At 36.2% G+C, this 72,089-nt stretch overlaps 1 non-coding gene across 1 annotated transcript; it reads left to right on the forward strand.

Annotated features, from left to right (window-relative positions):
* The first annotated feature begins 39,630 nt into the window (after positions 1-39,630).
* On the forward strand, positions 39,631-39,733 carry LOC118757527 (U6 spliceosomal RNA). Its single transcript, XR_004995239.2, has one exon. It is a non-coding gene; the product is annotated as a U6 spliceosomal RNA (small nuclear RNA).
* The last annotated feature ends 32,356 nt before the right edge of the window (positions 39,734-72,089 follow it).

The raw sequence follows: 72,089 nt of genomic DNA on the forward strand, positions 1-72,089 counted from the left end.
GTTATTTAAATGTCTCACTATTTGCAAATTTCAGTGAAAAATAATGCCATTATTTTGTTTCTTCAAAATTGAATCATATATTGAGAAGCCTCTTAAAGTCAAACTACTATCAGTCATCATGAAGGAACAAAGATGTGTCCAAATTTTGAAAAAAACACGGGTGTCCCAAAGCTCAGATAATGAATTTTAGCTCTCTCTGGAGAAAAGCCTTTCCTGTATGTAACCTGGCAAAATTCCAAAATTTCTCTTCAAAAGTAACTCCATATGTGTACTGAAAATAAGCTATTGATGTTTTAAATCAACTGGAAAGAGAGACTGTTCTTTTCAATATTTTTTCCTGAGTGTAACTTTGAAGTGCAGCATTTGGGGATTATGAAGTTTTGGGTTACCTGCTGAATGAAGGCATGGAAAATTATTTGAAAGTATCCTTTAAAAAATGTTCTTTAAACTTATGAAATTTCACCTGTGTTTAAGAGGAGGTATGCAATTCAAAGCATTTTTCTAACCTAAAGAGAGTTAATTTTAAATTGAGATTGTATTTTCCAAGCTTAAAATGGTTACAAGATCATAATAAAATGTGTAGGTCACTTACTTTAAAAACAAGAGATGATGAGGATGAGTAAACCTTATTAAAGTGAAAAAAAAAAAAAACATGGGCACATTTATGAGTTGAATATTGTGAGCAAAAGTGAACCAAATACCATAGCTTACCATATTCTAGTGATTGTATCACAGCAGGCATTATAAGGGATTTCATTTTCAATAAATTCAATTTATACCTTTTTTGTAACCTGTTTTGAGTTACTTAATGTATTCAAAAGTTTGAAATTGTACATATGTGTATATTCACTGCCAATGTTATTCCTAGGGCAAGGTTGCAGGCATTTCTAAATTTGTATCATGTAAATATAAACTAAAATGCATTTGAATAAGCATTCTCTTTAAGAAAGCAATATACTGATAAATGTCATGTTTAAAAAACACTATTATACTTTTATCATGAGATATGTCTTTTGCTTAAGATATCACTTATATAACTACTAATATTGGATATCAACAAGCAGCATTTTTTTAAAACTTTCAGCATCTGTAACTTTAAATATTATCTAAAATAATTTATTACGGCCAAATGGTCATATTTGTATCAGTAATTTAAACATATCAAAGCTTTTGATATTTATCAAAATAAATGATAATTATACTACAGTCACACTTTGTTAGAAATACAATGAAATGTCATGAGAAGCACATTCATCAATTAAACCTTCATTAAACAGCAAACTCTTAAATATTAAGTGTAAATATGATATGGTTTAAAATTGTAGAAAAACGAGTACTGTTACTATACATAATCAATTAAATCAGAAAATATTTACCATATGTGCCTACTTTGTGGTAGACAGAGTCTAGAGGAGCCAAGAAAATGTATCATGTATTCATTTTGATAAGTGAGAAGGAAAAATATAATTCAGAAAAGAATAATATTTTGAGGATGTTCTAATTGCAGACTGGTGAAATTATGAATACGGAGACTGGAAATGATTTCTGAAATGTTTTGTTTTTATAAAGAAGTAATTTGTTTTGGAGTGCATGGTACAGATATCTGAAGGCAAAGTGTTCACGTGTAACATATAAACATCATTTCACCTGACCTTGCTATGCTTTGAAAATGATTTGTCTTCTGAACACAAGTGGGAGTTTCAACAGTCGTCTTACATTAGTGATATAACAAATCAATCAACTACCACAGGCAAGTGTTAGCAGTGAATGACTGGGCAAATGGAAACTAAGGTAGGCTGTTTCAACCAGTGGATTCTGGAGAGATTTCATCGTGGTTGGAGTGGCAAGATCGGTAGTAATTTGGAACTGCTGAACTATAGAAACCTCTTGAGCAGGACTCTCAGAGTATGCTCCCTACTGGGGACCCTGGGGTGGTGTCAGATGCATTTTGGAAGCTGAGTGTGGCTTCTCTCCTTGTTGCCCTCCTTCCGCCAGATAGAGGAAGGAAAAAAGAGAATGTGAAAATGGTGATCTCACCCACCTTCCTGTAGCCCTTGACTCTAATCACCCTAATCAACTATATAAAAATCATCAAAAATAAAAATAATTAATAATTTTAAAAAGAATGTGGAAACTTATTCAAAACCATGATAGGTTGAGTTAAGCAATTTGTAATGTAATTAGCTTCTCAGGTAGTTGTGTGTGTGCGACAAAGAGAAATACCGGGAGTAAGACACACATTTCCTGTTTCTTTTCATGTAATCATCTGTACTTCCAGGGGACTCAGCCAGGAAGAACTCCATCACTGGATAAGACCCCTAGATTTTGTCTTTCTGAACCACAGAGCAAAAATAAACTTTTCTACACGAAGTTAGCCTAACTCACAGGTCTGGTTGAGTAAAAAACTTCAGTGACCAACAAGAACAATATATGATCTGCTTCACTAAGTAGGAAGTTACCAGTCAGTATATAAGATAGATCAACCTTGACGCCATGCAATGATGTTGAAATACTCTTAGAGCCAGAAGATCTTGTGTGAAGTTCAAATTGTGAACTTGGTTTCAGGAGATGAACATTACTTTAGGAACAGACTTAAGTGGGCGAGAGCAACAAAACAATGCGGGAGTCATCCGAACATCAAGAGATGAACTGATGATTTCACAAGTGGTTGGTTGTCACAGTTGTGATGGTTAAGGTATGAAGAAGTGATTACGTGGCAGGTGTGTGGTCGCTCAGTTAAGACAAATGACTCGGTGCTTCCCTGCGCATTGGAATACGTGAGTTTGATTCTTGGCTGCAGTCTGTAACTTATACAGCCCCTGGGTGGAAGAGGAAGATGTTATGGCTCAAGTAATTGCATTCTTGCCACTGAGGTGGGAGACCTGGAACATCTGAGTCCCCGATTTGATTTGGCAAGCCTCAGCTATCGCAGGCATTTGAAGGAGTGAACCAATACATGGAATCCCTCTCTTCTTCTCAAGTAGGTGAAAAAAAAAAAGAGTAGTTAAAAATAGGGCACTTAGTCTCTGCAACATTCTCTAAGTACAAGGAACAGAGATAAATGATCAATCTTATGTGCAATGTATGAGAGAAAGAAAGATCAGGATGGCAGGAGAGGAGTCAGAGGACATGGCGATAGACTGTTGGAGTCAGATGTGCACGTACCAATCTGGAACTAGGATTCAGACGCACTAAAGTTAAGTATTACTATCAGGTATTCGTGTTCATATGTCTGGAAACCAAGTCTTTGCACATTTTCATGTGGAAATCTAGAGTTGATATATAAACTTGAGAATTATTAGAATATAGATTGTTTTTAAAACTGTCAGACTGGATGAGATCACCTCTTGAATGAATGTTCACAGAGACACGTAAATGCATGAGTATTTATAATAAAGTTAAACAGTCCTCCTTTTGTATTTTGCAGAGATATTTGTGTTTTAATAGAAAAAAACTGGATTACTCAGTGTCATGAAAAGAGGTGTAATATATTGACAAGTAAAGAAAAAAAACTGGTAGAATTTCCACAAATTCTCTTGAGAGCAGTTTATTATATTCTATAGTTGAAAATGCATACGCGCTGTGAAATAAAAATTTCTGCTTATAAGTTTATCATGAAGATTTAAGATGTTATAAATAACTTTTATTCTTATATCTTCCAAAAGAGTTATGGCAGAATTTAAAAAAAATTACAATTAGTGTCTAACAGAAGAAAATTTGAGGAATACATGTTCACATATTTAAATTATGTAATATCATGCAGTTGTCAATTATATAATAAAATCTGTATAAAAAAATTTCTTTCTCAGACAAAATAACAAGCCAACCAGAAAAGTTTGTAATATTTTCTGTAATTTTGAAATAATTATGTCAATTAAAGGAAAATACGTTTCTTGGGAAATACCTGTGCTGAAATATAAAAATAGGCCCAATACCACAATTAATTACAATTATTTTTACCTGAGAATATGATTGAGTAATGAAACATTTCCAAAAACATAATATGATCTGATGATTTTAAGATAAAATGTACTTATTTCTCGTGCATATATGATATCCTATGTTTTTGTGCATTTTATCTCATTAAGAGGATTATCTAATTATGTGTGTATGTGTCTGTGTGGGTGTTTATGTGAACACTGAGTTAGCAACTCCTCTAGATTTTGAGTCACTATGCTATTGAGTTGGAGTGCTACTGAAACATTTCAGTCAATTGTAAAACACTGGGGTTTTATTTTTCTAGGGTCCAGCGTGGTAGCCTAGCAGGTAAAGTCCTCACTTTGCACACACTGGTGTTCCCATATGTGCACCGGTTCTAATCCTGGCAGCCCTTCTTCCCATACAGCTTCCTGCTTGTGACCCGGGAAAGCAGTCAGGGACGGCCCAAAACCTTGGGATCCTGCATTTGCATGGGAGATCTTGAAGAGGATCTGGCTCCTGGCTTCAGGTCGGCGCAGCACTGGCAGTTGCAGTCATCTAGGGAATGAATCATTGGATGGAACATCTTCCTTTCTGTCTCTCCTCCCCTATATATATCTGACTTGGCAATAAAAATACATCTTAAAAAAAATTAATAGTGTGAATCCATTCTGTATTGCAAAGCTTGGTCTGAATAATATAAAGCAAATATTTGTAATAGACAGGGTAACAACACCAAAGATTGGCCAGAACGTGTTTGAAAATTATGTATTCTTTTTTTTTTTAAAAAAAAAGATTTTATTGTTATTGGAAAGCCTGATATACAGAGAGGAGGAGAGACAGAGAGGAAGATTTTCCATCCGATGTTTCACTCCCCAAGTGAGCGCAACGGGCCGGTGCGCGCCAATCCGAAGCTGGGACCAGGAACCTCTTCCGGGTCTCCCACGCGGGTGCAGGGTCCCAAAGCTTTGGGCCGTCCTCTCCTGCTTTCCCAGGCCACAAGCAGGGAGCTGGATGGGAAGTGGAGCTGCCAGGATTAGAACCGGCGCCCATATGGGATCCCGGGGCTTTCAAGGCGAGGACTTTAGCCGCTAGGCCATGCCGCTGGGACCGAAAATTATGTATTCTTAATATTTAAATGAAAGATTATTCTTCATATTAAAAAAATCTCCTATTTTTACATATTCAAAACCATCTTGCGAACACCTGTTGTTGATTCCAAAATTTTGAGAAATTCATATTTTGCTAAGTGACTTCTCTTGTACCTGAGATGAGCAAGATTCTTCTAGTTCACATGCTGACCATATTCTGGAATCATAACGCTTGGATTTGAAATCTTTGCTCTCTCACTTCCCTCACCTTTTAAAATGAGGCAGTTTGTTTCTTGAAAATTCAATGAGACAATACATAAAACTAGTTAATATTTGGCAACTGGCAAGCACACAGATCTCAAGTATTCCCATTTTGAAACTTCACTACTTCTGTTATAGAGACAAAAATTCATTTTTTTGAGTGGTCTGTGTTGAGAAGCATTCATCTTGAATAAAATTTGATTCATGTCTCTTAAATGCGCGATCATTGAAGGAAAAACTAATATCAGATTAGATCCCTTTTCATACTCCTAAGCCAATTAAAAAAAAAGATTTGTTTATGTTCATTGCAAAGTCAGCTATATAGACAGAGGAGGAGAAACAGAGAGAAATATCTTCCATCCAATGATTCACTTCCCAAGTGACTGCAACTGTCAGTGCTGCACAGATCTGAAGCCAGGAGACCAGTTGCTCTTCAGGGTCTCCCAAGCAGGTGCAGGGTCCCAAGGCTTTGGGCCGTCCCTGAGTGCTTTCCCAGGCCACAAGCAGGGAGCTGGATGGGAAGAAGGGCTGCTGGGATTAGAACCGGTGCCCATATGGGATCCTGGTGCGTTCAAGGCTAGGACTTTTAGCCACTAGGCCACGGCACTGGTCCCCTTAACCAATTTTTAATTAGTATTAGAGCAATGATCAAACTTGTTAACGTACGCTTTAAGGTCTACTTTTCTCGCTTTCATCCACCAACCACATTTTGCCCCCTTTTAGTTCCTTGAAACCATCCACTCTGTTGGCAGTGCAGGGTCCTCTTGTAAAAACATAGCACTTCTACCCAGTTAGCTTCTATTCACTCTTCTTCTGTCTTAACAAATGATTGGTTTATTTGAAAGTCAGAGTTACGCACACACAGAGTAGGAGAGAGGGGGAGAGTGAGAGAGTCAGGAGAGAAAGACGAAGAGGGAAAGTCAGAGAGGGAGAGAGAGAGAATCTTCCATATGCTGGCTATTTCCTTAAGTGGCCAGAATTGCTGGGGTTGAGTCAAACTGTGCCAGGATCCAGGGGCTTTATCTGAGTCTCCCACATGAGTGAGAGGGGCCCAAGAATTTGGCCATCTTCTGTTGTTTTACCCAGTTCATTAGCAGCAGGGAGCTGATTGGAAGTGGGCCCAAGCCAGAAAAGTAACCAGCATCAAAGGATGGCAGCTTTACTTGCTACAAATTAACACAAACCATATCCTCTTCATTCTTGAGATGCATGTTCTGAATTCAAGTTCTTGAATCTTCATGTACAAATGGAAGCATTTGTCAGATGGATTGCCACATAGAACCGATATAATCAACTGAAACCAACTTCTCAAAACCCTTTCCATTTGCTTAGTCTAGAGTTCTCATTAGAAGGAGGCTCAGAGGGAATGACAGAGCTTGTTATGCCAAAATGGGGGAAAAAGCGAAATCAGATCACAGAAAATCCATGTGCCTTTAGAAAAGTAAAGAGCTTATGAAATTTAGAGGTTCAACAAACTTACACTAGATAATTAGATGAAATCACTAATGTGGTCAAATCATAAGGTATGTCACCCAGAAGCTTGTTGTAGAAGCGAGAAACAGTGAGAGTCCCGATGTTTCTTAGCATTTGATCCTGAAGCAACTGTAGATCTCCCTGCAACCCTAGACGAAGCAGGGAGGTTACAAGCTCTTAAGAAATTTTCCACAAATGACTGGAATGAATACTCTCAGGAGAGCCTCGGTCATTATCACCACCACTTCAGCGGTGCTGATCACTGTATCTAGCCTAGATACAAAATGATCTTCAGGATCTGCTAAATCTTTAGAGAAAATGGTTTTGTTAAAAAAAAAAGATAATGTGTGTGGTTTGTTGCAATATGGGTGAATTGGATACATTCTGTTTACTCGCTAAAATTGTGCCAACTGCATATTATTTGACAATAGATACTGGACGTTACACCGTTGTCTATACCTACAATGTCATGATGGACTTAAATAGAATGATGAATTTGTCACTGATTGAAGGACTATAATATTGTAATGAAATGGGGAAAACATTGGGGGAGAGTAAATGGGCAGAGTGGATAGGGAAAACCCTGAGCCTACATAATTGTATCATAAACATAAAGGTAAAAGTAAAAGTGTGTCAACTCCAGCCTATATGCATAGAAACAGACACTCGGTGTATCTTTTCTCCTCTACAAATTCCAGTAGCGTGTCTGCCACAATTAAAAATTAGGAAGCTTTTTGTAAATAGCTGCATGAATAGACTTGGATGGCCCTTGTTCATCACTCCCGCCATGTCAACAGTGCTGACCATTGGTATCTCTGCTGGATGAATGGGTGATAACGAACAAATGAAAAGTCTGGCAATGAACAGAGGTATTACACTTTATGTAAATAAAAATTCAATTTAAAATGTGGATATTATAGAAGATTGCTAGATTTAATGGCAAATGTATTGCCATTGATATCAATTGGATTGATATTTCTCTCTGTTCTCTTATGTCTAAAATAGATAATGATATCCTTGAGAGTTGTGAGGATTCAGATAATATCAGAATTGTATACATATAAAACTTCAATTTTTCAGCCCTCTATTTTTTTCATTGAAATAATTTTTTCAAAGTGTAACATACGATAATGCATACACACACACATATATACACCTTTATGTGTATATATATATATATTTTCTCCACTTGATCTTAGCCAAAAGACCAATAAGTTATATTTTCTTTAAGAATATAAGGGGCATGATCGCTTAGTAAATATGCATTTCAATTAAGCTACTATTTGAAAATATTTCAGTAAATATCACATCTATCTCCTGAATTAATATTCACTCAACTATTATTTCAGGAGTTAAAGAATTTGGACTGAGAGGATAATAAAAAACACTATAATCAGAATCTGTTAGCCTACAGCTGTGACTAAGTGGTTTAGATGTGTTGACGCTTTAATCTTATGTGGTTCAGAATGTGACTTCATAGGCAACAGAGTTTCTAAAAATGTGATTCTCTTAAAATGAGACTGTTATAGCAAACCTTAGTTAATATGGCTGGTGTCCTTCCAGGAAGAGGAGACTTGATATGTGGAGATTCTTAGAGTGTGCAAGCACAGAGAAAAGCTCATGGGGGTACCAAGCAAGAATATGATGTCTAGAAGCAAACGGAGGCCTCAGAATAAATAAAACTTGCTAACAACTTGAACACGATTCTAGCTTCAAAAGTGAGTGAAAATAAATGCCTGCTGTTTAAAGAAATGTTTGAGTCTGCAATATTCTGTTACGGTAACCTTCACAAACAAACACAGTTACTGTCAGTATTATTTGTTTTTTCTCAATACTCTGTAATGTCAAACTATAAAAGGAAATTTAAACTTCAAAAATAATGATATCTAATATGTCTGTGAGCTAAACTTGACCCAACGTTTCATTCTTGAATATACACCCAAACAGACATATATTTTGACTTCCACTATAAGAATGCAGCAGCTTTATTCCAAATAACTCTAAATTGGAAATAAAAATGTATATAAACAAAAGTAGGATATACTGTAGTATATTTTCAGAACAAAGTACAACAAAAATGAATAGAAAACAAAAATCAATACATAAAACAAAAAGGTTGAATTACAAGATGATTTTATAATAGCCAAATATAATAATGTTCATTGAAGATGGAATGAGGACCACAATGCACAGCCAATTAATAAGCAAAGTGAAGGAATGTATATGGATGGGGTGTTTTACAAGTTTTATGATAATTCATGTCATGTACTTTCTTCTGTTTTTAAAAATGTAAAATTTTTGACAAATAGATCACTGAGTCTATTTCAAATCACTAGTGTAACTTCTTTAATGTAGGCTTTATTAAGTGAGCAGGAAACTGTAACACCAGAGGGTTTGCTTAAAGGGCATTTTCTCAAACCCTTGACATGTAATACTCTGTACATATTGCTACTGATCCGCATAGACGATCTCACTCAGGGTTGTCTCCCAGATTCATACCTCCAGCATGAAAAACAACTTGTCCTTTCAGACATCATTCAGATGTCGCCTCTGACAACTCTTTCTGCAATCCCAACAAGTTAATCATTTGATAATATCTTAAAACTTCCTGTAGTATATTTTAATTTGCTTGTACATGTATAACTCCCATACCCTAAAGCATTGTACATTTTTGCTCTGGAAGTGGACTTAATGCATTTTCAATAAACAAATTTAACCAAAGTTTAAAATATGACTGGTTCTTTGAATTATGTAAAGGGTTTTTGTTTCTTTCATAAGGAACAAGCTAGTTTCCTTTATAGAGCACATGGTAATTTGTGTGTTTCTTCTGATAACTTTTATATGTCAATCTCTCCTACCTGCTATAAAATGCCACAAGTGAAGCATTGTGCTTTACTTATTCTTACTTTGCAGATCTTGGATTTAGTTCCATTAGAGATAGTAGTGGCATTTCATGAATGTTTGTTACAGGATAATGAATCAAAGGATTTGAAAGCAACCATTAACCAATGACTGAAAGAAGCTATCATATTTATTCAATCATGATATTTCCTATGATACTTGTTAATATTTTTAAGTTGCATTTAAATTTTCTTAGATATTTGATTAACAGTGCACATTTAAGTTATAACTCATTCAATAATACAATGTACTTTGTAACAATACAATATTTAAATGGAAACATGTCTTGAGAATTAAAACTGAAATAATGTATATTTTGATGTTAAAACAGGATAAAGGCATTTATATAATAAAAAAATTGAGTTGACGATATCCACTTTCTTCACATAAAGCATGTAAAGTGTTATATGACATCTCTAAGTTCATCTTTGATTTGAGCATAAGTAAAAATCGGAGGTTTTGGATATCCTTTCATTGTTTTTCTATTCATTTCTCATTAGCTACTTCATTTGTAAAATAAGCTGTATTTTCAAATGAATTTATTTATCAAAAAATAATTCATATAAAACAGATAGATTTACCCTTAAAACAAATTTGAGTAAAAATTTTTACAGAAGCCCAAGAAAAGAATTAAGTGATATTAAATTAATTCATTCATCACATGTTTCCTTCCAAAACATGAAACCTATGAATCTTTTTCCTCCTAATCATGCAATATCTAAGAGCAGCAAGAACTTCTCTTCTTTCAATGTAATAAAAGTAAATTTAAGAGTGCCTACACAGAATGGTTGGACAACAACAACAACAAAAAATCATTGTGATATCAATGTCTTCACTTATGCAAGAATCTGTCTTTTATAGCCACTCTATGATCTCCAGTGCCAAATGTAACCTCTAGACACACTCTGAGATTTATGTCTCATACATTAAAACAAACCACATTTCACATTCTGATAGGAAAATACATCTCCTCATTCTCTTTTGTCATAAAATAGGTAAATGATCCTGAAATACTTGAATTTTTAAAATAATATTCTTGAAATTTATGATGTGACAGGTAAAAAAGATGAACTATTTCAATAAGCTTTGTACCTTCACAACTTCTGTCAACTTTGCTCCAACCTTACAGAAAGTGAAACAAGCTTACTATAAATCTAAATTTCAGAGATCAGATAAAATTGTTGGTAAACCAAAATGATACAATATATGTAAGAAAGCAAATTGGTAGCGTTTACTACTTTGTTGTTCTGCCACCTCTCTGTGAAACCAGGAAATACTTTGAAGTCCTACAAAAATGTAACAAAGCTGGTGAGACTAATAGCTTGTTGTGACTGGCAGTTCAATATAAGTGGGTTTGACAAATGTGGAGAAATTTAACATTGAGTCCTGGGGGTTTTGGGGCAGACTTTAAATGTGACTGGATGCATATATCAATTAAATATAGGCTTTTGTAAATCTTGAGGAGGTTTGGGGGACATTTTCAAAAATGTGAAATTTTATCATAAGTACTTTGGTATAATTAAAACTATTAAATCATTTCTAGGTATAAGTTAAATTAATGTAATATTCATTGTCTACAAAGTGTTTTCATATATTAATGTAATTCTTGTGTTTTGGACTAGTTATCAAATCTCACACTGCTTTTAATTGGTTAAGGTTTTGTATTTGTTTCAAAGGTATTTGGCTGATGATTTCACATCAATAACCAATTGCAATCTATAATGTGTTATGCTAACTAACTCCAAAAACAAATCTTGTTTCAGATATTTTTAGCTATCCTTAAAAAAGCATCCAAAAATTCAAAGGTTTTGAATCCTAGGGCTTCCCTCGGTATTCTTACAAGGCCTCAAGAATGCCAACGGATCTACCCCCCGTTGTGTGGAGACAGTTAACCAGACTATTGGATTATATTAAGATTATTGCCAAATGCCAAATGGAATAAAATTTTGTTATGTTAAAATGTTGTATACTTCCATGGAGTAGTGAAAGTTTAAATTTTAGCTTGCATGCTTTTAATGATTTCGCTCTCCAATAGTTATCTGGTTGTTCGCTACGTATTCTTTGGACAGTTATATTACTCGGAAGACTGAAATTTGCATTTTCAGTTTAATGGAGGTATTTCATAGTAGTGGTCAATTTTTTCTCTCTCAGGGTCTTGGTTCAAAACTATTGATTTAATGGCTTTTTACTTACTACTGGTTTCTGGTGAACATTACTACTACTAAGCTTGGGTAATAATAATTTTTAATTCCCCAAAAGTGTATGCACATGTGTGCCTTAACATTTGTCTTTTGTACAAGTTGTTTAATGTTGCTATCATGTGTTACTGTCTGTTTATTGGTCAGAAAATGTTCTAGCTTTTGTGAATTAAGTTTAAAGTGGGTAAATTTATTTATCTGTTTGTTTCATCAGTTATCTGGATCCTCAGCTGCAAATGCAGAGCTCATAATTTGCATATCACCAACAAAAGCAGATTGCTTTGGGACTGGGACAGTACCTGGATTCTGCATGCACTTTCAGAGCTTTCTGATAAGATTGTAAAAGTATCTAAATTATTTTAAACTGTTACTAAATCTGATTTATTTTGTCCAGCATAAGATTACTAGTTAACACAGTTTTCTTTGATTTAGTAATTTAAATTACTAATAGGCTGTTTTCAAAATATGTTACATCATTGATACATTTTTATTTGTTTATTGTTAACCTGTACTCCTACCTCATTTATAGCAGGTAAATGCTATAAAGCTAGTATTTAATAGTTTTCACTTTATACTGTTCCTAAGAGTAAACAACATGGTAGCTCAGATCTAAGGCCTCCCCCAATATCCTCAAGATTGGAACATAGTTAAAAGGAAACACCAAAATATTGAAGTTATGTTTTAAAAGCAGAGGGGGGAATATGATACACCTGTGAATGCATTAATTTGGCCTTATTTACCTTAAATTTTCTTCAGATTTTGCGTTATTAGAAGCTGCTTCCAGGCCCAACATAGATGCATTTGGTTCGATGGAGGGACCCAGCCACCCAAAAGTGGAGAGGTCCTGACCACTTGCCAATTGTGGGAAGAGGGTTTGCTTGTGCTTTCCCAGAAACTGAGCCACAGCCTGTGTGGGTGCCTGCTAGTAATGTAAAGCCCTGGACCTCATCCACTGGAGGATGCCCCTCCAGTTAGACAACTTTGCAACCTCATCCTGAAAGATCCATCACCATCAAGGAGACAATGGAGGAGGAGGAGGAGGCCAGACCCCTCCCAAAACTGGGTGACCTGGGGAGATTGGTGCATCAAGCACAACTGTCCCTGATTTTGTGATGTATTTGATAAAATAATCGAATGATTGATATCCTGGTACACTAATAACCCAGGGGAGAGGTTATGCTCTTGTCCATAGAATTTCCTGATGGATTCTCAAAACTATGGGTTCCCCCATGGCTCATCTGACCTCAGACGTGCAGCAACTGCCTTGAACTCAATGCTGCTCCTGGAAAAGATGGAATTCTCAGTGGAACTGCCTCTAAGAACTGAAAAACTAAATTTGTTTGATATTCCTCTTATTCCACTACAGGTCAGGAGTACAGAGAAATTCTCCTTCTTAGAATGTTTGAGGAAGACTTTAAGTGTAACTTATTTGTAGATAGCAGATTGTTAATGGCTTTAGACATTAGAAAATCTATAGAAATTTGTGGTGGGATCCAAGCACAATCCTGATACCCTCTTAAAAGGAGGTTGTGTGCACAAAGCAGGAGGGGATCTCAGAGTGGAACAGGTGCATAACAGGAGGTTTGTATCCTAACCACAGAGACCCCAGGAGGCCTCCCATGTGCTTTCGCCACAGAAGCAATGGATACTTCATTGAGGATTATCAGTATGGACACCAAGAACCGTATCCTGACTGCCAAGGAGATTACAGGGAAGGTGAGTGCCCTTGGAGGCCGAGAACTCTGAGGTCCGTCATTTCCTACTGGATTTCTCTCACGAGATTGAAGCAGCCCAGTGCCCTGCTCATGGGGAGGAGGGGAGTCTGGTGACACAGGAACTAGAGCTAGGAGCCCCTGGTGGCCCTCAGAGATTAATGGATTGTAAATTTCCTTCTGGACTCAGGAGAGGGGCTTTCTCTGGTCCTTACCTAGTTCCAGCATTGGCTCCCAGCCTTCTCTTACACTCACCATCAGGGTTGCTTGTAAGCCCCCAAATTAGTTCAGATAGACAGAGACTGATTAAGGTCAGCTAACGGATAATCATGCAGCTTGTACCTTACTGATCAGGCTTTCTATTTTGCTTTTCAGATAGACAGAGAGATACAGATATAAAGTTTGGAATAGCCAGAACAAAAGCCAACTAACCTATAATTGCTCAGCCTGTACTTACTGGTCAGTCTCTCTATTTGCTTTTCCTGGACTTTATTAGATAGGCTGTAGAGTTAAATTCTCCCTCATTCACTAGGTTGTTGGAGATTTCCCTGCTCACCTGCCTAAAACTTTTCAATTCTTCAATTGTTAAAACACAATGTTCTGTAAAGCCATGCTTAATCACTCTATACTGAAAAGTTTAAATTATGGGTTAAGATTTAATTTATAACTGTTAATGCTAAGCAAGATGTAACTGCATAGAAATTTTGATATTAAGTTTGTACTCAGCTGTTATATATGATGGATGTTAATGTTAATCCTTTCGCTGTTCCTGTGCCACTCTGATATAGGTTAAACTCAAAAACATGTTTTCTCAGGAGAAATTATAGCTGTTGTTTTTCTACCTTCTACCAAGGACCCCTAGATACATCCCCTGGAGAATGCTTCACTGCAATGACCCCTTCTCTCTGCCCCTTTCTCAGCTTAAAGTAGCCAGAGTGATCGCTATCTCTGACAGGCAGCCAGGATCCATTCTCTGGGGATAAAAGGATGTTGAGGAGCTATATGGGATAATAGGCAGTTAGGGTATGTGGTCCCCAGTGAAGTCATCTTTTTATAATCTATAATATTATTTCTCCCCATTTTTCTGTTCTTCCAAGAATATGTTCCCCCTAGCTACATCTTTCAGGCCTAATTTTACAAAACACAGAAGGGGGATTTGTAGAAGGACATTATGACCCTGGAAGGTCAGTGAGCACAGGATTACAATTAATTGGATAATATTTGCATGATAACAACTGAATGGATACCTTTTGTATAACTGATTGGATATCATTTATATGAGAACAATTGAGTGGACAGCATGTGAATGAGAACACTTGGTAGAATATATAAGACAAAAGGAGTTCCAAACAAAAGTATAGAAACAGTTGATGGGTTTTGTTGATAAACTCAATACTTCCTCCCTTATCCCATATGACCCTCAGTGTATAAAGTCTGATGCCACTAATAAACTTCAGCTAGTGACCATCAGTCTGTAGTCCACATGTGTTATTATCAGCTCCATGCACCAAGTCTATTGCTGCGGGACCCGAACAGTACAAGTGGATATTACCATGATATCATAACAGCAATATTATCAGCTAAAAAGTTGCAAAACACTTTCTTCTGGGTATTGGTTGTGTAATGTCTTCTTCGCTGCTAAAGTTGTTGCAACACCCATGTTTTACATAGTCATGGTGCACATTTTGCAATTTAGTATATTTCTTGTTAAGCTGCTTGGAACCTGTTTTTTTTTTTTTTAAATCAAATCAACATTTAGGGATATGACCTGGGGGCAACATTTTTCACTACTTGTTTAATTAAAATGCAATTTCTAATGCTTTCTAAATAGTCAGCTAAGTAAAAGGTGTTCTAGTTTTAGCTTCTCAAGGAATCTTCCAACCTTGTATATATGACAGATATCCTTTACTGTGGTTTACATGGCAAAAAAAAGCATCCTAGCAAAAGTAATGTTTTAGATGATGGTAAGCTTCTTTTCTGCTAGTCACCTTAACAACTGCTTAAAATGTTATCTCAGAAACTATCCAAGCAGGGTTGTGTATTTAGTGTAGTGGTTATAATCTTGCTTGAGAAAACTGTGTCCTGCATCTGATTATCTTCTCAAATTATCCAGTCCTTTTCAGTACACACCTAAGAAGCAAAGATGATGTGTTACTTACTTGAGTTGTCATCAACCCTGTGAGAGATGCAGCTTGAGTTGCTGGTTCCTGGTACTGATCTGGTCCATTCCTGGCTTTTGTAGGCACTTGGGGAGTGAATGAATAGATTAAAATATGCAAAATTACAAATATGAAAAGAAACTATACAAACACAAAATTTTGGTAAATCATTAAGACAAACAGCTTGCAAGTCAGATATATATGTATATATATATATATACACATACATATACATGTTTACATGTTTATATATATGTAAAGCACGCATGTATATAAAGCAATCATCTCGTATTACACCCAGTCTTCTAGCTCGTTATTTGGTAGTTCTCTACATTTTATGAAAATATGCATATCTGAACGATAGTGTTAAGTTTGCAATATGTTCCCCTATCTATTTCAAATCATATCTATTAAATATAAATTAATTTCATATATTATAGTGAAAATCATGAAAAGTAGATATTAGCAAGAATCAAATATATATTTAATGATGAGCTACAGATGATTTCCTTTAATGAAATGCATAAAGTTAAAATTTAAAAACATCAATCTAGTTTATACCCTTCATCACACAATACACAATTGGTATCAACTATAACATTTGATCTTTGCCAAAAGGCCAAGAAGCAATATCAACTACAATACATTTAGAGGTACAAAATAATTAAGATTAGGCTGTGCTATATTATTTACTACATCATTTTAGCTTATTTGCTATATTATCCTATATTATTTACTGCATTATTCTACATTATATTTAAAATGCATTTACTTATTTTCATTTAAAAGACACAGCTACAGAAAGAAAGGGAGAGATGGAGAGAGAAAATTTATCTTATAGATGATCTCAGTGACTATGCTTGGGCCAGGCAGAACCCAGCAACAGGTGTTTCATCCAGGTCTCCAGGATAGTGGGTTTCCAGACACTTAGGCCGTCTTGCACTGCTCTTCCCTAGCCATCAGCTGGGAGCTGATTTGGAAGTGGAGCAATTGCTCAGAAACTAGTGTCATATATGTGATGTCACTATTGTGGGTGATAGCTTTCTTTTCTTAGCCAAAATATTGCCCCTTAGATTATTGCTGGTTATTTTAGCCTGTTGGTAGTAACACATAATTTCCATTATTTTTTATCATTCTAATTTTTTAAGACTCAACCATTGAAAAATCTTTCAGGTTGGTTTTTATCTCTTTCCATATATATCCCATTACTAAATATCTTCTGTATAATCCCTGTTTAAGTGTTGGAACTAACAATTTTTTGTGGCGTTTGTGTTCCTCTTGCTGACAAAACAGTATTGGAAAATGTAGATCTGAGTTCCGCATTTTGTAGAAAGTGGCAACATACGTTTTATCCTGAAAATTATTCATTCAGTGGGGCTGGTGCAGTGGTTTAACAGACTAATTTTGTCCTCAGCGCAGGCATCCCATAAGGGTGCTTGCTCAAGTTCCAACTACTCCACTTCTGATTCATCTCTCTGCTTATTTCTTGGGAAAGCAGCTGTGAAATGTTCAAGTCCTTAGGTCTCTGCATTCATATGGGTGACCAGGAAGAATCACCTGGCTTCTGATTTCAGATCAGCTCAGCTCTGCTGGGTAGTATAAATATCTCTCTCTTCTCTTTCTCTCTCTCTCTCTCTCTCTCTCTCTCTCTCTCTCTCTCTCTCTCATTCAAATAAAAATAAAAAAACATTTAAAATGGTTTTTCATTCAATCCAAATATGTTTTTTTAACCCTAAAAATATTACAAGGGTACAATTTTATTAATTCTGAAATATATAAAGAATCCATCACAACCATTGCATGCACTGAAAGCTCACAAGAATAGTGTTGGTCTTTTCATTGCAAGTAAGTGGTGTTTGAACACTATGGAGAATGAACTGTGGTCTACAGCATCAGCATGCCCTAGTTCAATGAAACTATCATTTCTTCATTACATTATGATTTTTAAGGTAGACTTTCATTTGCCTATGGACAACTATCTCCCTCAACTATTGCCTCAACTCCAATGCTATTGTTCTAGGTTTTTAGTTGGCAAACAGTATGTCGGGATACATAAACCAATATAATACCTTTAAATTTGTTTCTGCTAATACATTCTAATTCCCATCTGATGAAAATTTCTGTGCCAGAGGGAAATGAGAAGATGGCTTTTAAGTCTGTCTGCTTGGCTAACATATTAACTCTTCGTATAGTGAATGAAGGAAAGGCTTTCCACCACAAGTCATGCTAGACTTTTCAATGAGTTACAATGGATATTTCTCATTCCTCATGACCATAGAAAATTAAAGTGAAGTCTGGTGCTTTTCTAGAGTTAAATGAACTCTAGAAAGATGGAGAAGGAAAGAAACTCTTCTGTATTTTCTAATGCTTGAGCAGAAATTTCTTCACAGTAATTGCTTTTTACAGTTTAAAGCAAAAAAAAAGGCATCAATTTTGTTAAGAAAAACAGAAAATGATAGAGAAAAGAAAACTAAAATATGATAAGGACGAATACAAACAAAATTTAAGTTTTTAGTGGAAGCAATGTCAGTTCTTATTTTCAGAGTGAGATTTGATTCAGAAGCAAAGGAACTCACAGCTAAAAGCAAAAAACCAAAAAAAAAAAAAATGGACATTTCTTTTTCAACTACCCTACTTTGAGACGGAATTACATATTAATGCAAATAAGACTATTGTTAATATGCAAAGCCCAAGATAAGAATATTATATATCTATAACTTATAATACCTGAAAATAAGAGGCATATGACATAATCTTGTTGAAATAAGCTTGTATATTAATACCATTTAGGATATGCTACTACTGTAAACTATAATATACATAATAGCATAATAAACTTTTCATTATTATTATTGCAATGAATGAAGTTTATAACAGCATGACTTGCAAGGAAGAACAAGACAGACTGCTTCTGGAATTTGGAGTTCACAGACTGCAGACTGTGGTCTGAAAACGGGCTGAAGTGTGAGGCCTAAGTTGAGGTCCTTCGTTTTATATACGCCTATTGCTATTATAGATAGCTAGATAGATAGACAGACAGACAGAAGCACCCTTTTAATCCATCTCTAAACCATCTTCTCTGTTCATCTCCACCATTGCATTTCAGCCTGTCTCCACTTTGTACAAACGTGGTATTTCATTCTTTGATGATCTTTTATCTAGTCACAGAACACAAAGTGAAATCATTTGAGTGGAGTGTGTTGACACAGTGTGTTCATCCACACTAGTAACTTTCTTCTGTTTTTCTTATTTCTACAAAAGAGCATCCATTTATTGATTTAGGTTTAATTCTTCTATTTTTTGCCTGAAAGTCCCCTATCCTAGTCTGTTTTTCCCCTTCTTTACTTATATCTTTAGCTTCATCCTTTTATTTCCTTTTATTTTCATTTTCTTATTGGCACTGAATGTGATAAATCCACAGAATTAAAAAAATAAATTCCCTAAATCTATATATATTCTCTCTATATATAATGTACATATATGCACATTATACTATATAATACACATATATTGTAACATATACTATATACATATGCAATACATAATATATACATATATTTTTTCTGTATATAGAATTGAGTCAAATATCAAATACTTACTAATTCTTGTTGTGGTTAAAAAGACCATATTTTATTGAGTTTACAAATCCATAGTTTTTAAAAGTTTGCATGCTTCATTTTTAGTCTGTCATTATTAATCATATTATTTAAAGCATCCACTTACACTGGTATTTCACATATATAGTTTTGTTAGGTACCATATATTTATTACGCATTCAATAAAATTAATAATATGAAATCTATTATTGCCTTCCAAATAAAAATATTAAACAAAGACACATGATGATTTTAGTTTTCAAAGAGATAATTCCTGCTGAAATATGAAGTATGGCAAGGCTGAATATCTGGGAAAGGCAAGGCCTGCTGGGTATGAAGTGGCAGAGTAGGCTCCCAAGCAGGAGAGAAAATTCCATCAAGGAAAATGCAAGATACAGAAGATTGCAATGAGGGCAACAGAGACAGCGCTCATTTTACCTCTTGCTTGCAGCTCTGATTACCTTGCAGCATAGATTACTTTGAAGCTAGTTTCAAACTTTCCTTTTATTTTACATGCTTTTTTCTCACCCTGTGAATGTAGAGAAATCGAAGCAATCCTAAAAGATGCTTGATACATATTAAAAAAAAATACTTTCACTTTAAAAAAAATGCTTTCACAAGAATACCATTTATTTATTTAAATATTGTACTCAATTACCCAACATCCTTTCCCAAAGTAAACACAGTCAGAGTGTGTTTTATTAAGTTTCTTTGAAGGATTTGGACAAGTTTCAAACATTCATTTTTATGAATTTAAAAACAAGAGATTTTTAAGGTTTTGTATAAATTCTTCAAAAAACAGATCACTTTTATTGATGAGCTTTTCTCTCCAACGTACACAAACTAAGGACAATGATCACTACTGGAAAAAACTAAACGATAGTTAGCATTACATGAAATAACATTAGAGAACACCCTTCCTCCCTTTGCCTCCTGCACACATTCTAATACCATGGAACTTGGCTTCCCACACATAAGTAACGCACCCTGGAGATTTCCCAGATACCCAAGAAATGGCAGCTGCAGAAAAATACAGCTTCCTCTAAATTTTGCCTGGAAAGAATAACCTGATTGCACATTTTAAGACTAAGTTCACAAGAAACCAAATACATAGTATGTTCACTACAGGAAGAGTTAGTTACAGTTGTCAAGAATCACTCTCATTTCCTTGGTAGAAATAACCATGACAGGAAAAACTCAGCAATTTCAGTAAATTGGAGGCATTTCAGAATACACGTATATAGATATGCATTTGAGACATGAAGTGTGGGCCTAACACGGTAGCCTAGTGACTAAAGGCCTTGCCTTGCACGGGCTGGGATCCCAGAAGAAACTCCTGGCACCTGGCTTCGGATTGGCTCAACTCCGGCTTTTGTGGCCAATTGGGGAGTGAACCAGCAGAGGGGAAATTTTTCTGTCTCTCTTCCTTTCTGCATATCTGACTTTCCAACAACAACAACAAAAACACCCTGAAGTGGCGGTTAGTGTTGTGATATAATATGTACAGCTACCACCTGCAATGCCAGCATCCCATAGGGATACTGATCTTAACTCTGACTGCTCTATTTCCAATCCAGCTGCCTATTAATATGCCTGGAAAAACAGCAAACGATTGCCCAGGTACTTAGACCCTTGCACCCACATGGGATACATGGATGGATATGTTGACCCCAAGGTGTGGCAGTCCTTTAGGGAGGAACCAGCAGAGGGAAGACATCTCGCTGTCTCTCCTCTCCTTTCCTCAGTATAACTGCCTTAGAGATAAGTGAATTATTCTTTCAAAAACTCAAAGTATTGCAATTTTTAGTGATTTCTTTGAAATAAAATCATAATAACATCCATATAAGATTGCTTAATTCCTTAACATTAATGATTGTTGCATTTTGTTGTATTTTTGTATCATTCCTTACTTTTTAGTTAGTATTGCACTTAAGAAATTTTCTATTTAAAAATGAGTTCTCTATGTGCAAAGGGGGCTTAAAAGATTAAGACAACGTGGGTCCAGCATGATGGCCTAGAGGCTAAAGTCCTTACCTTGAATGTGCTGGGATCCCACATGGGTGCTAGTATTAATCCTGGTGGCCCCTCTTCCCATCCAGCTCCCTGCTTGTGGCCAGGGAAAGCAGTCGAGGACAGCCCAAATAGTTGGGTTTCTGCACCCACATGGGAGACCCAGAAGAGGCTCCTGGCTCCTGGCTTTGGATTGGCTCAGCTCCAGCCATTGCAGTCAATTGGGGAGTGAATTATCAGATGGAAGATCCTCTCTGTCTCTCCTCTCTGTATATCTGACTTTCAATAAATAAATCCTTTAAAAAAAGGGCGAGACAATGTAAATAATAATTATGAGAAATTAAAAATTAATTGTAAAATCCTGCTTTGAGGGTCTTATCAGCTTAGAACCATGTTTGTAGTACTGTTTCCTGATTGCACTATTATTTTTACAAATAATTTTCTAACTATTCTGACTGTATTGGTCTTTGTTTCTTTATTCCTACACCCCAGGTTTTCTACCCAGGTGATTTGGGTAAGTTTTGTTTCTTCTGGTTCAGAAGTTCCAGTCTTGGTTAAGAAAGAATTCCTCCCTATAGTCTTTTTAAGATTACAACCAGTTAATGGTTGTAGACTTCTCATTCAGTGTCTTACAACACAAATAATTATACATTTTTACAATTTTTGACATAAATATTATTGGAAGAAATACCTATTCACATTGGTTAAAATGAAAACTTGTTCTGATTTAAACTGAGTAAAAACATAGAATTATAAAGCTCATTGGTTTCCACCTAAATTACTGTCATTTTATCCAATCGGGCTGTTTCTAATGACATTAGCTCTCAAAAGCAGAGAAGGGGAGTTGCCATTGTAGTGTATCAGGTTAATCTGCTATCTGTTACAGACACGCCAGACTGCTCCACTTTGGATCAAATTTAACTCCCTGCTATTGCTCCTGGTAAAACACAGAAGCTCTTCTCAGTGCTTGGATCATTTGGAGGGCCTGAGAAAGTTTATGAGCTCCTGCCTTCATCCTGGCCCAGCTTACAGATGTTGCAGCCATCTGGGGAGTGAATAGAATATTCTCTCTCTCTCTCTCTCTCATTCCCTCTGTCTTTTTTTCCCTCTCTTTCTCCCTATCTCTGTGTATCCCTGCCTTTCATATAAGTAAATAAAGTCATAAAGAAAAGAGATTTCTTTAGCTGGTAGCAATAGGCTATGGAAGGAAAATGAGAGATTCCAAATACTGGAGGGACTTCAATAGCCACGACTGCTGAATGCCCACGCAGAAAGTGTGGTGCTGAACACACAAAGCCTCTAAAACCAAAGGTCAGTCATCAGTTACTGTCCCCAGAAGGGACTCAGTCTGTAACTACAAGGAACTGGGCTCAGCCTATACTCTGACTATCCCTATACCTCCCCGCACATTCAGTAAGGAACACAGATCTGCAGACACCTTGACAGCAACAAGGACCGAGTGGCACCCACCACAAGTCTAGATCTGTTGAACTGTGAGGTACTAAATCTGAATTGTCTTAAGCAACCAAACTGGTAACAATTGATTGCAGTGGAGGAAAAAATATGCTAACACAGAGTCCTCTAAAATAAATAAAAAGGGAAAATAGTAGTGTTAGATATCTTACATTTAAAATGTTGCTAACCATTTACCCATGCTTATGAAACATAAAAACATCAGGCACAGAAGCATATTTTGGGTACCCTTTGTCATCTCAAAACAGGTGTGACTAGGATGTTGGCATAAATGAAATCTTAAAAGATCAAATTTAAAACATAAATTTTATAAGATGGAAATAAAATTTCAGAAAAAGCACTCTGAAATGTTTTGATTAGGACATTTGCCACTTTAGAAGTGTCAAATTAGAACAAATTCTGCAAAACATTATTTGATAGAATAATATCTATTCCATTTACTTGAAGAAAAATACACTTATCATCTATCTATCTATTATCTATCTATCTAGCTAGCTAGCTAGCTATTTGGAAAGGCAGATAGACAAAGAGAGAGAGAAAGAGATCATTGATCCATTAGTTCACTCCCCAAGTAGTTGCAACAGCCGGAGCCGATCCAAAGTCAGGAGCCAGGAGTTTCTTCTCGGTCTCGCACACAGGTGCGGCGTCCCAAGACTTTGGGTCATTCTCACTGCTTTCCCAGACCACAAGCAGGGAGCTGGATGAAAACTGGAAGAGTCATAACGTGAACCAGCTGCCATATGAGAGCCCAGCAGATAAAAGGCAAGGAGTTAGCCACTAGACTATTGCGCTGGGCCAAAAAATGATTTTTAACTCACTGGTCTTTTGTATCCTCCAGACGGTATAATTTTAGTTCATAAACTATTCTGGAACCAGTAGTTTTATCTTACAATTTTCAAAGCTTCTCCTCCTTTCTAAGTTATTTCATATTGTTTTATTATAAATTATCGAGATTAGAAACTTAAATGGACTTCATGTGCACATACTTCTATTAGAAAGAAATAAAATTCTTTTTAAAATATTTACTTTATTGTTGTTGAAATGTTAGATATACAAACAGGAGGAGAGACACAGAGGAAGATCTTCTGTCCAATGATTCACTCCCCAATTGATTGCAATGGTTGGAGCTGTGCCGATCTGAAGCCAGGATCCAGGAGACTCTTCCAAGTCTCCCAAGGGGGTTCAGGATCTTATGGCTTTTCGCCATCCTTGACTGCCTTGCCAGGCCACAGGCAGGGAGCTGAATGTGAAGCAGGGCCTTTGGTATTAGTTCCGGAGCCCATATGGGATCCTGGTGCATTCAAGGTGAGGACTTTAGCTGCTAGGCTAACGCCCTGGGCCTAAGAAATAAAATTCTTTTGTAGATACTTACATATTCATCTAATCATTCATTACCCTTTCCACTTAACCATCTATCCATTTATTCATTTGTATTTATATATAAAAGCATATGCATATGTGTGTTTATGTGTATGTACATAATTCTATGTACATAATTCTAGATATAGTATGGAAAGCAAAAAGTTAACTCTTTTTCTCAAAGACTTGGTGAGGTGGCAAAAGCCCAATTTAATAGTCAACATTTAATAGCAGGAATTGATGGTCTAGGCTAAGTATTAAGGTAAGACAATACAAAGTAGGATAAGTCACACAAATTCAATGCATTATCAGATGAAAAATGTAGTCTGACTTAATTTCTTAATTCACTCTTGGGGAACATTCAGGTAAATTTCTAATTCATAGATGTGTATACAGCTTTTTGACTGACATAATCAGATTCATTAGGGTAAGCAGATTTTTAAAATGTTACACACACACACACACACACCACCCCATCCCACCCCATGATAATCCATGAAATATGGTACCATAGATTTGACATAGGCATGGTGACCAATATCATTTGACTTAAGAAATTCCAGTTTTGTAATTTAAATCTTCTGTGAAAGCAAGGTTACTTTCTTGTGGCGAAAAGCAAAGCACAAAGATGTAATAATTTTTGTTGGCAAATGTTTCCAAATTAAGTTCCACAAAGGAATTCTGTGTACTTTTTTCCTGTGTACCTTTATACCTATAAGCTTGTAAGTGTATCTATCTTAATTTCATTAGGTTCAGTTTGAATGTTCACTTCTGGAGCATGTTTGATTTCATTAGTTGAGTCAATAAAGCATTATTTGCATGTCAGATGAGCTTGTATTCCAAGTATATCAGGCAGCGTACAAAAGGAGTTGTAGCCCCAATTAGTATGGTCTTTGTAGAGCTCCTAGAAATACTTTTATTTTTTTAATAGAGAAGCACTAGTTTCATCTTTCTGTACAATTTACCTTGATCAAGAATATGGTATCTAGTTTCAAGCAATAATTTTAAGTATTTTTAAAAATAGTATCACTAAATGGGAGCAACCTTATAATTCAAAATGTTCTTATACGAAAGAGCAAATACAACAATCAAATATTACATTTTTGCAATCTTTCTCTCTATGCTTGATTTTTTTTCATCAGGATACTTGTCACCTGACTGCTTCAATGGTCTTTAAATATTTTTTACTCTACCAATAAAAATAATAAGTTCAGTCTCATTTAGTAATGCAAGATATTGTTGCAAACACCCAACAAAATGTAAACTGTTCCTGCTCAATTTTATAACCTGTTGCTTAATTATATTTATTCATTTCAGAGAGTGCTGAATTATTGCTTCTGTATTGATAATCGGTTATCTCTTTCATCATGCATTATCTTCATTAGTACCACGAGACTTTCATTAGATTATCAGTGTTATTTTATTCTCAACTTAAAATGTTACTCGGGTCATGTATCAAACTGAATTGAAAAACTGAGTTTTCGTAGAGAAATTTTTACTCTGACAAAGTAGTTTTTCTGTATAAAAAGAGGCAGTGATTTATTTCTTTTTAAAGTCTAAACACTATTTGACAAATGCATTTATGTGTGTTGCTCTTCAGGCTCTATAAGTAGAAAGATAGTAAAGATTTATTAATGTTGTAGGAGTGGCCTCTAGCCAGCTTTGGTCCAGGTTCTTGTCACATGTAAGAGTGAATTCAAGGAAATGATGTGAACCAAGGTAAGCAAGAAAGCAATATTTGAGGCTAAAACACACATTCAGGACTGAGTGTGAGCACCCTCAGGAGACAGCTGCAGTTAGCAGGGTTTGGGGTGTGTTTTGTACTCTCTGGAGTTCTGTCTGAGGTGTGACTCCACTGACTTCCAAGGGGGAGGAACTTGAGTCAAAGCTTTACAAATAGTGGCATAATGAGCGTAATTCAGATTCCATGTATGTGGTTTATTTATTTATATAAAGTGAACAAATTTGATTTATTTCAAACAGGAACACAGTGATAATTCTCACTCTAAAATCCCTCCTGGAGATGTTCCCCACCCACTCCCCTCCTCCTTATTTGTCTTTTTTTTTAAGTGTACAATGGCGTACTCTAATTTCACTTCACAATCATAAGTTTCACATTTCATTGCATCAAGTTAAGCAGTTATAAATAAAACTGCGTTTTAATTTCAGATAAGTGGTACACACCAAATTAACACTATCTCAATGAAAAAGCATGTCATATAATATTTCTTTCCTACAGAATTTCTTTCCATGATAATCATAATTTTACAGAAAACATTTATCACAACAAATAGAGAACTTTCTTGTGTTTATTATCTTTGAGCTGGAAAAGCAAAATTTGAGTCAAGGTGAGTCAAATATTTCTTTTTTTATGTTGAAAGTCACTCCATTAATTCGTTTCAATTGTTTTAGTGTAAATCATTAGTTTTATAAATCACAGTAGTTCATAATACTTATTAAAATATCCAATGGAGCTGAGAGGGAGAAGCAAGGTGGTGAAGGGAGGAAAGAAGCTGAAGGCATTGGAAAAGAGACATCTAAGAGTTGCCAATTTGGGAGACGATGTTTCCCAGGGCATCCTTGACTTTTCAAATGATCAATTGTTCCAGATTGCCACCAAGTATGAAAATGTTAATGGCATAGTGGTACACAGTCAATGGACATTTTAGAAATGTAGTTTCATTTGACAGAAGCATTCCCTTGGGAGCAGAAGGAACAAGTAAAGATAATAAAGCTTCACATGCTGGCAAGAGGAACCAGTTCCAGCCAAGGCATCCTGTGATTAATTCCACTGAAAACAAGGAGCCAGGAAGAACTTTCAAAGCCAGGACATACAATTTCAGAAGGAGCTCAGTTTCTAATTCAGCTTCAGAGAGTGTTTTGAAACTTCGAAGAAAAAATATGCCCATGTCATGCTTCAGAGGACACTCACTGGGATAGTAGACTCAGGGGTTAGCCTGAAAAATGGATGCCTGAAAAAGCATCCATGGAATAGACAAGTTTTCCAGGTTTATAGGTGATATCTACAGTGAGTGTTCTGAGGGTACAATGATGAATGTAATGATCAGTGTGTCATGGCTACTGCAACTGTTAGGAAGAAAAAAACACCTGGACAATTGCTAAAGACGATAAGGAAGAGCTTATTCAAAAATGACTACTACTAAAAAAGTCTGGCAGTGGAGAAGGATCAGGCTCAAGTTCTGATACATCAAGGCAGAGCGGAGAGCTAAAGCTGAGGAGTATGATGGTGCTCAGTGAAGGGGAAATTACCTGGAGGAAAAATTAAAACTCAGTAAGAATTTCACTGATCAGGGGCTGTGATGCTGACATGAAAGGTGGGTGTTAAAGAATCTGACCAGCTGTGCAGAGTGATCAGACACCAAGAGTGCAAGACCTTCTGCCAAAATGACTCAATAACACTTTTTCTGAAATTTGATAAAATGGTCCCAGAACAGAGCTCAAAGCTGAGGTGTATTGAGAAAGAAACTTGGATAAGTGGAATATTTTATGACACCCAGGGCAGAAACTTCCCAACAACTGTTGGCATACAGAAAGTACAAAGGTCAATAGTCTGTCCACCTTGTGTGTATCAAACAGTTGCACAGGTAATTCGGAGGCAGCTTAGGAAAATAAAGTAGAAGCCCTGTAAGGGCTTGCAGTCTGTTTTGTATACCTTTCTGGTTTTTTACCCTCTCACTGCCAAATCACACAGGTTTTGTATACCTTGTGTAAAGAGGCTAGCTGCATTAGCAGTTAGAAGAGTTAGCCTGTAGCCTGGTGCACTCTGAAGATCACAAAGTGCAGCAATCTCCATGTGCCACAGGCTATAAACAAACACTGGAAACTATTGCCTAGGTGAATATTTGTTTTAGAATTTCATAAACGTATAAATACACAAATGGTAAATCAAAAATGGGGAAAAAAAGATTGTCCCATCTAAAGCAAAGCAAAGAGCCTTGATCTCCCAGAGTGTGTGAGAACCTGAAGACAATCAGCAGTCGAGACTGTGTACTTGGAAGCAGTGGCTCCAACCTTGTAAAAAGGATCTAATGGAATCAAGGTATTTTTACAAAATATCCATTACGAAAATATTTATATTTATTGAAGTGTATATTAAAATTATAAGCAATTCAACTGTATCAAAATTGAACAGGATAAGCTATGGCATACATATGCATAATTATAGAATGTAAGAAAATACACAGCACAAAAAGCTAAGCATAGCAAGTTGTTCTCATTCTTTTTTCATAAAAAAAAATAACAACCTGATTTGAATTAAAATAACCTCTGGAGGTAGACTAATGTATATTGTAAAAAAAAGAGTAAATGTAAGGCGTGGGAAAAGTTCAGACATTCCTTACACATATTGAATCAATTAATAACATGTACAAGGAAGCACTGATTATTTGAAAGAGTGGAGAAAAATGACTTTATTTTTTACAAGTAGTACAGACTATTATTAGTATTCCAGATAGACTCTGTTGTATAGAGTCCATCATATGCTTTGATCTGTCCGCGTCCACAGCTGGAAACTTTGTGCCAGGCCCTGGAAGCAGCACGAGCTGACAGTCACTCCATCAGGAAAGTGAGTTAGTGGTTGCAAATGTTAATCAGTGGATCAAAGCACAGGAGGGAACAAAACTGGGTCGTTTTAAAAATCTGATTTTATTCTCTATGGACCAAAACAATTAAAACATTCATAATGTATGCTCAGCTTACTATCTATAGTAATCCGTAACTTCCTGGTCTAGTCTTATTTTCTTCTCTCTCTCTCTCTCTTCCTTCCTTCTTCCCCTCCTTCCGTCCTTTCTTTCTGTCCCCCAGCACACACACTGCTGCCCCCATTCCTTCATTGTCTTTCCCTCTGCCTCTTCGTGACTCCCACTTTCTCTATTCCCTCACTTCATTCTTCAATTAAATCCTCTCACTCTCAATTCTCTTACTTGTTCTCTTACATTCCACTTCAAAAGTTGTATTTTTTAATCCATTTACTTTTTTTTTTTTTTTTAACTTGAAAGAACAAAAAAAGAAGGAGACACAGTAAGAAGGATCTTTCCTCTGCTGGTTCACTCCTTGAATGTCTGAACCCGCTGGAGTTTGGTCTGAAGGCAGGAAGCAGGAACTTTTTCCAGGTCTCCCAGACCCAAGGATGTAGGCTGTCTTCTGTTGTTTTTCCAGGCACATCATCAGCAAATTTAATCAGAAGTGGAACATTAGAGACTTGAACTGGTGCTTATGAGATGCCGCAGGCTGAGGCTTAGTCTAAAATGCTAAAACCTCAACTCCTCAAAATTTCTGCTTTTAGGCTTAAAGAATAGCCAGAATTTAAGGCATCAGAGAAACAAAAGGATTAGCTAATATATATATTTATATATATATATATACATGTATGTGTATGTATGTATACGTATATGTGCATAGATAGATATCACAATGGTTATATATACATATATATGTATATATAGATAGATATCACAGTGGTTATATATATACATATATGTATCACAGACATATAAGCATTCCACACATGCACACATTCACTCTCAGTATTGAAGCCATTTCAAATAATGCAAATATCACATACATAGCTCAATTCAAGACAAATTTGATTTATTCAGCATCTAATAATGGCTATGATCCAAAGGTCACAAGGCCAAAATAAAGAAACTTTTATGTTTGTCTTGTTACTTGCCTAGACATTCGAAAACTTTTAAAACTTCCCGATTTTCCTATTGTATTCCCCACCACACCATCACATATTATTCTCTATACAAAAAGCTATCATGAAATCTGAGAGTTTCTGATTTTAGAAGAGAGCTCCTCTTCCATAAAATATTTGTCTTATTGTTTAAACAAAGACCAGTGAACGACAAAAGTTGTTATACACGAGATGAAGGAAATTCGACGAATGCCAGAGAATCTGTATTCTGAGTGTTTGAATATAAAAAGAATAAAAACAACTTGTCTCTGAAATCCCTTGAAACAGAAGCGACTGCAATGCTAGCAGCATCTTACTGAGTAATCTGTGATGTTAAATTAACATGTTTGTATTTCTGACTGAACACAGTTAACATTAGACATTTGAATTCATTCTTAAAAATTTCAGGGAGCATTACTGAAATCAACTCAAATGATCAGAATTGTAGACAATACTTTAGAAACTTCTTATGATATACACTGCTACTACTAATATATTCCTTATCTGCTGCCCTCCATCTCTGTTGTAGTTACAGTTTTCACTTTGTATTTTGCAAGCTATTTTATTTAAATTACTTGCATTGTCTTAATACATGTTTTGCTTCTTGGAGCATCTGTCTTTCCCCTACAAGAAATCCTAGGGTTCTTGAACCTATAGAGTTTGAAATTTGTCATGCTTGCTTTTGAAATATAAGCAGAGGCTTAAGCCTCACAACACTTTGTGTAATGGAAACTACAGATAACTGTATAATTATATAACATCCTTAATTCTATGTTAGCTCCAATGTTAACATACATTTTTAAAAAGATTATTTATTTTTATTGGAAAGGCAGATATACAGAGAGGAGGACAAGGAAAATCTTCTGTCCAACGATTCACTCTCCAAGTGGCCACAATGGCTAGAGCTGAGTTGATCTGAAACTAGTAACTTGTTCCAGGTCTCCCAAGTAGATGCAGGGACCCAAGGCTTTGGGCCATCCTGGACTGCTTTCCCAGACCACAAGCAGGGTGCTGGGTGGGAAGTGGTATCACCGGGATTAGAACCGGCGCCCGAATGAGATCCCGGGGACGCATTTCAAGGCGAGGACTTTAGCCAATAGGCTATCAGGTTTGGCCCTGTTAACATATGTTTTGAGATTAAAATTTGGAATTTAAATATGCATTATTAAAAAAAGTGTTAATACAATCATTATTCTGAATCCCCATAGTTGAATGCAGAGCATGTAACTGCCTTCTCCCTGAATCTAAGCACTTGTATAGTAACGTTAGTTAGTTAAAGTTAACTATAGTAACTTTAGTTATTATTCATATATCCAAACTATCCTGGCATTTCACTGCAACTTCAATTGTTGGTCCCTCCATGTCTAAAACTTCAGCCAATTATTTTGTACTAAGTCATTATATGTACCTGAAATACTCAATGGTATACTTTTATATCTGTCTCATTGTGTGTTTTGTACCTGCTTTGTCACATTGATTTTATAGTTATAATAATGAAATTTGAAGGATTTGAGATATTTTCAATATTTGCCACATTAGCCCATTGTACTTTACAGTACTTTTTTGTATTATAACAATATTCATGATAGATGAAAAATGCTTTAATCTCATCTGCCTAAATCCTCTAAGGTATTTACTCCAAATTTTAACTATTATTTTTGGTGATGAGTATCACCTTGTTTTATGTCACCATTATTAGTTTGTTTTGTTTAGATTTGTTTACTTTTTTATTGGGAAATCAGGTTTACAGAGAGAAGGAGAGACAGAAAGATCCATTTGTTGGTTCACTGATCAAATGGTGTCAACAGAGTTGAGCTTACACAAAGGCCTTGGACCATCCTCCACTATTTTTCCAGGCTATACACAAGGAGCTGGATCAGAAGTGGAGCAAAAGGGCTCCCACATAGGATGCAAATACTGCAGGTAGAAGCTTAGGGGAACCATGCTATGACACACACACATCAGTCTCTAATTTTATAAATATTTCATTCATATAAATATTTGATTTAAAAAAGGCACTTTGTCAACTTAGAACTTTTGTCAATATTAATACATATTAATGACTTTTTAATAAAAAGTTTAGAGTGGCTCATACTCAGGGAATTTTGTAGATGACTTTTGAATATGGGGCCAGGTGCAGTGGCTTAGAGGCTAAAAAGCCTCGATTTGAATGCACCAGGATGCCATTTGGGTGCCGGTTCTAATCCCGGTGGCCCCACTTCCCACCCAGCTCCCTGCTTGTGGTCTGGGAAAGCAGTTCAGGATGGCCCAAAGCTTTGGGACCCTGCATCTACATGGAAGACCTGGAAGATGCTCCTGGCTTCGGGTCAGCTCAACTCTAGCCGTTGTGGCCACTTGGAGAGTGAATCATTGGACAGAAGATTTTCCTCTCTGTCCTCCTCTCTGTATATCTGCCTTTCCAATAAAAATAAATACTTCTTAAGAAAACAATATGCATTTTGTGGTTAAAATAACTGTATCGCAGTGGACAGTTTTGTAGGATAAAGGTAAAGTTGTTGCCTGCAATGACAGATTCCAATAAGGGCGGAGATTTGTGTCCGGGCTGCTGCCTTTCCAGTCCAGTTCCCTCCAATTGTTTTGGCAAAAACAATGAAAGTACTTCAGCCCCTGATTCCAATGTGAGAGATCTTCATCATGAGATCCTATACACTCATGGGAAAGGAGATCGTCTTTCTTACAAAGCATATTCATACGAAAAGCATGCAACCTCAGTAGCATATTAATTTCTGTACAACCTATCTATATTCATAATTAAAATATTTAATAGAAACATGTTAGTATAAAAGACTCTTTCATTTTTTTCAAGAACTTAGAAAAGTACTCAGCTTTGGGAAGTTTCAGTTTTTCAACTTTAGTTACAGAGAATTTGTGAGCTTATCTTGGAAAGGTATTTTTTGGTAACATGTTCAGAAAAACGAACTACATTTTATGGGTTTTGTAATTATTATAAAACACAGAATGAATAATTTTGCTTCTTCCAAGAAATGTTACATTACCTATGAGAGTATGGGAATTACAAATATCCATATTGGCAATTGAAATTGTTTTTAATATAAAAAACATGTGCAAATGTTAGTTACTCTCAAAACACTTGTGAAAAAATATGTAAATGTTAAGTCTCAAAATATTAAGGTTGTCCATTTTCCTTGTATTTCCCAAATGCCTATTTATTTTTTCATGTATGAATAATATACTATTAACTTCAATTTGTTACCAAATTGAATTAAGATCAAAGATAATTCCCCTTGTTTCATATTCGTATTCCAGTTATGGTATACTTGAATTTAAGATTTTCTTTTTCATGGGCAGAAGCTTATAAGATTCTCTTAATATTAATACATTAAGGAAAATATGTATTTAAAGTGTAGCCTTTGTATTATTCATATATCCATAATGAATCTTTATAAAATTAGCTTTGTTTATTCATACATTATTACAAATTAATCTTATTGATAAAACAACCATGCTTTCATTGATGATTATAACCTTTAATAAGAACAGAAAAAAGTAGCAAAATAAAGAAAAGCCAATCAAATTTTATTGTAGTTTCAACAATTGAAACAGGACTATAATTCTAACACAAATACTTTAAAGATTTTTTTATACAGAAATGATGAGATAGCCCTCTTTTAAGCACCTAACCATTAAGCAAAGCTTGATTAATGAATCTGACATTTTAATTAAGAAGGCAAAGATTAGTTTTTGTGAAAGAAACTAAATGAATTTCTTTTTATTTTATACTTAATTGTTCAGTATGTGTGAAATGCTCACTGAATTGCCTAAAGTGACCTATTGCAGAACATGGCTTGTACATTGTTTTAGATTTCAATTATTCTTTTGATTCTGACTATAATGTTGTGGAATAATTCCTTTAATTTTCACTGTAAGAATTTCATTTGGGATGACGTTGTAGTACAGAGGGTTAAGATGTTACCTATGATGCAGGCATCCTTTATGAGCTGTGGCTGTAGCTCCAATACTCTGTTTCCAATACAGTTCATTGCTAATGTACCTTGAGTAGCAATGGTGGGTGTTTCCAGAACTTGGGCCCCAGTAACCCATTTGAAAAACCTTGCTGCAGTTTTAGGCTACTGGCTTTAGCCAATCCCATCTCGAGCCGTTGGCACCTATGGGGAGTGAAGGAGCAGATGGCAAATTCTCTCTCTCTCTCTCTCTCTCTCTCTCTCTTCTCTCTCTTCTCTCTCTCTCATCTATGTGTGTATGTGTGTGTGTGTGTTTGTATGAGTATGTCCCCTAACTCTGTAATTCACTCTTTCAAATAAAAATAAATACATGTTTTCAAGAAAAGAGTATTAGCCTTTATTTTCTGTTCTATTCTCAATTCCTTGGGAAGCAAGAGAACTTTATCATGAAAAGTTGTTGTGGGCCCGGCACAATAGTGTAGTGGTTAAAGTCCTCGCCTTGCATACCTGGGATCCCATATGGGTGCTTGTTTTAATCCTGGCAACCACACTTCCCATACAGCTCCCTGCTTGTGGCCTTGGAAAGCAGTCCATGATGGCCCAAAGCTTTGGGACCCTGCACCCGCATGGGAGACCTGGAAAAGCTCCTGGTTCCTGTCTCCTGGCTTCGGATTGGCTTAGCTCCAGCCATCGCAGCCACCTTGGGAGTGAATCATCAGAAGCAAGATCTTCCTCTTTGTGTCTGCTCCTCTCTGTATATCTGACTTTTCAATAAAAAAAAAAAAATGCATCTTTTTTAAAAAAAGTTGTTGTTGAAGAAAATGAAACTTAGAGATGAGCTGACTTGAAATTACATGAACATACTTAGTAAATGAAGAGTCATTACGTGAAGTTGATCCTGAACTTGAACAGTGAAATTTCAAGATTGTAAGTGACATATGAGAGGAACAGGGATCTTTAGCCTAACCAAAAAAATGAGTGTGTGTGTGTGTATGTGTGTGAAAGAGACGGAGAAAGAGCGATCCGTCTCCCTCATTATTTGTATCTCAAGCACCCATGCGATTTCTTATTCTCTGTTCATTTCTCTACCTCCCATGTCACAACTTTTTTTCAAAGCTGCTGATAAATTGTTTGACCCATTAGTTTGATCATTCACCACTGTCATGGATTGTCACCTACTTAAATTTATAACAAAGAGTGTACAAAATTGTATAAAATACAGGAACAGATGGAGAGGGAGTTGATGTTATAGTCTTGGAAATTGAAAACAAGATAAGCAAAATGCGAATAATAGAAGAGAACGAATATTAATTTTATAAATAGGCCCAGAAATTCCATTTAGTGTGAAGAACATTGGAAAAATGTGGTACTTTTAATGCGTTAAGCAGAAATGAATTGAAGAGCATGAAATACACATGGAATTTATTTTTTTTTTAGATTTTCTTTTAACATATGCAAGGACTTAGTTCCCCATCATCACTCAAAGCAGTTGTTCAGCTAATTTTTGGCAGGATGTAGAAACAGTGTCTTCATAGTCACCAAGTAGCTCATTTCATTTATATAATGAACAACGTTTAGCATTGAAAACCAAAAGCACATATAAAATTCTTTGCAAAAATATGAACTATGCATGATGAAGTGGGAAGCCACTAAATTACCATGCATCAGCTTTTCCATTGTATTAGTTATGTGAACTAAATTGAATAATTCCAGATGTTTTAAGATCTCAAATAGATAGGAGATAATCTTTATCCAAGCTATTTCTCCAGGTCAAACAGCTACTTATTTTCCAGCACTGGAACCACGTGCTGCTTTAGCAAAAGAAAAGGACATTTAGTTATGGCTCTCAGGGTCAACTAAAATCCCACATCCTGGACCAATGATACATTTTCCCTTCCTATATGTTTTCACCAATTGTTAGTTAAAAATCAAATATTCAAGGTGCAGAACTTTTAAAATTGTATATTAAAATGTTTTCTTAAGCATGGAGTAAACTATTGTTTGACTCATTTTTCATATATTTTAATGTATATTACTGGAAGTGAACTATTTACAATTGTTCACTAGTTTGGGGAGTGGAATAGTGAACATATTTGGATTCTAACAACCTCGTTTAAAAACAATATTAAGTCCATTGACATAGGCTGCTGAATTTTAAACACACAGACCATGGCTCTCCAATGTAAATATGTTTCATGCTATAGTTTGTGAATTTATTTGATTTTCTAGCCAGTTTTTTAGACCTTTTCATTTCTTTGATGACAGCATTAGGACAAGAAAACCCAATAATAATATTAAAATGCATATATCCACACTTCCTTACTGGCAACACCAATTTCAGATTATATTGAAGTAAATACTTTGTTTCACATAAACAAACAAACCAGCAGAAAGTTATAATCATCACTTTTTAATTATTGTTCGTAATGTTTGAATTTTAAATTGTACACATGATTAGTCATACATTCTTAATTTGAATGCAAAGATCCAATGTAACAGGTTGTTGTTAAAGGTTCTATTTGTATTTATTTTTAAAATGCTTATTTGAAAAAAACAAATCAGTTAGTGAATGAAAGAGGACAAGGGAGAGGAGGAGAGGATTGTCTTCCTTCATGGATCATTCCCAAATGGTCACGACTTCTGGGTACAGCAAACAGGGTTCCTCAGGTGGTTGGCAAAGCCCAATAGCTGGGACACAACTAGTTGCTTTCAAGGCACATGAGGAGATAAATAGACTCTTGATCTGGCACTCCAGTAGGAGATGTGGGCCTGCTGATTGGCAGTTAAATGTACTGTGTCACAGTACCCTGGATACATGTGTTGTAGCCACTGTTTATCAAAGTAAAAGACTGGTGCGGAAAAATGGAGGTTGACCTTCATGTGCACTGAAGTTGATCTCTAGTTTCACCTATAAAGCGTACTACAAAAAGTTGGTAGAGGAAAATACGACTGATCAGGGAGGACAATGCAGCACTAAGTCTGTACTTGCACAAAGGGACGCTGAGCAAGCAGACTCAGCGTGGAATCCCCCAGAGAGGAAACACGTAGCTAGAAGCCACAGGAGCAAAGCGCTGTGGGAAACACCTGCGCAGGAGGAAAAACTGAGTGGAATTCCACAAGCCTGCAGAATTCCCCCAGATCCATGCAAACTTGTCACTTGGGAGTGTGCCATTGAGGAGCAAACCAGCCGAAGGAGACAGCTTAGAGATGAAAGCAAGACCCACTCCACATTCAAGAGGTTCTACACGGGCCCGGCGGCATGGCCTAGCGGCTAAAGTCCTCGCCTTGAATGCCCCGGGATCCCATATGGGCGCCGGTTCTAATCCCGGCAGCTCCACTTCACATCCAGCTCCCTGCTTGTGGCCTGGGAAGGCAGGAGAGGACGGCCCAATGCTTTGGGATCCTGCACCTGTGTGGGAGACCCGGAAGAGGTTCCAGGTTCCCGGCATCGGATTGGCGCGTACCGGCCCGTTGCGGCTCACTTGGGGAGTGAAACATCGGATGGAAGATCTTCCTCTCTGTCTCTCCTCCTCTCTGTACATCCGGCTTTCCAATAATAATGAAAATCTTTAAAACAAAAAAAGAGGTTCTACATTCTAAGCCCCAAGAAAGATACCAGGGCCACCTGAGCGGGAGATGTAGGAATTCAAGGTGGGGCTAAGAATGGATCTGGATCAGCTACATAGATCTTGGTTACCAAGCAAGAACGTGATCGCGGAGATGCGGTTGGGGAGGTTACCTACGCCAAGATAAACAATCTGAGTGAACTGAGCAGTTGGGGTACACAGTGCAGTCAGCCCGCACTGAGCAGGGGGTGAGGTGCCCAGGGAGGGAGTCAGCAGCGAGCGTGCCAGAACTGAAGAGCGATTCGGGAGCAGCCAAGGCAAGAAGCAAAGCTGCTAACCTGCAGAAGGTTGTGCGGTGCCCACAAGCATTTCTCAATGTCCAGTGTGTTGCAAAAATCAAAGTGGTTAAATAGAATATCAACCACCATAAAATAAATTAAAAATAAGAAAATAAAGTCACAAAAGGAATTGCCCTGTCAATGAAGAACAGTACAGTTTTAGAATAATTGAACAGGAACAGAACAGTCCAGAGGGAAGAATAAATGTGAAGAAAACCTTCTGTGTGTTTCAGAAAACAAAATATGTAAACCATCGTATTATTAACCTTCGTATCAAGATAGCTTGTCTACTACAAGTGTTGCACCTAAATAGTACTAATGTATAAAATCATACAGTGGTTTTGCAAGCTGTACATCATACAAATTTGTACAGATGATGCAACTCTTTATATATACATTCACATTTACAGAATTACTGCTTTGGTATGATCTTGGGTAATAAGGTATACCTACCAGGTTAGCTTTGCATACGACAGTCCATTGAGTTCGTATTTACCTTTATTCTCCAAGATTCTTGACTAGCTACTGATAAACTGCACGGTAAATGTTTCTGGATTTTCAGTCTTCAGGAAATACCTTCCATTTCTCCCCATTCTGACGCTAACATCACATCAGCTTACCTCTGGAAGCATTGTGTTGAAGAGGCTGTCCTCATGTATTCCCCATTGATGAAACTGTCACCTGAGGGTCAAATTAGAGCTCACTCAGGCAGAGCCACAGCAGCGGCAGTCATTGGCCTCTGTTGACTTCTTCCGCTTGAGAACTTTTAGGGCAGTCAGTTGTTGTTCATTTCATACTTTGATGAAGCATTACTTCCTATGGGTTGTATTGTGCAATGAGTCTGAGTTTGCATTCACTATTTTATAATTTTTGGGGTTCTGATTGTTAGAATTTGTCTTGGCCCTGGGCCCAACATTTTCTGTGTCACAAAAACATCAAAAGCCTTCACCCGTTTTAATGTTTGTACAGTAAAACTCATTAATCTGTTCAAAACACATCATTTGGCTCTTGTGTCTTCCTAAAATTAAAAAAAAATAAAATCCTCATGAAATCGGTGATCTGGAAACAAACGGAAGGATTTCACGAATCATGGAATAAATGTCACATTTTTTGTTCATTCTGTAACAGGGGGAACAGAGACCCTGACAAGTCCTGAACACAGTATGCATAGTTCACTTTTCAAACATGTTAGCAGACTACATGCTCCTAAGTATTTAAATGTTAAATAATAAAGAAATATTTTAAAGAATATGCTCTCAAATATTGTAATATTATACATTCCTTGCCTTTTTCATTTTACACAAATTCCCTAAGTCTTAAAGAGATTTCAAAATTTAAAAACTCTGTTATTAAAGGCAGAATATAACAACATAGAAATAGGTGTTTTAGATATCCAAAATTATTATTTTTTTAAGATTAGTTTTATTTTTATTGCAAAGTCAGATACACAGAGAGGAGGAGAGACAGAGAGGAAGATCTTCCGTTCCCTGGTACACTCCCCAAGTGACTGCAACGGAGAAGCTGAGCCGATCTGAAGCCAAGAGCCTAGAGCTTATTCTGGGTCTCCCACGCGAGTGCAGGGTCCCAAGGTTTTGGGTCATCCTGGACTGCTTTCCCAGGCCACAAGCAGGGAGATGGATGGGAAGCGGGGCGTTAGAATTAGAACTGGGGCCCATATGGGATCCTAGCATGTTCAAGGCGAAGACTTTACCCGCTAGGCCACTGTGCTGGGCCCATATATCCAAAATTATGAGTAAATAAAGGAATATCTTTGCAAATCAATGTATTGAAGCTATAATTTTTGAAATGTGTGTCTTTTGAAGAAAAGCTGATCAAAGCTGTGAACCTAGCTAACTGATTATATCACAGCTACTGAAAATGATCATTTAGAACCAAATCATTGATGTATGTATGTATATATACATATATATACTTGCTTCAGCAGCACATATACTAAAATTGGAACGATAAAGAGAAGATTAGCATGGCCCTTGCACAAGGATGACACGCAAATTCATGAAGCGTTCCATATTTTTAGGGCCCGGCGCGGTGGCCTAGTGGCTAAAGTCCTCGCCTTGACACCTGCTGGGATCCCATATGAGTGCCGGTTCTAATCCCGGCAGCTCCAGTTCCCATCCAGCTCCCCACTTGTGGCCTGGGAAAGCTGTTGTGAATGGCCCAAAGCCTTGTGTTCCTGCATATGTGTGGGAGACCTGGAGGAAGTTCCTGGCTCCTGACTTTGGATCGGCTCAGCAGCGGCCGTTGCGGTCACTTGGGGAGTGAATCATCGGACAGAAGATCCTATATATATACTTCTGATATCTATCTATCTATATATACAGATATACATATAAATATAATATATATAGTTATAAATAATAAACATTTATATTATTTATAAATAATAATAAAATATAATATATATATTTCTGAGACCAAGATATCTGCCTTGGAATACCCAGCATGAGTTTGTGGCTGATCACATGAGTGATAACCATCTTCTGTACAGCCAAGACTCCAGCTCAGGCTCCAGGCTTGCTATTCAGGAAATGAGGCATGTGATGAGGCAGCAGATAATGACACATGCTGGCGTTGCCACAATCCACTGGCAGAGCTCAGCGGAAGTGCTGCCTTCTGCCCGGTCCCAAGCTGGCTGTTTAGGCATCTGGGAACTAAACCACCACATAGACAATATCCCCTCATTTTTCTTCTGTTATTGTCTGTCACTCTGCCTTTCAAATAAAAAAAAAACTATTAAAAGATAAATTGTTCTCCTTTGAAGAATGCATTTGTGTTCTTCATAGTACGTGGAGGAATTTGCAATCTTGGGTACAGAATAAGCTGTGGGACAAGGGGTTCACTGCAATATCTCATCACATGTGGTGTTGTTCTTTCTAACCTTCTTCTATTTTCCAATAATTTTGCTCAAATTATACAATAGTAAAATTAACTCACATGAAATTATATGCCAGAAGATAAGCTTTATCTTTTTTGGCCTTATACTTAAATTGTCATTGATTCCCAAAAGTGAGGAAAGTAATTGTCTGTGGAACTTTTGGGAAATCTTTAGCCAGATTTTATTAAATTGAGAAACTATCCTGCTATCTTACAATCGAACTACCTTCACGGCTAATATTTTATGAAACGTAGCATGGTATAGCTTATTAAGATATAAGTACAATGTTGCTACTTCTTCTCTTTTTGCTAAATAAAATATTAATTTCAAACACACTGTGACACAAACACACACACACACGGAGACAGATATTTCCATCCACAGGCTTACTCTCCAAATACCTGTACCAAACAGGCTGTGGGCCTGCAGAAGGTCGGAAGCAGGAATCCCATCCTGATCTCTCACTTAGGTGACAGGGGACATTCCTCTACTTTCTGGCACAATGGTAGGTGGTTATTAGAGACGTGAACCAGTGCTACGGTGTGGGATGCAAGTGTGACAAGTAGCAGATTACTATGCTGCTCTCCAAGGCAGATCTCTGTTACTGTATTTTGATCCATTTGCTAATTTCACATCTAAGAATTATAGTTAGACTGGATAGGACGTGTTCCTTATATTAATATATTGTTTATGATTCATAAATATTACTGTAGCTATCATTTTTTGTTAGAATAACATTGCTGAAGATAATTGTAAATCTTTGTTATTTCCCTTGAAACGTTCTTAAGACTTTCTTGGATTTTTTTTTTTAAAGATTTATTTATTTCTATTGCAAAGTCAGAGATGTACAGAGAGGAGGAGAGACAGAGAGGAAGATCTTCCGTCCCATGATTCACTCCCCAAGTGAGTGGCCGATGCTGTACTGATCCGAAGCCAGGAGCCAGGAATTTCTCCCACACGTGTGCAGGAACACAAGGCTTTGGGCCGTCTTCCACTGCTTTCCCAGGGCACAAGCAGGGAGCTGGCTGGGAAGCGGGGCAGCCGGGATTAGAACCGGGGCCCATATGGGATCCCAGCAGGTGTCAAGGCAAAGAGTTTAGCCGCTAGGCCACCGCACCGGGCCCTTTCTTGGATATTTTTAAACAGCAAAATTACATATTTATAATTTCTACAATAGCAATTTTTCAGTTTACTGAATTGTTTCTACAATTTTAAATTTTTGTATATTAATTCATTAATTGTATATTAATTACTAGAAAGAAACTAAAAAAGAGTAAGAGTAAGAGACAGCAAGAAAACACAGGAGAAAGTAGAAGATATTTATGTGGCTGGTGCCCTCTGTAAATGTCCTCAATTCTGGAATGAATCTTGGAATCTCGACTCAATCAAGATCTACTTGAATGGTTGAAACAAAATGATTCAACTATGTTTTATCTCCCAGGTTCTGCACCAATATGACCTTATAATCAAGAGACAGAGTTGGGATTCTAACCCAGGGACTCCCATATACAACAACACTGTCATGTGTCTTAACCATTAAACTCTCTGAAATTTTTACACTGTATTCATAGTTGAAAACATGTGGCAAAAGAAACAATTTTCTAGGAATGATAAAATATACTTCATATGATCGTAGTGTGAGAATATCATGTATAATTAATAATATAATCACAGTCAAGGGCATGGTTCGAATAAGAAATTGTATAACAAATATTCTCATTTTCATTGTTCTCATTTGAGCTGCAGAAAGTTTGTCTACATATTTTGTTGATATTTCGGTCTATGTGCTGAAGCTTTAATTTTGCTTATTGTTCTAAAATTGCTGATGTTAAATCTGTTAACAGAACAAATATAAAATATTCGCAGAAGGTCCCCTTGTGGCTAAAGTCCTCGTCTTGCACATGTTGGGATACCAATAGGGGCACCAAATCTAGTCCCATTGGCCTTGCTTCCCATCCACCTCCCTGCTTGTGGCTTGGGAAAGCAGTCCAGGACAGCCCAATTCCTTCGGACTCTGCACCTGCATGGGAGATCCAGAAGAGGCTCAGGGCTCCTGGTTTCAGATCGACAGAGCTCTGGCCATTGCAGCCACTTGGGGAGTGAATCAACAGATGGAAGATCTTCCTCTCTGTCTCTCCTCCTCTCTGTATATCTGCCTTTTCAATAAAAATAAATAAATCTTAAAAAAATGAATTTGGTGACATAAAGATTACTTTTCCAAAAAATATTTTTATTCACCTTATTTTCTCATTTTCTTGGAATTTTTAAAAAGATTTTTATTTATTTTTATTGTAAAGTCAGATACGCAGAGAGGAGGAGAGACAGAGAGGAAGATCTTCCATCCCCTGGTTCACTCCCCAAGTGAACCAACGACTGGAGCTGAGTCAATCTGAAGCCAGGAACCAGGAACTTCTTCCAAGTCTCCCACATGGGTGCAGGGTCCCAAGGCTTTGGATCATCCTGGACTGCTTTCCTAGTCCACAGGAAGGGAGCTGGATGGGAAGCAGGGCTGCCGGGATTAGAACCGGCGTGCATATGGAATTCTGGCGTGTTCAAGGCGAGGACTTTAACCACTACGCTGTTGCGCCGGGCCCCTATGTCATCAAATTTAGTACCTTCTCTAGTGAGCAGTATGTTCTGTATGAGATCACAAATGTGACAATCGTTACATACTGTTGATGAGAAAGGTGTTTATTAATGAAAGAATCAAAATATGATTACTAATTCTGTATGCTATATTTAAAATAGTAATGTTTGGGTAGGTGTGATGTTGAAAAGTTAATCTCCATGTACTGTAACAGTCATTTTTGGTTAAAGTTTGCTTGGGAATACATGTTCTTAGACTAGAACGTTAGTGTTAGCATTCCAACTGTTTCAGTGATGTTGCGAAAAGGACCTCACAAAAGCGTCGCTGCTCAATTCAAACCCTCCAGCAGGACTAGATACTTGCGGTAGGTGTGCTTTGTCTGATTTCCTGTAACATCTGTCTTTTTCTTATGGTGGCAATATCGTCATGTATTAATCCATAACAAATTCGAGTAGTTTTGTTTGGCTGTTTTAAAAGCGTTTTCATCCAAACTGCTATAAGAATAGAGACTATAAATTGGTTGGCATGGATTGCCCATGGCAGCACATTTTTAAATGAAAATTTTCATTGTCAATGGATTTTATGCGGAGCCTTTAGAGGTTGTTCAAATCGCCAGCAGTCAATTTAACCATGTTAATCTGTATGCCTGAGGGCCTAATTCTTAGGAACGCTTTTGGCATGTTTTCATAGACTGCTCATAATGATTATGTGGATGAACCATGGATTCCAGTTGTCTGTATTATAATCACCTCATTTTATGTTTTGGAAAATGGAAAGAAAAGTCACTTTCCCCCAATTACACACCATGTACCCACACACAAATGGCCATAATCTTTTGGAAGAAGGTACGAGCAGCCATCTGATGTGAATAAATATTTCTTTGTAAAGAAAATATTAAAAACGGATTGTGTATGCATTTGAACTCAGCTTGCACAGCTATAAACTTGTGGTCTATTTGACCATTTTATTCAGTTGTTTACAGTTTTATAAGACATACATGGTTACCATAGCAACAATTCTGAATAAGCATGGTAGAAATCTTATTCCACTCCAGGAAAAAAAAAAAAAAGAACAAGAAGAAGAAGGCCACTTTGACACAACGTGTGGTATACATTATAGGTTGAAGTTAAATTTTTATCTTATTTTTTTCTGAGAATTCTCTTCCACAAATTATGTGCGTTCCCCTTAAGATTTATTAACCTGAGAGTGAAATGCAGTCTCAATTTCAAGTAGTATCATCAACAATACAATACCTAAGCTACTCTACACAAATTATTCCTCAGGTTGCTGTTCAGCCAGTAGCAGTGGTAATCTATAAAGCTTATGTTTTTTTTTTCATGAGTCTCTATTTCTTACAAGGAAACATGCAACTTTCCTTTTTTCTGAACTCACAATATATGTTACATATTCTCAAATTCTAAAGTTCAAAAATTTTGTTGTGAATTAATTGTTTTAATTCATAAAGTGCGATCAAGTATCTTCTTTAATGCAAACAATGCTTATAGCATATGAATTCAAGAGAAAAGAAACACATATACATCATTAGAAAGATTGATATAATGAATGCTGCTTGTTCTGTTTCTTCCAAAACATCAAAGAATTTTTCCCTTGCAGTTGTTTCCTGCTTTATTTCAAATTCTTTAAAATTATTAATCATTATTTTAGGCCCATATACCTATATCTCAAAAATGTAATTAGAGTATTTAATGTATTTAAGAGTCCACACCTGTTTAATTATCAACACATGAGATCAAGTAAAAAACTTAGATATTACATTAATTTGTTTAAAAAATGTTAATTTGTATATCAAATATATATAGCACACACAAATAAAACCAAAGAAATATAAACACATAATCTCTGTAAAATTTGATAAGTGAGAAAAACATGACAGCAGTATGCATCCAGAAACATCTGAAATGGTGCGTGTTGAGAACTGTGTGAGTGGGTTGGATACAAGTGCTAACATCTGAAAGCAAAACAAATGAGTTTTCTTCTGAAGTTATGATCGTGGCAGGCAACAACCTAAAAATGGTCATTTATACTGCTCTGTCTTGAAGCGCATGTGGAGCGTTTCCTTGGTGGCTCATTACTTTGAACATTGAAATAAGTTGGTAAACTCACAAAAGGCCTTTCCCTACACAATAAAATGAAGGATAAATTCTTCAGCCCATTAAGAGTGGTTTTCAGTCATCAGTGAATGCTGCCATACAGCTCCCACTGAGAACCACTAAATAAAAAGAGAGAGTAAGCAGGTTCTGGGAGAAAAGAATTTTCTTAAATGAATAATACAGAGAATAAGAGAAGCGTAACACACTGTACCAGAAACAATATGGTGAAATATTGAAACATTCTAGGAATAATCAGCTTTAAGCCTGAAAATATGGAACAGAATTAAATTCATTCTATAATAACAGAAATTCAAAGGGAGCTTTGCAAATACCACACAGCAGGAAGAGGAAAAGAGAGGGGAAAGGAAGAAAAAGTCATATTTCCTATCATGTGTAATATTTTGGTTCCTATTCTTATTTTATATGTTATATATAAAATAATAGAGAAATGCAATTTTGATTCAACCTTTCAGATTTACACAGTATTATGCTATTTCATATTCTTTCATCTCTTCATATTATCAATTCTTATGAGTGATTGCATCATACTTATACAAAATTTCAGGAATAAAAAAGCTGAATAATTCTTAAAGAAAAATGAATTTTTACAGTCTTTGTCTTGGACATTTCCTAAATGGATTTTGAAGTTTAAGTGCTTGGAGCTTGCATTATCTGGACATCTGCTTCAGACATTTTGTAATATATTCATAGCTTGGTTTTCTGAAGAGTTCTATTTTGCGAAACAGACTGTAAAATAGTTCCACAACCAGGTTTTCTTGGGCAGTGAGATCAATAATTCCTCCCGTGTGAGAGCTTCTTTGTGATGCTCCAATCAGGTAAAGAGTTCATTAACGGTTTGGTAACTAACATGCAGTGTGCTTCCTGTTGAATAGCTATTGTAGTGGTGCTTCTATACGTTGTGTTCTTTTACTTTTAGTGGATATACTAAAGCAATACATATAATTCAGTTTTGATAATCACATGTATATTCTTCTTTTTAAGATTTATTTATTTTTATTACAAAGTCAGATATACACAGAGGAGGAGAGACAGAGAGGAAGATCTTCTGTCCGGTGATTCACTCCCCAAGTGAGCCGCAATGGCCGGTGCTGCACTGATCTGAAGCCGAGAACCAGGAACCTCTTCCGGGCCTCCCACGCAGGTGCAGGGTCCCAAGGCTTTGGGCCATCCTTGACTGCTTTCCCAGGCCACAAGCAGGGAGCTGGATGGGAAGCAGGGCTGCCAGGATTAGAACCAGTGCCCATATGGGATCCCGGTGCGTTCAAGGCGAGGACTTTTAGCCGCTAGGCCACGCCGCCGGGCCCTGATAATCATATGTATATTCAATGCATGTGAAACATTTAAACGGATTCTAAAATGCTGTAACGTTAACCTGACTTTCAGATATAACAAAGCACTCCAGACTGAAGTCAATTTATGTTACTCATCTGCGTAAGAACTTTGAATTCATCATAGCACAAACATATAATAGTATTGTTTGTTTACTCATTGTTAACAAGCATTCATTTGTGTGTATGTTTCATTTCTATGTTTCAATTTTATTAGCAAAGTTAGCTTGAATGACAGGACACTGGGTGATTTGAACCATAACACTGTCATGGGGCAAAATAATACTTGAGCACTATTTTTCTCAAAATATCTGACTTTCCAATAAAAAATAAAATAAATCTTTAAAAATATGATTCATACATATTGTATATGTTAAAAATCATGAGATTGAATTTATGACATAGTTAATTGCAATGAATAAAATAAGAGGAACATTGTAGTCAAATATTGCTTTCTTAGATATACGACAGTTTAACTTGAAACTCTTTGCTTCTTGGGTTTCTGTTTTGGTAATAGTTAATCATTAGAATAAAACACTTTCAAAGGGTGTGCAATTTGACCAGTTAATTGATTCCTAGGATGTTTAATTTCACCATTATCATTTTTGTTTGAAAATTACCTTCACAATGTGCACATGTCAGCAGTACATAAAATGGCAGTATGTTGCTTATTTTAAGAGAATGTATTTCAAGGTAGTAGGTAAATCTTTGTTGATCTAGAATCTGACCCACATGGTATCACTTTGAATCCAATTTAGGCAAGTTTGAGTAATCTCACACTGCCTTAAAAAAAACTGTGAATTTTGAGCTGCAAAGCTCTTTGTGAAGTTTCTGTCTCTTCTTCAACTCCTGTCTCCCCTTGAGTTAATCTGCAACAGCTTCTACATCTGGAAGGTGACTTGATCCATGATCCTTGAAATAATTCCCAACTCATCAAAATTTATGCAATAACTGTCTATCAGTAGTTAGGATTCGTAATTGCCTTTGTATTTTTCCAAGTACCAAATTTTTTTTAAAAAAAGAAAACCATTTTCACAGTTTCCTGATTAATTTTTTGCTCTATGAATGTATGAATTTTATTTTCATCAATTTACAGATACCACAACATGAATAGAAGAGTTTAAGAATAAGGCAGAGGAAATAACTTCTACCCCCTAGGTAAAATGCTGAATACCTGTCTCATCTCTGTGTATGCCAAAATGGATACCAGAGAAAGTGAGAATGGGATGAAAGATTTTCTTTTTAGTCATTCAGTTCATGTTTTCTGATAGAATCCATCTTTTATACTGGTAAATCTGTAATAATGTTATAAAAATTAAATTATTCTCTCTCCCCTTTTTTGAAAATGACATTATTTTATGGTGTTGGCTAATGAGATAATTCTGGTTTTATCATCATTATGATTATCAAGCAAAGAAATTATTTGGCCAAAGCAAATTGACATTAATTTGTATCATAAAGTCTTTTATATATGTATATGTATGTGTATACAATATATGTATGATTCTGTTACATAACTAGTAATTATGCACATAGTAAGATGTACATATGTTTGCATAATTCTCTTATATTTATGAAATTTCAATTGTGCCCCTGTGTCATCCCTTTCGAAGTAGATGAATATACAGGTCACACCAATAAGTGCTTTTAGTTTTATATTTTTGCCCAATACTTCTCTTAGTAAAGGAAAGTTACCTGTGAAAAATATTGTTGATTCTGATAGACATATGCTTCACTCTTTGATTTATTAGCGATTATTTACTAACGTCTCAGGATAATAGACTATCAAATATAATATGTTAGTATAGATACATTCCCTGATAATTTGAACAAAAAACTAAAAATGGTATTGGTTTTGCTTAGTGGTACAGCGAAACTTTCAATACTCCTGTTTTTTTTTAATGATATGACTCTAGATTTTGGAAAAGAGCATCCCTTGATCTATGTCTAGCAAGGAAAGCATTTGGATCAGTAGCCCTTAAGGAACACCCACAGTTTCCAGATTGTCAAAAGTTAGGCATCAGTGTGGTGAACGCATCCCTTACTGAACGAAGGGACAGTTCGAGAGCACCTGATTGTAGCAGATCAGCAGGAGAGTGTTTGACCCTATCTGCAGAAGAGCACAAGGAAGGGAGAGAGAGAATGAGAGAGAATGAGAGACAAATTGAGTAAATAAAAATATCACCATCAAGCTGCAAAATGTTGATTGATAGACTCATTCACCAAGTATTTGTTTTTGGAAGTATGTACAATGTTTGGCACATCTTGAAAGAAATGTAAAATATCTTAATTCAATGCTCAAGCTATGTATTTTTGTTCCTGCCACAGAGTTTCACTTGTGTCACTAAATTTACTGGAAGTGTTGAAGGAAAGAAAACTCAAGGGAGCCACAGATGTTTGTAGTTTTCATTTGCAGAACTGAATACTTGCAAACAGTTATTTAATGCACACATGATTTTAGATGATTATTTTCAGATATGCCTTCAATCAGTATTGCCTATAGTTAGAAAGAGATGCATAATAGTTTTCAGAGGACATGTTTTGGGTTAGCCCAAGTAGTTATGCTTTATATTTCTATTGTTGGTCTTTATACTAAAAAGATTTTCTTACACAATTTTCTCTCTGTCTTCATTTTTCCTGTCTCATTAGTCCCATACCGTCAACTTCAGTTAATATCATTGCTTTGGGGGAATTATCCTAATTACCTAGTACACAGACCATATTGAATAAGTTAGCATTTCAGGTGCACAGTGATAGTAGGCTTTAGTGTGTAGGCAGGCACTTTCAATTGCAGTTGAAAAGGTAAAAATAGATCCTTAAAAATACGGATTTTTAAATGGATGTTATATAAGAAACTTTGAAAGGTTAGGGGCAAATAATGTACCATATGATATAGAAGCTGCTAACAAGCACAAAACCAAAGGGTTAGAACAAATAAAATTTAGAAGTGAGGAAAAATGCCTAAGACTGAGCTGTTCAGTGAGACCATTAGAAAACTTTCAATACTAACTAATTTAGCAAGATGATTGCTTTTTCAAACATATATGAGAACTGATTTGCAGAATTTAGTTTATTAACTGATAGTAGTTTAGTCTTGCATATTCATGTTGATGATTATCTCAGTGATTTTATTTAATTTCACTGGAAACAACTGATTTAAATGAGAAAAACCAACAGTTGAACACAGAATAGAATTTCCAAATGTTTAGTCGGCGATAAAATTAATTTCTTTAACATGTTTTCATTTCAATTATTTTTTATGGAAAGTTTAAGACCCCTAAAAATTAGATAACTTTTGATACTGATTTTAATTTTAAACCATGAGTTCTTGATTTAAGATAGTTTTAGCACTAAATTTGTGGTGTCAGTGAAATAATATACTGGAACACTGAGGCTGGAAACCTGAGAGCTTGAGAACAGAGAAACACAACCAAGGAGAAAGTGTTTGACAAAAATCCGTAGGAACTAGGGGTTTTAAGTTTCACTCAATTCCATTATATTCAATTCAACAAATCTTTGTGAAACACAATACTGCAGAATATACAAGGTGGCTGTCAGAACCACATTTTTGAAATTTACCTCTTGAGGATGATATTAGAAGAGGGGGATACGAGGAAGTAACAGCTCATCACTGTGTTGTCCTTGGGGAACAAAGGAACATGGGTTACTTTCGCTTATTTTCTGCTGTACCAGCATGTCCGAAAGTCAGCTTTGCATGTTTACATCATGAATCAATAATTATTTTGTGTGAATACTGCCGACGTGGTGTTCTCAACTCCATGCCATTGGTAGTGAGGAAAGCAGCAAGTAAGCACCAGGATAATTATAATCAGTCTGTGGAGCAGTGAGTCTCTGGCGTCCAGTCTAGACTCCTCTTTTACCTCAAATCTGCCTGTGAATAAATTATTGAAGTCTTTAAGAGCTCAGCTTTTTCATTTACACCTTCAAAATGCAAAATATTTTTTGTATTTAACCACATTTTATTTGTAAAATATGCAATTCCTTACGTTTCAATCTAGAAAAAGGAAGAGTTTTAAATTCAACATGGAGTTCAAGATGATATTCAGTCTTTGATGAAACCACAATTGGAAAATAATTGAGAGAGGATTAGGCTGAGTCCATTGAACATCTGTGGAGAATAAAAGTAAGCAAGGTGTATTTGAGAGACTAACTCTTACTAGTGGAAATCTAGAGACTTGAAAAGTTCTAGAGAAATTTTAGAATTTTGTAGATGAAGTAATTGATAAATATGCATGAAACTTCGAAGAGCATTTCTCACCAGTTAAATCATAAACACAATTTTGTACAAAAATGTTAAAATCCATGCATTTTTTCCATATTATGCCTCCAAATATTTTATGCACCCTAACTTTTTAGAGGCAGAATATAACTAAATATTGAAATAAGCAACATAAATTGAGAAATAAATATACGCTAAACCAAGAAATCGTTGTGTAAGTTTCACTTTACTATTTAAAAGTGCAAAATCCGAAAATTATATTTATTTTCCAATGAATGTGTGGGTAAATTATGCACTGTAGGCTTCTACTCATACCTTCTCCTGAGCATAGGGGAGCCAATTTCTCCTTCTGCCTAGCTGCTAATGGTTCACAGCTAAATCCATTTTCAAGGATTTTTTTTTCTAAGCCCAGGTTTAGATTCTCCTTGCCTAGTGAAGAATTCCTGGCCCGTTGCAGGTAGATTTGGCTTTGTTCTCTTGCCTTGGCTGCGGCAGCTCTCGGTTACTGGGGTCTCTTGCATTGAGGAGCTCTTTGCTGCAAATCCACTGCAGGATGTATTTCTCTATGCTCAATATTGTATCCTCTACTCCCATAAACATGAATTTTTAATAGGAATATTTGTTTACTCAAATGGCAAATTGACAAACAGGGATAGAAAGAGAAATGGAGAAAGAGCCAGAAGGGGGGAAGGACAGAGTGAGAGAGAGGTTTTGGATGTATATCAAAAGCCTGGGCTAGATCTGAACACTATTTTGATCTGCCAAGTAGTTAGCAGGCACTCAAGTATTTGGACCACCATCTGGTGTCTTCCTAGGTGGGTATTAGTAGAAAGTCGAATGGAAAGGGCAGGAGCTGAGACTGAAATCACCACTCCTATGTGGGATTCAGGTATCTGACATGGCTGTTCAACCCACTGCACCGTAAGTCCTGCTCCAAAATATGTCAATTTAGAGAAAACGTCTTAGAAATTCTTTCACAAAAATCAGCATACTAAACTCTGTTACCTAAAACTGTATCCTACTTGTTAGATTTAGGGAGAGGTACTTTAGGATGTTCCCATACTGCAAAATATACTTTCTCATAAGTCCAAAGTTGGAGTTGGGTGCAGTGATCTGTTTCAGTAATATGAAAAAGTACCTACACAAAGTTAGAATAGTTTTCACATTTCCTTCAAGACTAGCATGAGTTAGACACAGACTTCCAAAGAAGGAAACAAAGTGGTTTTTTTGTTTGTTTTGTTTTCTGTTGCTGACAGAAAAGTTTATTTGCTCAGGGACCAGGTGAGCAGGGAAGGAAGGGGGAAGGGTGGGGTGCTTCTCGAAAGAGGAGGGAGAGAGAAACACTTGGAAACAAAGTTTTGAGATAGGAATTCTAAGCCCTATTTCTAATCTTGGATTCAGTATATATTGAGCAATTACTCAGCACCTAATATTGTCTCAAGGATGATAATTTAAGGAAGAACAAATGCAAATTTCAGCTTTAAGGGGAGAACACTGCATAAATATAAGAGATGAATAAATCTGTGTTGTCAGTTCAGCTACAAAACAGATATACTTAACGTCTATCACAGAGCTTCAAACACCAAATGATGTGTTTAAAAACAGTAACTACTGGGTCCAGTGTCAGCATTACTAATCGGCACTGGTTCACACCCAGATTGCTCCATTTCTGCTCCAATTTCCTGCTTACAACCTGGGAAAGCAACAAAGGATGGCTTAAGTCCTAGGGCCCATGAATCCACAAGGGAGACCTAGAGGAAACTACTGGCTTCAGATCCAGCTAGCTCTGGACACTGGAAGATCTCTCCCACCCTGCCCCTCGTTTTCTTCCTGTAAATATGCTTTTCTTTTTTTTTTAATTATTTATTATTTAACTTCATTAATTACATTGTATTATGTGACACAGTTACATAGATACTTGGGTTCTCCCCACCCCTCCCCAAACCCTCCCAACATGGTGGATTCCTCCACCTTGTTGCATAACCACAGCTCAAGTTCAGTTGAGATTCCCCCATTGCAAGCGTATACCAAACATAGAGTCCAGCATCTTATTGTCCAGTCAAGTTCAACGGCTTCTTAGGTATACCCTCTCTGGTCTGAAGACAGAGCCAGCAGAGTATCATCCCAGTCAATTGAAAGCTCCAACATACCATCAGCAAAAATTTACATCATTATGGAATTAATTGACATAGTAATGAGTAACCAATATGTTAAAAGTAAATGCGAGTTCCCAGCCACCTTCTGTGACCACCTCACCTATACTTCAATTTTAGTTTATACACAACATATAACATTCAAAACATAACATGTTATACATAACATCATATCATCTTAAATTAAGGCAAACATGTGGTATTTAACCTTTTGGGATTGGCTCATTTCCCTTAGCGTTATGGTTTCCAGTTGGGCCCATTTGGCCACAAAGAACTGCATTTTGTTTTTTTTAATAGCTGAGTAGTATTCCATGGAGTAGATGAACCATAGCTTTCTTATCCAATCCTCTGTTGATGGGCATTTTGGTTGCTTCCATGTTTTTGCAATTACTGATTGTGCTGCTATGAGCATAGGAGTGCATGTTGGTTTCTCATAAAACAATTGTTCTGGATATATTCCTAGGAGTGCTATTGCTGGATCATACGGTATGTTGAATTTGAGTTGTTTGAATATTCTCCATACTGATTTCCATAGAGGCTGTACCAGCCTGCAGCCCCACCAGCAGTGGAGTAGGGATCCCTTTTCCCCGCAACCTCGCCGACAAGTGTCGTTGGTGCTTTTATTCATGTGGGCCAGTCTTACTGGCGTTAGGTGGTACCTCATTGATGTTTTAATTTGGATTTCCCTTATTGCCAGGGAACTTGAGCATTTTTTCATATGTTTATTTGCCATTTGGGTTTGTTCCTTTGTGAAGTGTTTGCCCATTTCCTGTGCCCATTTCTTGAGTGGCTTGTTTGTTTTGACATTTTGGTTGTTTTGTAGCTCTTTGTATATTCTGGAGAATGCTTTTCAAATAATAACAAACAAATAAACAAATAAAAACAACTATTTAACACTAGCAAAATTTGCTAAACACAGGTTCATATTTCAACAAATACAAATAGTAACTATTGATGCAATAATTAAATAATATTGAATGCAGCTTTCCTCAATAAGCATTGTATAATCACACAAAGGAAAATTTCCATCTCTGCAGATATTAGTCATTCTAAGCAGTTAACACCGTTTGTAATTCAATGTATTGTCTACAGACTGCTTAAAATATTATTTTAGGGTGGGGCAATATTTAACACAGAAAAACGTTTATATTATCTCATCTAAAGGCCTGGGATATACTTGGATAAACATCAGTGAGTTTGAATACTCACTTAAAGAAATGTTTCTCAGAGACTCTTGTAGAGAGATGGCCCAGAGCTCATTGCCTAATATGTGCCATATTTATTTAATTACTGAGAAAGGAGATTATGCTAATAGTGGGCTTGCAGAGGCACAAGGATGCTGGAGGTAAGTAGTAGGTCTCCCTGGGGTCGTGACGTGTCCTGTGCCTTGTTTTTTGCAAATACGTAGTCACAGAAAATCTTCACTTTGACAATTTTGTACCAGTTACACATCATAAAAAGGTGAACAAGAAATGGCTTCACATAAAATACTAAATGTTTGGAAGCATAAAATCAGTTTGCTCTGTTGTACTAGAAATAAAAATGAGTAAATAAGCTGTGAAACTGAATCTACTAAAAACTTTAAGAGTGTTCTGAAGAGAGAATTAAGGGGTATACTGTGAGGCAAATGCCTGAAAATTAATGAGTTTTTCTGAGAGGCAGAGGAAGGCATGTATATAACTCAAATTTGACCCCAAATTGAATAATTGATGATTAAGTTACAAAGAAAGATTAGTGCACATCAGCACATAAAATGATGTTTAGATGAGTGTCCATTAGTAAGATATGTCTGAGAAACACATAGTGACTTATCACTTCACCCAATTAGAACCATTATTATTTATTCAAAACTGAAAAAATAATGAATGCTGGGCATAATGTGGAGAACACTTACACACTATCAACCTATGAGCTTAAAGATTCTTCAACAAGCTGAGAACACTGGTCAATGGTGAGACCAGTGGGTTAAGCTGCTGTTTGCTTATCCAGAACCCTATAACAGATTGCCATTTCAAGTCCCAACAAGTTTGCAGGTTTGCTTCCAACTCAGTTTCTTCCTAAGATGCCTGAGAAGGCAGTAGATGATGATGTGCTTTGGTCATTACAACTTATATTGGAGACCTGGAGGGAAATCTTAGCTCCTGACTTTGTAGTTATCTAAAAAGTGAAGCAATGGATGAAACAGTTCTACTCTTTCTGTCTCTCCCTCCATATCAGTAAGAATATGGAATCGATGCTCATGGCCATCAGTTGATGGCTATGCAAAGAAATATGTAGCATGCTGCTTCGTAAAAGAATAACACAAAATGAAAGAAAATGGAGATCACTGGGCTAAGTGGTTAAACCAGATATGGAAAGGTAAATTCATATATTTTCCATATGTAAACACACACACACATATATGTATGTGTGTATGACATCTTATTGGTACACAGGTATATATAAATGTTGTCTTCAGTTACTTTTACCCCTATATAATATTACACAGTGTTTTCTCATTTCACAATCCTTGTCATGAACTACACCATATGAGATACTAATACCTCTCTATCACGAACAATAATATTAATGCATGTTACATAAACCTGAATACACAAAAATGCTAAAAAAAAAGTGTGGGGAATCATCTTTGCACATTTCTGTATCATTTGAAATGTTTAAAATAAAAAATTTAAAAGGAAGAAAAATGATGATGTTCTAATTAGTGCTAATCTAAGAAAAACTAAGATGTAGGAAAAAGTGAAGTCAGATTGAATAAGGACAAATAATTTAAGTCTGTCCAGGAGTATGTGAATGATTCTATGTGAGAGCTAATGCATGGTTTGTAGATTCCAGGTTTTGAGTTGCTTTTTTCACATGTCCAAAAACAATATTTGATAAAATTCAAAACACACATTTCAGTGTCAAATCTCCATTGGATATGGATCACTATATTTGATACCAATACTTTCTTCTGATGTAGAAAATACTATCTATTGATGATGGTTGTCTTACTTGTGAAGTTTTACTAAACTGTACTGAAATTAGCACATGAAAGAGGACTCACATTCATTAGTTGGAGAAATGGCGTTGTAGCACTGTGCCACTTTTAAGGAGAGAAACAGAGCCGAGGGGGGCGGGTGCGGAATTCTCCTATGTCCTGACTTCTTTTGTAATAATTCCAGGTAAACTCTATATTAGTAGACTCTTGATACCCATAATTTTCCCCGTGGACTTAAATGTATGAAAACACTTGCAGATATGACTAGCTTTCCTTTCAATTCTCCCAAAGGTCTCTTAAACTTTATTTCTTTGTTGTCACCTAATTCTATCACTCTTGAGACAATGGAGAAAAGTAAGAGACTGCTTCTTGTTTTCAGAATATGATGATAAAGAGCTTTGAAGGAAGATACCACCTACCACCGTGTGCCAGATCTACATGGAAATGAAAGCACTTTTATCTTGGGGGAGGCGCTGTGGCACAGTAGCTTGTCAGGCTCATATCACTGAACAGAGTGTAGCTTTCACCCTCACATGCTCCACTTCCAATTCAAAATTCTTGCTAATGCACTTAGGAAAGCAGTGGATGATGTGTCTAGTACTTGGATCTGTGTTACTCATGTTGGAAACCCAGTTGGAACTCCTGGTTTCTGACTCCAGCCCAGAATGGACCTAGATGCTGCAGCCATATGTAGAGTCGATCACTAGATAAAAGTTCTCTCTGTTTACCTTTATCTCTAGCTCTTTCTCCATCACTTTGCCTTTCAAATAAATAAACTGCTTTTTAAAGAATTAATCTTGTTGAGAAATCCACTGATGATAATCACAATCGACACTAAAGTGTACCTTGAGGAATGGACACAATTTTAATATTAAATACGTTTTCATCACATTACTGGTTTACCAGAGTCAAAATTATTTTAAGGATTTATTTTGCTGTTTTTAAAATGCACGTTTACAAAAAAAAAGTGATACAGAGAAAGAAAGAGAAACTTTCCTTAGACTGGATGGTTCCCCAAATGGTTGCAACTGGCGGATCTGAAGCCAGGAGTTTTTTCCAGGTGTCCGACATGGATTCATGGGCCTAAGGACTTCCGTGATCCTCTGCTGATTTCCCAAGCCACACACATGGAGCTCCATCAGAAACAGAGCAGCTGGGACCCCACAGGTACACATATGGATTCTTGACACACATGCCAAAGCTTAGCCTACCAAGCAAGAGCAACAGCCCCAGAGATTTTTCTTTTATCTATATTTTTAAGATCTATACATTTTCACTCAAAAGGCAGTTTGTCAGAGAGAATGAGAGACAAAGAAAAAGATCTTCCATCTGCTGGTTCACACCCCAAATGACAACAATGGCAGGAGCAGAGCCCATCCGAAGCCAGAAACCATAAGCTTCTTCATCATGTCCCATGTGGGTACAAGGGCCCAAAGATTTGGGCCATCCTTTCCTACTTTCCAGGCCACACGTAGGAAGCTGGGTGGGAAATGGAACAGCCGAACAGGAACTAGTGCCCATCTGGGATCCCAGTGTTTGAGAGAAATGATTAGCTAATTGAAGCACTATGCAAGGCCTGAGATATGATCTTCTAAATAAGTTCTTAAACAAAAGCAAATAGAGCTTTCTCTGCTATAATCATAATGACAACGTAAGTCCCATAGAAGGTTAGGCTTCATGGGAGCTCCTACTAAAATAATTAGAAGAATAATTAGAAAAATATTTTTTGGAAAATATCCTGCATTAGAAAATAAATTTTCATTTCATCTACTCTGAACTCCTAGACTTTGTATTTACTTTCTTAATATCTGGAGTTATGCTTAACATATGTTATACACTTCAGAAAGTAACATTTTTAGTATCTATGCAACATGCCTGTTGAGCACCTATTGTGTTCCAGGCATTAACATACATACACAGAATTACAGGTTTGGGTCAGTGTAGTTACATTCAGAGTGGTGAGCTGCAGGAATTAATTTTTCAGTTTAGTCAGCATAGTTCCTTAGTAATAAGCAACCTTCTCCTCGGTAATGGACGTGTAGATATATAATCTTTCTGGTTCTGATACTGATGGTCTTTCTCACAATAAATTATCTTCTTCAGTCCCTCATTTATACAGAGAGTGTGTCATATTGGATAAACACAAAGGCTTTAAGCGAGCATTAAATCCATGTTTTAAGACTTTAATTTTTCTTCATAAATGCAGGGTACATAAAGTATAGATTTTATAGAAGTGCTGTAGTTAAATGAGGAAAATCTAAGTTAGAAAAACTCAATATAATGTATTGCTAAGGCATCCTCAGGAACTTAGTATTCTTGTGGCAACTGTCATAAGATAGTATCTTTTGTCCCCAAATCACTTAATTCACAGAAATTTAATCTAGAACAATAAAATATTCGATCATTCATTATGAACTGGGACAATCTCAGTGGAAAAAGAAAATGAGAAAACAACTTCAATATTAACAACAAAATATGATAAAATGCTGCATATAGTTTGTAGATCTAGGATGCAACAGCAAATAAGTAAATTATATTCTACACTCCATGATATGAATCAACTTATAAGAAAACAAAAATTAGCTTGTAATTTGGAAAGTAATTTCTACCATAAAATCAGGAGGAATTACTCTTTGGGGGACCAAATGGTGAACAATAACATGTAGAATTCTCTTCCAACAGTAATCACTTTTTCTCTGCAGTGTCAGAATCAGTGAGTCACACAGCAAGACTGGGACTTTAGAAAGCTTAATCATCTGGACGTGAACAAAAAGGAAATATTTAAGAAAACGAGCACATCCAGGAATTTAGTACTGGTTGCACCACTTCTTTTGTCTTTTGCATGGCGATTCAAATTTATTGAATTACTACAGTTATGCTACAAAAAAGGCCACTGAAAGAAGGCTTTAGTGTATGTTTGACCATATCAAAACTTTTTCAACATGAAGTTGTTGAGTTTTCACTTTGAAGCTTCCAGTTGGACACACAGTCGTTATACTCAAATGTTTGGGCATAGAAAGCAAAAAAAAAAAAAAAATTATAAATGAACATCAAGTTAAACCTATGACTACATAAACATTACTAAAATTATTCAGCACATTCGCTTCCACAGCTTAGCATTTTGACCATAACATTGCATGTGTGCAACAACCACTATCCAGCAGAAATACTCAGCGTGAACATTTGGTATTGCAGAAAATACCTTTTGCATGAGCTAGTGAAAAATTTAGTGTGAAGTTCTTGATTTTCTCTTCACATACTCTTCATTTGTGAGTTACAGCAACCACTCCAAGTTCTCAGCAAGTAATGTGTAATTGATATTTTTCCTGAATGCCTGTCTTGTCTCTGTTTCAATGTTTACAGTGATATGTACTAAGAGTGCTTCAGTATTTCTTGTGATGTAAGGGAGTGAACCCTTACACACTTTAGAAATATAGACAAAACAGTCATGGAAAGAAATAATATAGCGGTCATTTGTGTCAAAGACAGAGATTCCTCTTGTTGACTCATTCTGGTACCCAAATACGACTTTCAGAAAATGATGTACAAACAAAACAGCATTTGTGAGATAAGCCTGCTTTTTAAAACCTGGAAGTAATTTCTCAATATAAAGATGCCAAAAAGAAATTTCTCAAAATACATAAAGCATGCATATGCAATGCAATTCTGACAAATGTAATACCCACATGACATTTATTGAAGAACTTCTCTAAAAGAGTACTTCTCCAAAAAACAAAAACCTGTACAAAAGTCAATGGCCTTAATATTTGATCAACTGCACTGTAAATTTACACATTACACATGAAACAACTAGGGCCATCTTCTAGCAAGGCGTATGGATAATGCAAAGTACTAGACACTGGTTTTGAGAATGAGAACTGGTAAATGGAAAGAATTTTAAGTGAAGGCAGTATTAGCAGCTGAAACTGCAGAATTCTTTGCATGCAAGATGGTAAAAAATTATTTGCTTAAGTTATTTTTAATAATGCATTTTGCTGCTTGGAAACACATTTTTCCGAACTGATAATAAACATAACCATAACATTAGAATGTTGAGCTTATGGAATATGGAGTGATGAAAGCTAATAATGATGATGGAAATGGATGTTCCTTATTCTATACATTCCCTCTATTGTACCTGAGCAATAAAGACAGGACCAGTATAGTATTGTTATTTAATTATCCATGTAGTCTAAATATCATTTACAGAAGATAGCTTGAAGAAGAATAGTCTTAAGTCTGAATAGCTCTGCTACAGTTTGTCCTTCATCACTAACGGTCATTAAGCAATTGAAAGACACCACATAAGGACATCCTAATTAACTTTTTCTCAGGAGCTGGAACGGGAGTCTATATCAAAAATATCTTCTTGAATCTAAACATTATTCTAATTAAGTCTCTCTTTATGAGATATTTTAAACTCTTACATTCAAAGAAAAGTACTCTATGGATGTGGCAGGCTGAAAATGGGATGAATGATATTCTATGCAATTAACAAATTAGACTAATGCTGCTAACCTGCTGTAATACTTTTAAAATCAAGTCCTCTGGATGCAGAAGTGAATTATACAGAAAAATCTCAATTCTTGTTTTCTGCTTACTCATATCCCAATGGAATTATTTTCTGGAGGCACAAATGAATAATGTTGATGGAAAGTGTACTTTTAACTAGTAATGATTGAAGAAATCAAAACAAAGTGAAAGAAAGAGGTTTGTTTGGAGTCACTTTATTTAAGTGGTCATTCTCTTCAAGTATGTGAATCAATAAATTGGAGATATGTAGAGTAGGCCACAGCTTAGGTTCTACCTTATTCCAGTTAGGATGGTTATCATCCCAAAACAAAACGTAATAGAACAGAGGCAAAAAAAAAAAAAAAAAAACTAAATGCTGTTAAAAATATTGAAGTAAAGGTATACTAATCAACTGTTGGTGACAATGTAAACTAGTTCAAGTATTATGGAATACAACATAAAAATTCCTGATATCTGAAAATAGATCTATTATATGATCTAGCAATTTCATTCTGATGAATTTGCTTAAATGAAGCAAATATATGAGTGATTTTTTTTGTATACCATGTTTAATGAAGCTCAATTCATAATAGCTAACATGTGAAATCAGTCCAGTTGTGCATCAATGGATAAAGAAAATACGGAAATATAAAACATTAAAAATGTTGCCTTTTGCAACAAAATGGGTGCTACTGGAAAATTTAATGCTTAGCAAAATAAGCCAATCTCAATAAGAAAAATGTCATATGTTTTCTTTGATATATGGCAGCTACTTTGAAACACATAGAAAAGTATGAGAATGAAATGGTCAGTTTTAGATCGTATTGTCTTTTTTTACTCAATCTTTATACTCCAAGGGAAATGAAGTCTTGTGATCATTTATTTACTATTTATTGAATATTATAGTCCACAACTAACTACATTGTTTAATATGAACTCAATGCTGTTTTAATTCATATTATTAATAATATAATAAGTGATTGAGTATTGTAGTAATGGTTAAAGAACTGTTGAATAATATTACCTAAGTCAAGAGCTGTAGTTTTAAACTTAAAAATATGTAGCATTTTTTAAAATGATAGGAATACAGACATCAAGATTTTGACCTCTTCAATATAATTCAATTTGTTTGTATTTATTTTTTTAATTTTATTATTATTTTATGATACATTTTCATAGGCTCTGGAATTTCCTATCTCCCTTCATGAGTTCACTTCCTCCACTAATGTTCAGAAGTATAGTCCTTTGTAAACAATCCAAAGTCCATCATTCTGCTATTTAAGAGTATCTTGACATTGTAGATACTGACAGTTTTGGAACTAGAGATACATGCTGCTTTGCATCTTCACATCTGGATATAATAGGCTCTGCTACACAGTTGCTATTCATCCTCTTAAATGAAAAGCCATAAAATAAAATCAATAACAAGAAGAAAAAATAATATTTACTACAACTTGAAGTTATTACTGATAGACCAATGTGTCACTGAAGAAATGGAAAAGAAAATTAAGATCCTTAAATATGCATGTGAAAGGTGAAAGATTTATACGATCTGAAGAGAAACCAGAGCCCAGTACCTATAAAACTGTGTCACATAATGCAATGTAATTAATAAAAAAAAAAAAACAGAAAAAAATGCATGTGAAAAAAAATCAATTAACTTATAGAGGAGCCTGAATCAGACTCACAGCTGACCTCTCACAGGAAACTCTATAGTCCAGAAGAGAATGGGAAAACATATTCCAGACTCTAAAAGAAAAATATTGTCAGCCCAGAATAATTTACCTAGCAAAGATTTCCATTGTCTTTGAAAATGAAATAAAATTCTTCCACAGTAAATAAAAGCTCAAAGAATTTGCTCATTCCAGACCTGATCTACAATAGATACTTAAGATAATTTCATTGACAGAAAAAAAGAAGTCGTATCTACCAAAACCAAAAGCAAATGTGAAAAAAATATTCCAATAAAACAGCAAAAGAAGAATAAATCAAACAATAAATGACCCCTTTAATTTTGATTGCCTATCAGGAATATATGTAGCAATATTAAATTGCCAGTTTAATATTAAAATCTGCTTCTCCACCTGCTGATAATGTCAAAGTGAGGCAAGCCAAGCCAGTCTGAGAGTGGTGGGTGCCAGGTCCATGAGCCCCAGGGTTGGGGGTCCTTAGTCCCATCAGTGCAATGAGTGCCAGGTCTGTAATCCCTGGGGTCAGGGAGTCCAGTGGGACCAGGATTGCCTAACTTGGGTCCTGTACCTGCCTGCGTGGTCGGTGCTGGGTCCTTGAGGCCCTAGGATGGGGAGTCTGGTGAAGCCTAGGTAGCTGTTTGCCTGTATTGTGGGTGCCAGATCCATGAGCGTTGGGAATAGGGTGTGTGGCAGGGCCCAGGACACCTGACCAGGGTCCTTAGGCTCATCTGTGAGGGCTTGACCTCAGTGGAAGAGGCTGAGCTGTGGAAAGCAGGCCCAGATACACTTAGAGGAAATGGCAGTCCATTTGAGACTGCAGAGGACATCTGGTGCCATGGCAGAGGAAGCAGAACAGAGCTTACTGGACTTCCACCCCAGCCAAAGGATGAAAGCAAAAATCAGGTCAAAAGGAGATTCTAAGGTTGACTCAGACAATGGACATTAGAAGTGTTCCCTCATCACCAGCATCTCAGAACTATCAAAACCACCTGGGCAGAACTCTCAGAGTATGTGCCACAATGGGACCCCAGGTTGATATTGGGTAGCTAGTCAACATCCCCAGGTACTGGGGTGGTTGGGAGGCTGGGCATGGCTGCTACCCCTGCCTCCCCTCTTCTCCAGAACACCGAAAGAAGAAATGGAAAAATTTGGAACAATGGTCACACCCACTTTCCCCCAATCCTCAATCCTTCCCACCTTGATCAACAATGTAAACATCATTAAAAATTAAAAAATAAAATAAAATAAAATTTGCTTCATAAGTGAAAGGACAGAATTTTGAAGAACAAATTGGAGCATTTAGTGTATGCAGAAAGATATGATTTTTGAGAAAGAACTTAAAAAGAGTAACTTTCGCACCTTTCTATTAAATTTCTCCTGAATCTAGACTTTACTGAATTCCAAACTGGATTTTTCTTTTTAAATAATGTTTATGCATATTAAAACAGAGTTACTTCCAAAAGTATTAGAATTTTAAGTATGATGATTACCAAGAATATTAAAAAGATTAATTTTGAGGAACATTTGCTTAACATATAGCACTATAAATATAATGAAAAAATACATTACTTTAGATGTATTTTCCTTATGTTTCAAGAGCCTATTAGTACTACACTATATTTTGTTCCATGATATTTGAAGGACTGTATTCCTTCAGTTCTCTAAATGTAAGCAATATCACATTTCCTGTGTTGCTAATGGAGCTTGAAATTAGGGTAACTGCTTGTGTATCAGCATCATGATGATGTCAGCAATTCATATGAAAAATGCAACATACTCAATGCAACATTTACAGCCACAAAAATATAGTCAGCTTTCTATATTTGAAATTGGCAGAGTGCAAACAGTAACAGATAGTACAGAAAGAAATACTTTATTTCTAGGTCTTCCAAAACCTCACAACAAGTTTATTTACAAAACATCCAGTAAAACTATGTGTTTAGCAAAACGTTTACATTTAATTCCAGAGTCCATATTGTAATATTTCATATTGACTCCATGTATCAGTCTATGAATTTTGATAATTACTGATATTTATTGAATATAACTTATAAAAACACCAAAGATGTTTTAACAGAAATTATAATTAATTGTTAATTGTTTAATTATTGTATTTATGAATCCTAAACATACATTTAGTAATTTACTCTCAAAAGTATGTTATTATGACAGAAAAATAAAATAATTTTATATCATCAAAATTTTAAAGATTAAGCAAACTTTTTAAGTACAAAAATGTTTACATAAATTCCACATGTAAACTTACATACATTTTTTAATATTTTAAAATCATTTTATAAGCATGCAAATCCTGTTGTAAAAAAGTAAATCCACAAAGCAAAAGCAGCTAACATCTATTAGAAGGGCCCTCCTTATGATCATTACCCAGAGTCTGGTCTTCAAACCACAACACTTACACTTACGTGAAAGTGACTATTAACTTATATAATCAATAATTCATAGTCATAAAAGAGAGCAAAGCAGCGGGTTTCTTGTGGAGATTGAAGATTTATTTACACAAGTTCTCAAGCTGGTTTCTGATGGAGCTTGAACAAAACATACCAGTCATATCAGATATTTATTCATTGAACAAGGTTTTTAATTTTGGAAAATGTCCAAAGGAATAAGAGACAGGAATGTATATCAAAAGATAAAGTACTTTATCAGGTATGAAATGTGGAATTGAGCTTTTGAATTTGAGTTCAGATTCAGACGACAACTTGTGAACCGTCATATTTTGCCTGCATATTAAGACTCCTTGTCTGATCCTGTAGTCAAATGAACTTCAATGAAGGAATTGCCATCTACACGTAACTTTCCTTACTTTGTTATATCAGCAATGTGGAATGTGAGCAGACATTGTCAGATTTCTTGGCATTTCTAAACACCATTTTCTGTTCCTAAATTGATACACTATTTGTCTAGAAAATGAATACAGCACATGATCTGTATGTCCGGCAGTTGTGCAGAAAAGAAATGCAACAGCAAACTCACAAATGTAATTATACAACATGCATATGCAGTACTGCCTTATTCAAATTTCACGCTATAGAATATCCACTAAAATGTATAGTAAATGCTGCGCAAAGAATTGTTTCAATCTCTCAGGCAATTAGTGAAACAAATTTTGTGGTAATTCTGGAGGGAAAGCTAATAGTTTCTGGAGAGATTCAGTAGTAACAGGTTTGTAAGAAGAATGTTCTGGAGGGCTAAGTCTTCTGCTGAAAGCAAGAAACCTAAGGGCATACGTGAAAGTTCCCTCTCTTCTGGAACGTCTCTGCATAATCCTTGGTTCCTCAAGTTTTCTTAGATGGCATTGCATACCTCACGTCCCAGCACCATACATTTAGTTATCAATGACTATGTTAGCATTTAGTCTTTTCATTTGTCCTTGGTTGAGCACCAATTATGACTCCTAGTACTTTTTTTGTTTGTTTGAGGAAAATGACCATCTCTTGGGTTGCATTTGTGACCTTGTTCCATCATCCTTCTACAGCATCTATAAACCTGGACAATAGAAAACAGGCCTTTTTCTTTTCTTTTTTGAAATTTCTATTTATTTTTCATTTTACTTCCTGTTCGTCTAAGCAAGTTATTTAGCAGGCATTTAACCAATTCTTTTGGCTTGGGTTGAATTAATCTCATATGAAAGTGTCAGAGATAAATGCACATGCTTCAGTGTAGAGCTAGTAACAGTAATTCGTAACTATCAGTCTGCCCAAATTCTCGAAGTACAGGGTGTCTAAGCTGCAGCATGACTCAGGAGGAGTAATATTATGGCGAAACTTGACTTACATTTATGTGCTGTCAAATAATAATCTTTTCTTATAGAAAACTGGAATAAGGACTTTATGGGCCTGCCATTTTTCTCATATTTTCCTGAAGATTTTTTAGTTAGGTTCAAGCAATATTTCAATATATATTTTATAGAATATTTATAGTAACAACATTTTTCTGTTAAGGGAAGAGAATTTAATTTTCTAAAATTCTGCTTTGTTGATCCATATTCTATATTCTGCATTATATGTTTATGTAAATATCACTCAAAGTAATCATGTATTTCTTTCAGTAGAAGAAAAAGCTCAATAAAACCTAGACCTCATTATACTCAGATGCAACACTTTGGTTCACTCACACTTTCAATCACATAATGAAATTTCTAGCCCTCTAAATAGCCACACAAAATTCAATTCAAGCAAACTTTTCAGTATAATTTGTTATGAATATCACTAGTTTTTACCTGTCATGATTGTGTTCATTATAGCTGTTTGGGATTATGGTAATATTTAAATTTTAATATTTTAGATGTCTTACAAGCAGTTTTCTTACATCATCCATCTTAATGAAAAAGATGTTTATCCAAATAGTCATATTTGTTGTACTTGGTGTTGCTACCTTACTTTATACAATTCATCTCATCAGTGTTCTTCCTTGCAAAAACTACCTGGATGTCCTGATCAAGGTTTTTTAAAATGCTTGGCTAACTCACAGTGACTTCATCTTTATATAGACATGCAAGTTTGAATATAATATGAAATGAAGAGATGTTCCCACCAACCTTGGGTTACCACAGTGGTTGTCAGGGCCCTGTTCTCCTTTCAAACACGTTACCCAGATGAAATTTTACAAATATGGAAGGTGGATGGCTGTGTCAGAGAGATTAGCACCATAGAGGATATTGGGAATGTTGAAAATGCAGAGCTAGCATATTATGTAGAAAATGGACATACTTAACTTAATTTGAATTATCCATTTACTCATGTTTTCATAAGTGTCTTATTAGCTAATAGCAGGTTTTGATATACTATGTGTGAGTGATTCCCATCATTCACCTCCACAACAATACATCTATCACTGTGACTTCATGTGCATACTGCAGAGATCATGAGACAGACACTTGGTTATTCAGAAGTCCTTAGGATGGCTTTATCTTACCACACTCAAGGTCATTTATGACAACAATTATATCAAGAACAAACGTCTGAATGTTTTCCAAATTTCTGACAATTCAAATGCGTTTTGGTGAACATACCGCCCGTTTTGTTTGTTTTCTTCTCCTATGAATTTGGATCTGCCCCTGTTTTCTCTTGAGGACATAAAGACGCCACTTGTACTCGGCAGACCATAAACATCTCATTGGAAATGTGATGCTCATTCTCTTTATTCTCTCTTAGAATAATGTTGAATCCTGTCTTTTAAAAGCAAATCGTCTCAAGAACTGTATTTGTTTCTTACTTCAGTAATATTTATATTTAGGTACATTGTCTTTCTGTATACTATAACTATACATGTATACAATATGCATCATATTTTTTAAATGTTCTTTTATAATTTCAGGCACAGAAAGGAAGTAACCCATGACACAGTTCATAAGAATGTAGAAAGCTGGTTCCAATTCTTGGTGGACAACTAGGCTTTGAGTGCTAACCTGTAATTTGAAAGACAAAGATCAGGAAAAGGACAACCAGGTTAGAGAAAGGCCACCTTCCTTAATTGAAGCTAATAACTCATTACTGATATGATTAAGGTGCCTCCCAGAAGTCATTAATAAATGTAAATGAAGATGGAAATTTAAAATTTTTAATATGAAAAGGGAGTATGTTCAAATGAGAAAGAATGATATAATAACAGGTATAAACTCGATGATCATCCTCCAAGAGCCTGGGGGAGAGGGAACCAGGAGCTGAAAAAGAACTTACTAGTGTTTTTCTAGAATAGTCCTCTAAGTCTAAATAATCAAATATGTCCAAACATTTGAAATTATCAGTTGATAGTATCATGTTTACTCAGCAAGAACTTTTCCACAAAATATTCTTAAAAACCTTTAAATATCCGATCAGTAAAAGTGCTCATAAACAACTTGATATTTTTAGTTTGGACTGTTTCAGTAAATTTTAGCCTTTGAAATCTGACTCTTGAATGAATGAATGCAGGCTTTTCAATGGTGTATTTGTTTATCGGAACCCAAGAAAGCAAACTCAGCAGGTAGTAAGTGGAGACTGAGTGTGGAAAGCTCCACCAGCGTTTCCTACTGTTTGTGTTCTTGCTGGGCCCAGAAAGTGGCAGCTGAAAGTGAAAGCTTCAGAAGAGGCCTTATAAGTAAGATTCATTTCTGAGCTCTCGTCCTCCTATGGCCCTTCATTCTCCTTCCCAAAGGCAGATCCCCTTACCTTGAAAATCTACCATAAAACATGAAGAGATTACTCTATTTTCCTCACACTTTTCTTTAAGAGTTTGTCACAAAAGAATTCTCTGTCCTACGTAGTTTGATTATTTTATGAGCGCTTTCCAGAAAGGACACTGCTCTGTAACCATAAGGAAAGAAGATCACAACGAGATGAGGGCCAAGCAGAATTGAGAGGGGCCTCTCTGGGTTTTACCAGTTCGATTTAAATGAAACCCTTTGTGTCCAATATTATTTCTATGTGACCTTCTAGGGGTCACCGAATCTGGGCATTAAAATAATAAAAATTAACTTCCATAGTCTTCATCCTGAGGGCTGCAGGGTAAAGCATTGATTAACTAGACAAATTTGTTACAACTGTCTCTTGCAAACCTGATCATGTTTTGGCACAAAGCCTTAGAAAGGGATCAGGAAATATATCACCCTTCTCTTCCCCAAAACTTGTGAGAGCAGGAAAATACTAGGGGGTCCTGTTAACAGTTTTAGGGGAGAAGCACATTTTTTTTCTTTTATATTTAAGGAGAGATGAATCAGACCAAAGCATATTCAGTGACCTGGGACAAAGTTTCTGTAGGCTTTAGGCATAGTGTTCGATTTTGAATGTTTTCTTCTGTGACAGGAAGCTAATACTTCTTGTAAGATATTTCAGTAAGACTTGAAAGCCATTATGTTCCTTTTGGCAAGCTGCAGCTTAGGCCAATCATAAACTTCAGAATGAACCCTTGATGTTCCTCTGCTGCTCTCAGTCTGATGTTCAAAGAGGAATATTTTTTTTAATACTATCTTCTGAAACTCAACAGGAGTATTACGCACTCTATTATACTGAGTTACATGCATTTATTATTGCTAACTACTTCCTTACTTCAAAGGATGTTATGAAGCACAATATTAAAGTTAAGAATAATTTAACTTTAAATAACTGACTCCAAAAAAAAGGTGTGTAACTACACAACATCTAAACATGAAATCTTATCAAATATACTTAGGAATAGTAGCCCATGGAGCTGTGGAGCCTTGTGAAGATTTTAGATCATGAGGAATTGTTGAAAAGGTGTAAGGAATTCTTGACAAAAAAATAATCACCAACATTTCTTGTATAAGAGAAATCAAAGGAGGAAAAATTTATTTTTTCTTTCTTTTTTTAATTATATTTTTGACAATCTTTACATAGTTAATTATGGTAAAAATGTTTAAGGGCTACAGGAAAGTGGGTAAGACTATTATTTCCATATTGTTTCTTTCATGTATCTGAGGTAAAGGGGGATATTAAGGGAGAATCCCCACCCAGTTTCCCACCCACCCCAGGTCCCTGATGTGGGGCCTGCTCCGAGATTCTTGCTCAAGTGGTTGTGATAGTTCACCACTTATGAATTGCTGCCAGTCTCGCCACTCCAAGCACAATGAAGTCATTGAAGAATCCACTGATTGACATAGTCCATCTTAGAGTCTCCATTTGCCCAGTATTTCACTGCCAACATATAGCTGAGGTGGTTGATTGACTTGTTCTGTCTTCTGTCTTTTCTTGGCTAGGGTTCTGAGTCTGGCATTTCAATTGGGGAGATCCCCAAAGAAACTTTGTCTGAGGTGTTCCCAGACCAGATTCTTGTGCATACTAGCAAGTATAGGGCCAGGCACAGTCCTTCGCCCAGATCAGCTGGTGGTTGCAATTGCTGGGTCAGTTCTGTTTTCAGCCCCAACTTCCACTGGAACCAATGGGTGTTGCAGTCCAGCCTGGTTCTGCCCAGCACATACTCGGCCCTCACATCAACCAGTGGGAGCTGCAGCCTAGTCAGAGTGACCCACAATAACCAGGCCCGCCCTCTGCCCCAGTTCCCATGCTTGCCAGTATGTGCAGCAGACTAGTCCAGTCTATCCCACATCCCATTCGGCTCTTGTACATGTCAATGGGTATTAAAGCTTAGTTCCAACTAACCAGCTCAACTATCCAGTCCTCACGGATGTTGTTGGGTGTCTTTCTGTCTAGCCACCCCAGCCCCTGTCCTAGTTTTTGTGACCTCCCGTGGGAGTGGTAACCCAAGAGGGAGGAGCCCACTATTTCCCTCCCAGGCCTCTCCCACTCCTGGATTATGCACTCTCCAGGTGGTTCTGTGGTTTGACTTGACAGAATTAGCCCCCAGTGCAGCTTCTGCCAGCTGATGCTGCAGCTAAGCCCAAACAACCCACACCCACTCAAATTCTGTTTGCACCAGTAGGAATAATCAGCCCAGCCTGGTTTCTCCCTGATCTAGTCCACATGAGGTGCACAGGTATTGTAGCCCAGCTTAGTCTGGTCTGTTCCCATCCCAGCTCGTGCTCTCCAGTGGGGGTAGCTATCCAGCAGGGGAGCCACCCCTTCTTCCGCTGCCGGCTCCGCCCCCTCCATTACTGGTTCTCACGCGTGCTGGTTGGGCGCTGACGTCACATCTGGTGCAGGTAACCTCACCTTGGCATTCTGTATTGTCCACTGGTTTTTGTTGTGACCGAACCTGGCTCAGCCCACACTCTGTTCTGGTGCTCGGATTTGCCAGTAGATTCAGCCTGGTCAGATTTTCATTAACAAAATATTTATCAGAAGTTGCTAAACCTTTTCTCAGCACCCCATGTTCTCTGCATTCATCACAGTCATGCACCCTTCCCACATCTTTTTCTAGCAAATTTGTTATTCTACAATATGTGTTCATGTCTATAATTATTATTATTTACTCATTGGTGTGCCAGCATATTGTATTAAATTAAAAAGGCACTAACACAAAGTCCAACAAATAATTTGGATAAACACCTGAATTAATTTAGTTGTACTGCTGAAGCCACCATGGAAAATGAGAAGAAATATGTAAATAAATGGTTTGTACAGAAACTGAGGAAGTGTGTTTTGGTAATTTAGCAAATAATTGCTCCTTATCTTAATTGGTTCTCTTCTTTAAATATCCTTATTTAGCATAAATAAGGTAAGCTAAATAGATTCTCTCTTTTAAAACCCTGTGTATAGTATAAAGTAGGTAAGCTAACATAGATTATTTTGTAAAACTACTTACATGAATCCTTTCAGTTCTACATTTTTAGCCTTTGAAATAGACGGTTAGAAGAAAACTGAGGGGCCCAGCACGATAGCATAGTGATTAAAGTCCTTGCCTTGCATGTGCCAGGATCCCGTATGGGTGCCAGTTCTAATCGTGGCTGCCCTGTTTCCCATCAAGCTCCCTGCTTGTGGCCTGGGAAAGCAGTCGAGGACGGCCCAATGCTTTGGGACCCTGCTCCCACCTGGGAGACCCAAAAGAGCTCCTGGCTCCTGGCTCAGATCGGCTCAGCTCAGCACAGCCATTGCGGTCTCTTGGGGTGTGAACCATCGGACAGAAGTTCTTCCTCTCTGTCTCTCCTCCTCTCTGTACATCTGACTTTTCAATAAAAATAAATAAATCTCAAAAAAAAAGAAAAGAAAACTGAGGATCTTTCTCTCTCCTCTCCATAAATCTGATCTTTCTAATAAAAAATGTGTATTTATATTTACATAGAAATATATTTTGTATATATATACAACAAATATATATTGTAAAATATATTTCATATATATACAAATATAAAATGAAATCTACATATATATATATACAAAAGAAGAAAATTGCTGAATGGAATAAAAACATGTTTGGTGCTGTCTTCTTTGGAAAGGAAGATAGAGCAAGTGAGATAAG

This window comes from Ochotona princeps, chromosome 9, assembly GCF_030435755.1.
Source record: "Ochotona princeps isolate mOchPri1 chromosome 9, mOchPri1.hap1, whole genome shotgun sequence".
Classification (NCBI taxonomy): Eukaryota; Metazoa; Chordata; class Mammalia; order Lagomorpha; family Ochotonidae; genus Ochotona; species Ochotona princeps.